Source organism: Notechis scutatus, chromosome 4 (assembly GCF_049901735.1).
Source record: "Notechis scutatus isolate UNSWTSFEM ecotype Mainland chromosome 4, rNotScu1.2, whole genome shotgun sequence".
Taxonomy (NCBI): domain Eukaryota; kingdom Metazoa; phylum Chordata; class Lepidosauria; order Squamata; family Elapidae; genus Notechis; species Notechis scutatus.
This window is the reverse complement of record NC_142012.1, coordinates 37489794-37561882: the sequence shown is the minus strand read 5'-3', so window position 1 is coordinate 37561882 and position 72089 is coordinate 37489794. Positions and strand designations below refer to the sequence as shown.

The 72089-nt window shown below is 35.8% G+C and overlaps 2 long non-coding RNA genes across 3 annotated transcripts in view; both read left to right on the top strand.

Moving 5' to 3' along the window:
* The window catches only part of LOC148130704 (uncharacterized), a 19165-nt gene extending 2024 nt beyond the window's left edge, over positions 1–17141 (top strand). Inside the window, exon 3 of the long non-coding RNA XR_015749233.1 lies at positions 16971–17141. This is a non-coding gene — a long non-coding RNA (uncharacterized LOC148130704). The remainder of the gene's footprint in view (positions 1–16970) is intronic.
* A 10257-nt stretch (positions 17142–27398) lies between these two features.
* On the top strand, positions 27399–55028 carry LOC148130703 (uncharacterized). 2 transcript variants are annotated; one of them, XR_015749231.1, is made up of 8 exons: positions 27399–27607; positions 28354–28420; positions 28867–29921; positions 31581–31632; positions 35060–35117; positions 36392–36478; positions 46017–46119; positions 53785–55028. It is a non-coding gene; the product is annotated as an uncharacterized LOC148130703 (long non-coding RNA). The 2 variants fall into 2 exon arrangements; XR_015749232.1 differs by lacking the exons at positions 28867–29921; positions 31581–31632; positions 35060–35117; positions 36392–36478 and having other exon boundaries at positions 27421–27607.
* The last annotated feature ends 17061 nt before the right edge of the window (positions 55029–72089 follow it).

Below are 72089 nucleotides of genomic sequence, written 5' to 3'. Positions count from 1 at the left end.
TGTTGTCTAAGGAATGCTGATTTTTACCTCTGAACACCTTCAAGTACAAAATTCAAGTACTTTAATGATCAAGCGTAATGTTTATTTGTATATATATTTTTATATATATATATATATATATATATATATATATATATATATATATATATATATATATATATATATATATATGCAAAAAATGCAGATGAGGATTCTATATGATTGTAAGTAATATACTGTATGTAATATTATAAAATGTATCTACAATTAGATTGACTAGAAAAGTTGAAGGGATCTTATTGCTTTACTACTGTTGAACAAACATTTACTCTTCCAATGGTTATCTGCAAGGTAACATATCAAAACATGTTATGTGTCAACCTAATTGTGCTCCAGTTGTTGTCCCCAAGGTTCAAAGACTATATCTATATGGCAGCTCATCAAATATCACCAGGTAGAGAGATACCACTGCTATGGTATACAGTCTATAAGTCACTGATATTCTCTGATAACAGCTCCACATCACAATCACTGAAAAGTGATACAAGTGGGGTGTGTAATTTGGAATACTGCATCAGGGCAACAAGGGCTATCATTAGGAATCCAGCACAAGAATTCATATTCACTTGTTGCCTCCTGATTATTTTGTATAAATGTGATGGGCAAATTTTGTTTGGTAAGAAGAAACTTCACTAAATTGTAAAGATATCATCTTCCTTTCCAGGTTTTCCCACCTGAATTTTTTTCTAGCCACCTTTCTGTATATCAGAAATTATGCTGGCTTGACCTTGAAGGTTTCAAAATAATGTTAGGAACTACTTTTAGATTTGTGAGATGCTTTTAATATTCAGCTGAAAAGCAGTGAAATTTCATAGGCCATCCCACATTATTTTGAAAGCTTTGAAACAGATCATTTCTTTATTCTGACTTTCATCTTGAAGGGAAAAATTGCAGGATTCTTAGTAGTGATCCCTTACTAATGGTTTGACTGCTATGATAGTGGTAGCCCTCTCTGGTGGTATTTAAACTCTTGCTGCACATTTTCTTCAAAAGAGTGATAGGTCAGGATAGGTGATTCTTCCTAGGAGAGGATATGTTAATTTGGAATAGTGAAATTTTCCAAAATTGATTACAAAGTTCAACCCTAAATTATTGGAGCAATAGATGGGTGTAATATACCATGTGCCTGTACCAACAGAATTCAAGTATAAGTAAGAATATGTCCGTATGTTGTTCTTTTTTGTTTTGTGCTGTTTTCTTGTCCTAATATTTTTTCACTAATTTGTAAAATGCTAGGAGTAGCTAGGAGTTGGATGGCATATAAATCTAAAATATTAATAATTAATTATACAGCATATAACTAGTTGGAAAAAAATAATCAAATAACCAAGATCTAAATGTAAAGTACAAAACGTTTAAGCTTAAGAGTGTGTATAGTATTGTAAACAAAACAGAAATTTAAGCATTTGGAAATATTTGTGCTCTTTTTTAGAAACTGATACTGACACTGAGATTTGAATAATTTAAGTAATACCCATTTAGTTACAACCGGTATTATTTGTAGAGGTACTATTATCCTATGTGTTATAATTTTAATCAGTAATAATATTTTTTTATATGAACAGAGCAAAGTTGCCTTCAAGGTGAGATAAATTCCCAATAACTTGCACGGAAAAATATGTGGTTTTTCTTGACAAAGATTTTCCGTACCTTTTTCCATCTTCATCCCCCCAGATTTTCAGGTTACACTTCCCAAATGATTTTCCATTTGGATGTGAAATGGATCTGAGCCTACATAATTTTATAAATTGGTGCTGCCAGTACATTATTTTGTTTTGATATAACATGCATGCAACTTCTACGTTTATTTCTACTTCAATCCTTTTCTTCAATTCAAATTAAATATTGCACTTGCTTGTTTTGGAGATGTCTCAGGAGAGCGAGAAGCTTGTGTTGAGGTCCAGATTTAAAGGTCTTTCTGATTTAAGATAATAATTTCCAAAAGTCATGAATCAATGGAAGTTACAAAACAAAGTCATGTCAAGTAGGCACATGCCTCCCTGCAAAACATTCAATCTAAGCCTAAGGAAACATGGTGAAAGATAAGTCTAACAAAAACAGTCAGTCAATAAAGTGGGGGGGGGGGGCACGAACTAATGTGAAAACAACAGCTGAATGGGCATGTTCACACTTGAAGAAGAGGAAACTAAATTTGCAAAAGTCACCAGAGAACTTGGAGATGAAATAATCACATTGCAAATATGTAGGCCTATTTTGTATATTTACAGGTTGCTACTTGCCCTCGCTACAAACTGTGGCATTAAACTAAAATAGCGTTTGATTGGAGTTTGCCAAGAATAACAAGTTCCTCAAGAAAGATGTAATGTACAAAAATATTGCTTTATTATTAAAAGCCATATAAAGTATAAAAAAGGAAGATTTTAAATATTTATACTTGAAGTTCTCACTTATCCATAAGTATACAATCTGAAGTAAATATGGACTGAAGAACCATTTTATTGTATTTAAGTGGATCAACCCCCCCCCCCCCCCCCCCCCCCCCCCCCCCCCCCCCCCCCCCCCCCCCCCCCCCCCCTCCCCCCCCCCCTCCAACCCCACCCCCCCCCCCCCCCCCCCCCCCCCCCCCCCCCCCCCCCCCCCCCCCCCCCCCCCCCCCCCCCCCCCCCCCCCCCCCCCCCCCTCCCCCCCCCCCCCCCCCCCCCCCCCCCCCCTCCCCCCCCCCCCCCCCCCCCCCCCCCCCCCCCCCCCCCCCCCCCCCCCCCCCCCCCCCCCCCCCCCCCCCCCCCCCCCCCCCCCCCCCCCCCCCCCCCCCCCCCCCCCCCCCCCCCCCCCCCCCCCCCCCCCCCCCCCCCCCCCCCCCCCCCCCCCCCCCCCCCCCCCCCCCCCCCCCCCCCCCCCCCCCCCCCCCCCCCCCCCCCCCCCCCCCCCCCCCCCCCCCCCCCCCCCCCCCCCCCCCCCCCCCCCCCCCCCCCCCCCCCCCCCCCCCCCCCCCCCCCCCCCCCCCCCCCCCCCCCCCCCCCCCCCCCCCCCCCCCCCCCCCCCCCCCCCCCCCCCCCCTGGTGACAGAAAGAAGAAAAAACATTCCTTAAATTAACATCACCAATCAGTGAAGTTTGATTATTAAAGAATTTAACACTCTAAATAAAAAAGCCAAGGAACAAAACAAAAACAAGAAAAAAGGAATATAACTCATTAGGTTATATTTTTCAGCATAGATCTAAATGATTATACATTCTCATTTAATCAATAATAATAATAAATTTAGGCAAAACATGGTCCAGTTCAACAGTGTTCTAATGGTTATTTTTGATTCTGCAATATTAATCATATAATTCAGCTATGCTACTTATATGATTTATCTTGCTAGTGTATGTGTGTGTGTGTGTGTGTGTGTGTGTGTGTATAGAACAGACACATGAACAGACGAGTACCCAACATGATGAATGACACCAGACCCACACCCACGAGGGCCACACAAGATGCCACCACCACACTTCCACGTAAAAATCAGACTCACACCCACACAGAAGATGAGACACGACCACAGACCAGAAGCCGCACTGCAGCTGCATCACTACCCACTTCAAACCCATCTGAGCCATACATGAAGCGAACTGACCCCCACCATGAAGATGTGGCACGACCACGAACTCAAAGCCAAACAGCAAGATCCCAGCTCACCAGCTCAAATCCCCAGCAGCTGGGACTAGCCTGAGCACGGCCAAGCCCCCACCTGAACAGAGCACGCTCCAGCCAATCAGAACACGGCCAGCCCCCAACCAATCAGAACACAGCCAAGCCTCCAACCAATGAGAACACCCACCCACCCAATCGGAACGCAGCCAAGCCCCCACCCAGTCAAGTCACACCCCCACTGGCAGTTAGAAGGAAGAAGCAGCTGAAAGCTCACATCACTCTGAGAAGCACAGAGCCGAAGAAGCAAGCCTGAAGATGATGAATGAGACTTCATCGAAACGTTGCCTAGATACTTTGAATCTTACGCGGAGAAAAACCCGAATAACCAAAGATATATATATATATATATATATATATATATATATATATATATATATATATATATATATATATATATATATATGGTGTCTCATGGAATTGGATACTAGGAAAATGGACTTATACTGAAAAAAATTGTTTTTCAAATAATCAGTTGGTAAGGCAGTAAATCATATCTGATAAATTGGTAAACATACAAGGAAAGGATACCAATATTACTCTTTTTCATGTGCCGAGAATACAAAATAATACATGCTATATCTGTATCTCAGACAGTTCTAGAATGCAAGACCTAATAAAAAGGACAAAATACTTCTTAAATAACATTCATAAACAAGATGTAAGTAAAATATATTTTGATGCTTCTTTCCTAGGTAAAATCCAAAAATGTTTATTTTGTTTTTGAACAGGCACAATGCAGCAAGTGTTATAGAAAACTAGAAAAATCTGCAGGTGAAAATTTCCTGGTTGAAAATAACAACACCTTTTTGTGTTTAGAAAGAACACTTTTATAACTCTGGTATTTCCCTTCCAAAGGGTGTTCATGATTTATTTGTAAATATATTTTCCTGACTGGAAACCTGCCGCTTCATGTCTCACAAAAACAATCTGTTTATTTGCTTTTTTATTATTCTGTGATGATCCTGGAGTGGTATGTCAGAGATTCCAAGGTTAAAAATCAGGAAATAAAAAGTTGTGGTTCATGCATGAACATAATTGAGCCCTCTTACATTGCATAATTCTATCTGTTATTGCACTGACCTTTGTTAACAGGTTCAGAAATTTTTAATTTCCTTACCTTAGCACTTATAAAGTCTCTATTAGCACTGCATTTATATATTTTCCTGCCTCTAAGTTTCATGTGCAACTAGACTACTGAATTAATATAGCTGTCTTCATAAGGATACTGAGCTAAATCTAATCTGTGTTTTGCATAAAAATTTATGAGGGTTAAAAAAAATTAAACATTTTTACTGTTAGAAAACCTATTCAGCAGACATACATGCTGAAAATGGATCAGTACCATTTCATAACAAAAACAATTTTCATGTGGACAGATAGCATTTGAGAGTTCCTATGAAAAAGTCACAGAGAGACGATTCCCATTGAATTATATTACTAGAATATGAATTTTATTATAATATCAATATATACTAATATTAATATTAACATATAATCTAATCTGATAGCACTATGAAGGCAATATTATTGGCTAGACACCTGGAGATTCTGAGAATTCATGTCATCCTAGCTGGGGGACTTTGGGATTGGCCAAGCAGTTATTAAGAGCCAACACTGACTCAAAGTTTGCTGTGAAATCTAGGGGCCTTCTTGAATTCCCAAGTCCTGCTTGAAAAGCAAGTGTCAGCTCTGACTCAAAAGGTCTCTGTACAACTTCGTCTGGTGCACAGTTGTGCTCTTTCCTAGTTTTGTCTTCTCTTCGGTAGTCACTTAATCTCTAGTCACCACCAGCTTGACTACTGTAATAATCTCTGCATGGGAGTGATTTTGAAGATCACCAGAAGCTTCAATTAGTGCAGAATTCAGCAACATGAGCAGTAATGGGATATAACACCTCAGCTTCACAAACTGCACTTGTTTCTGGTTTGTTTCTGGGTGTGAATCAAGGAACTGGTTGTTATGTACAAAGCTCTAAATGGCATAGAGCCTAATTATCTGAAGAACTATCCAGCTAATTCACAGGATTGGAGCACCAACTTCAGTTAAAAAATGTCATCTCTTAGGACATGTTAGGAAAGAAATGTACCTTCTCTTGAGCAATGCCTGCCATCTGGAATGAAGTTACCCCACAAACAGATAGCCTTCACTCTGTATTGTATTTCTATTGTTGGATTATTTTGAGTCCTCAGTCATTGAGAGTAAGGTGGCATTTAAGTTTTTTGATACATTGAAAAGGCAAAATTATTCTGTGATTCAAATGTCTTTGAAACTGATTTACATTTTGAAGTGAAAAAACTGACATTCAGAAAGAAGGAAAGTAAATAATATCAAATTTAATAATAATGTTAATACTAACAATGCTAATGCTAATAATAATGCTAATAATGCTAATGCTAATTCTAATTCTAATGCTAATAATACTAACTCTAATGCTAATGTTAAATAATAATAATAATAATTCTAATTCTAATTCTAATGCTAATAATACTAATTCTAATGCTAATAATACTAATACTAATACTACTACTACTACTACTAATAATAATAATAGAAGATGCCCCTGGAGAGGAGAAAGAGATGAATCTTACATAACAGCCTAACTGAAAAAAAAAAGGAAAATGTTTTCCATTTTCTAAAGATAGGGTGGCAAAATTAACTGATAGGACTTCTTTCAAGAATGTACTAATTCATTACAAGTCTATTGCATTTTAAAACTTCCATCTGGCACTTTAAAATGTAGCTCAATCAAAATGGCCTTTGATGGCAGTGCTTAGATTATGCAAATTCCAGCCCCCCAAATGTCATCAGTTCTATAATTAGTGAAGTGTCAACTGTTTTCATATTACAGTTGGCAGGATGTGAAGAGGAGAACTGCTATTGTAAATCCTATTCCAATTAATTTTTGAATTTGAAATTGATGGGCCGTAATGATCTTTTCTCCTTAGCAATTCTGGTGTGGGCCACTGAATTTGGTAGGTAAAGCATCTACTCATTATTTACAGAGTGCTGGTGTACATCCAGTTCTGCAATGTTTCAGAGTTATGAGCTGTCATGAGTTGCCAATGGGGCTCCCTACTCTGAACCAACATTTCCTACAAAATATTTTCTTACCTTTCAGGATGTTAGCATGGTGCACTTTCTGCATCAGAATATACTCTAGCAGGATGGGATAATTATTTATTCTAGATTATCATGGCCTTCACATCAGCCACAAGTGGGTGACCTAGCAGGGAAGAATGGCTCAGCAGCTTAAAGATGCTGGATTTGTTGGCCAGAGATTGTCGGCACTTTGGTAGTATGAGCCCATGGCACCATGTGACAGAGTGAACTCCTGTCCTTTGCCCCTAGCTCCTGCCCACCTAGCAGTTCAAAAGCATGTAACAAATGCAAGTAGATAAATAGATATCCTTCCAGTGGGAAAACTTAGCAGCATTCCATATCAGGTAAGGTTCAGCACAAGAAAGCCTAGATAACCTGACATCTCCCAAATACTGCTAGTCAGCTGGTGCAAAGCTAGTTTGTGGTGTACTGTGGATAGCACACATGTGTGAACAAAATGAAATGGAAATATTAAACTGCCAGAACTACTCTTTGGTAAAAGCAGTAAAGACTTCCCTGCTTATGTATGCCTCTCTCACACACAAAAATGATTGTTGGTTAATATATAACAGCTGTTTTCCTTTTTTCCTTTTATTTGATGTGGGAGTAACTAGTATGATGCTCTGGGCTAAGCTATGGTCTCAGGCAGAGGGATTTCAAACAGAAATTGAAGTGAATTGGCTACCATGGAATGCTTCAGTTCTTGCAAAACCTTTCCTGATCACCAAACACAATTGGCATTTATTTGTTGAAAAGGCAAGTCAATCAGATGACATATATATTCTAGTTTGTGATGAGGGAATGGCAATCAGATAACTAAAACAAATATTACAAAGATCAGGTAGGAAAGTTGAGAAAGTCCAGAAATATTCACAAGAAGAGTTCTCCACTTCTCTACTCATTGCAGAATATCTTATGCCACCAGACTTGAAATTCTAGACGTAGAAAACCTAGAACTACACCACCTTCGGTCGGATCTAAGTATAGTATATAAAATTATACATTGCAATGTCCTACCTGTCAATGAATACTTCAGCTTCAACCATAGCAATACAAGAGTACACAATAGATACAAACTCAAGGTTAACCGCACCAAACTTGATTGCAGGAAATACGACTTCAGCAACAGAGTGGTCAATGTTTGGAATACTCTACCTGGCTCTGTGGTTTCTTCTCCAAACCCCAAAAACTTTAACCTTAGACTGTCTACTATTGACCTCACCCCTTTCCTAAGAGGTATTGGGTGCATAAGCGCACCAATGTGCCTACCATCCTGGTCCTATTGTTTCTTTTTTATTTTTCTTATATGTATCCATTTCATGTATTCATAACTATGTTTATTCTTATACCTGTTATCTTATAATTGCTTGACAAAATAAATAAAGAAATAAAAATAAATATTTAAATAAATAATCAGAAAGAAGACAAAGAAGGAAGCATTTTCCAAAGGGAAAAGAATGCAAGCCTCTTGCAATCTCTTGGATGAGCAAAAGTGCTCGTGTGGAATGAAATAAGGAGGAACTGTGCTGTCAGCAACAGGAAGTATGTAAAAAGTGAAGGATGGCCCTAGAAAGTTGAATGCAAAGCAGATGGCTCTAATTTGAGTCACACTGTGACATCTGAGAAGAAAAAAAACCCTGCTCTCTTGACACTTTCAGATACCAAAAATTCCAGAGAATACATTCCAAGGCCTTTTGAAGGTTCCCTATCAAGGGAGGGTAGATTTACCTTGTTTCTATCAGCAAACAGTCCATAAAACTAAAATTGATAAGCTTCCACAGGTAGCCAAACTTCCTCATACTTAGATAAGTTATTTATGTCCTCAAAGAAACTAAAGAAATCAGAGCCAAGAAGTGCAATGAGGATTGCAGTGCCTGGTGATTTAGATGCTAGTTCTTTCAGTTATACTTTGAGATAAGAAAACTAGCACCCTCCTTTATAATCCAGATGGATGAAAAAGCTCTTTTACGTATATTCTGAGACCCAAACTGATTCACAGTATTATTTTGATGTATTTCAAGTAGTGCTGTAGATTTATGGTTTTTTAAAATAAACCTTATAAATCAAGGTTAGGAATTATATAATAATTGCAGCTAAGCATCAGGCATTAGTACAAATTCTTCTCTAATGTAAATCCATGTACTTGGTTTCAATTCTGTCAGATGTCATCAACCAAGATTGTCGGTTTTACTTCTTCAGATTGTCTTTGACAGGTCTATTAGCTCTCCTGCTAAAACCTTTTCTCTCATTCCATCTGCTGCAACATTAATTCCTAAAAGCAAGAATATGTGCCTAGGATTTAATCTGTACTTGATATGTTTATATCTGATTATGCCTCTATAATAAGCATCTTTGTCTGAAGGCTACCCAAGAAATAGTGTATAATTTTACAAATATTTTCTGGGCATTCATGGAGATTAAAGCAATACTGTCTGTTTTGTTTATGCTGAGATAACATTGGCCTATTTTTCATAATGTGATAAGCCATTTTATTTAGATATATTTCAAGTTGGGAAGTTTTAGATAGTTAGTTTGTCCTTTAGTAAGCATTTATAATGTAGCGTTTTAAATTTAAAGCTCACCCACTTGGACTGGATCAAATTATTTTATATTTCAAGTACAGAATTATTAGAAAGTAGAGTTACTCATTAAAAATTATAGTAAGTAGGTAATTTAGGGATATGGACATAGATAATTTATCACCATAAATAGAAATATATTCACAAAAATGCTGTTTTTTTCTGATCACAAATTCAGAGAAACATGTAACATTACTTTAAATCTTCTAATAAGATTGAACATCCAGCATGCTTTCTGACTATTCACTCTGCAAGGAATTCTTCATATATTTTAGTGACAAAAACTATTCAACTATGCAACACATATCTATCTTAAGTTACATTACCTTGATTTTTATTTCAAATTTAGTCTGTTGGCCTTCTTGTTCTGTTTTCTCTTTTAGCATTTGAATTCTTTTTCTGAACCTATATTACTTTTAAACAGCTTTTTTCAAGAACATCTATAATAAATTGCCTACACTGTTGCAAACCTTTTATTTTTAGAAATTGCACAATGTGTTTGCATGTATGTATGTTGTGGTTTTGCTTTTCTAAATTCACAAAACTAGAACAGAGCTGAAGGCAAGAGTTTTGGCAGAAGAGCTTAACAAATATCAAATATCTATACGGATTAGAGGGTTCAGAGAAAGATTAAGTTGTTTCTTGGAAGTCTATCAGTAATTTTGTTAAGAACACTTCTAAAGATGAAGTCCATCAGCAGTTTTAAGTGTCTTAATTCTATTTGAAGAATGAGTCAGTCTTGGTACAAAATGATTCACTTGTGTACATTTCATATTCAGTACCTGATGCCTGCCTGTCATATTGAGGGTGCAGATTTATGTACTACTGTTATCTATTTCTTACAAAATCAATGTGGAAATGCTGGAAAAAAAATATGATCTGAAATAAATTGATGGCTGCATCCTCCTATTTCCATTTTCAATCCATTTAATAGGTTTCGGATCTTTTTTCAAGTCAAAGAAAAAAATTGGGAAACATATACTTCTTTGAAAGATGGCACTTGACATTACTTACTGGCAACTTACTGGAAGTTCTAGAAATAAATCAGACAAATCACAGAGAAGGTGTATTATTACATCATATTGCAGAACTAGCATAAAAGAGTTAAAATGATTACCACTGAAAAGAAAAACTTCTTCAGTGGAGAAGTGTGCGCTGTATAAGCCCTCTATGGATTTTTATAAACAACAGTAAATACCCAAGTGTTTCAAGCTTTAAAAAAGACTTGTTTTCTTTCATGATTCTAAAAACAAAATGACCTAGCTAAAGACTACTGAGCTTCTGGCTTATTACAATATGAGAATTTTTCACAATATATAGTATCTAGTGCATTTTTCCAATTTCTGGGGCTTTCTTTCAAACCCTTTAACTTCCTCTAGGAGTTGAAAACTTAATTATTCTCTCTGAAATATTGGCTATCCTTCAATATGAAAAATAGACAACCAATTAAAAACTATTGCAATTGCCCCAATGTGTACCTCTTCTATGTAGTAAAGTTTCAGTTTCCCTTATTTGTAATGTTACGATTTCTTGCCAAATATTTTGTAAGCTGATAGAGACATACTTAAATTTAATTCTACTTTCTTATTGTTTTGGGTTTGTTTTTGTGTTTTCAAACTATTCCTGGGCAAAAAAGAACTTTGTTCCCAGACCTCAACTACTTTTTAAAATTCTTTCTTGCTAATCTATGGAATCCAACTTTTTTATTTTTCTTGCCAATGAATAGAAAGGAGAAATGAAAAGGAGAAGAAAGATCATATTTATTGACTGCAGCAGCTCTGTAATTACAAATTGTTCAATGAAGATATTAGCACAGCCTATACTATATTTATCTTTTACATCTTTAAACTTGCAATATTGTGGATTAAAGTGGCTTTCTCTACTTTAATATTATTAGGTTTAAAACTAAAAACACAAACAAAAGAAGAAGAAAAATACTAACCAAACATTTTTTGGAAAAAGCACCCTGTGTTTTTAAGATAATTTTTGTCTGTTGAATACTAATTTAATATTAAGTTAAAGTTAATATTAAGTTTAATATTAAGACTTTTAAAAAATAGAAAAAGCCAATAGGAGGTACACCATAAGGATTTACAATTATTGGTTATCACAAAATTATTTATGCAAAGAAAGGAGTGGGGTGGAGTAGGGTTGAAGTGCCTGGCAGGTCTCTGGATTATTTCTGATATGTTTGTGAGGTTTTTTGACTTTAAACTTTGGTTTATAAAATGCTTCTCTTTGGAACAGGGGTGTCAAACTCATGTCGTCATGGTGGCATTATGGGACCTATCAGGATTTCCACCTCTCCTTTGCTAAACCAGGCATGGGCATTGCCAGAGAATGAGCATCTGGCCCATAGGCCAGGAGTTTGACAGCCCTGTTTTAGAAACATCTAACTGCAGTAAAAATGTGCCTCTGCAACATATACAGGTGTGAAAAATCAGAATATCGTGCAAAAGTTCATTTATTTCAGTAATGCAACTTAAAAGGTGAACCTAATATATGAGATAGACTCATTACATGCAAAGCAAGATAGTTCAAGCCATGATGTGTCATAATTGAGATGATTATGGCCTACAGTTCATGAAAACCTCAAAACCACAATCTCAGAAAATTAGAATATTGTGAACAATGTCAGAAGGTTCAATATTCTAGGCTCAAAGTGTCCCACTCTAATCAGCTAATTAAGCCATAACACCTGCAAAGGGTTCCTGAGCCTTTAAATGGTCTCTGTCTGGTTCAGTAGGAATCACAATCATGGGAAAGACTGCTGACCTGACAGTTGTGCAGAAAACCATCATTGGCACCCTCCACAATGAGGGAAAGCCTCAAAAGGTATTTGCAAAAGAAGTTGGATGTTCCCAAAGTGCTGTATCAAAGCACATTAATAGAAAGTTATGTGGAAGGTAAAAGTGTGGAAGAAAAAGGTGCACAAGCAGCAGGGATTACTGCAGCCTGGAGAGGATTGTCAGAAAAAGGCCGTTCAAAAGTGTTGGGGACTTTCACAAGGAGTGGACTGAGGCTGGAGTCAGTGCATCAAGAGCCACCACACACAGACGGATCCTGGACATGGGCTTCAAATGCCGTATTCCTCTTGTCAAGCCACTCCTGAACAACAATGTCAGAAGCGTCTTACCAAACAGAATTGGTCTGTTGCTCAGTGGCCCAAAGTCCTCTTTTCTGATGAGAGCAACTTTTATATCTCATTTGGAAACCAAGGACCCAGAGTCTGGAGGAAGAATGGGGAGGCACACACTGCAAGATGCTTGAAGTCCAGTGTGAAGTTTCCACAGTCTGTGTTAATTTGGGGAGCATTGTCATCTGCTGGTGTTGGTCCACTGTGCTTCATATAAGTCCAGGGACAATGCAGCCATCTACCAGGAGATTTTGGAGCACTCCATGCTTCCTTCTGCAGATGAGCTTTATGGGGATGCTGACTTCATTTTCTAGCAGGACTTGGCACCTACCCACACTGCCAAAAGCACCAAAACCTAGTTCAATAACCGTGGGATTACTGTGCTTGACTGGCCAGCAAATTTGCCTGACCTGAACCCCATAGAGAATCTATGGGGCATTGCCAAGAGAAAGGTGAGAGACATGAGACCGAACAATGCAGAAGAGCTGAAGGCCACTACTGAAGCATCCTGGTCTTCCATAACACCTCAGCAGTGCCACAGGCTCATAGCTTCCATGCCAGGCCGCATTGAGGCAGTAATTGCTCCAAAAGGGGCCCAAACCAAGTACTGAGTACATATGCATGCTTATACTTTTCAGAGGTCCGATATTGTTTTATGTACAATCCTTGTTTTATTGATTGCATGTAATATTCTAATCTTCTGAGATTGTGGATTTGGGGTTTTTATGAGCTGTGAGCCATAATCATCTCAATTATGACAAACTATCTTGCTTTGCATGTAATGAGTCTATCTCATATATTAGTTTCACCTTTTAAGTTGCATTACTGTAATAAATGAACTTTAGTTAGAACTGGAAGGCTTTTTGACATTATACAAGACTGTAAGATTTCTTTTTTAGACTTTTCCTTGGTGATGCCTCTCTTCTTTTTGAATGGGTCTTGATTCTGAAGAAGCTGAGCATGCTAGTACTGACAAATTAAAAAGAAATCTATTTCATCTGGAAATAGAGCCTAGGGACTGGATCAGATAAAATCTAGATCAGATATGTTCCATTAATTGAATGAAGTCAGGGATAGTGCTTCATCGAAGTATGTCTTGACATGTTCTCCAAAATGGTATTAAAATGTACAATACAAAGACTAAAAAGTGAAAAACAAAAATAACTGTATTTCTGGGATATGGGGGAGGGTTTGCTTCATCAAAGAAAATAGGACAAATTTCTTAGATTGCTTTTGGGAGCAGATAAATATCAATTTCTCAGTATAAGTTAATAAAACAATTACAATGTAGAAAAGTTGACTTAATTCAATCTTTTTGTGTGTGTAATACTAGTTGTCTCACCTGGAAAGGGGACTATATTTCCTACCTAATTCACCATGCTGAATGTATTTATATTTTAAAAATTATAACTGATTCTCAGATTTCATTTTTCTGACCATTTAATTTTCAATAAAAAACATCATGAATTGAGGAAGAATAATCAATGCCTTTGTCATCTAAATCACTTACTCATAAGTAACCATTTCTTGTTATGGGAACAATCCTTTTTAGCTAGGAATGCAATGTGAAGCCCTGAGACTATTCCAATTTGATTTACGTTCCACTATAGTATTGTTTTAGTTTTTTATTGTAAAGTGACAAATAGCAATCAGTAAAATGAATGAATAGCTATTAATCATCAACTGTTTTAAATTACCTTCTTGATTTATATTAATCCCTTTTTTTCTTGTAGAATTGAGGGCATATTTTGTAAAATAACGTTTTAACAACACTTGAACAAGTCCATTTTTTCCCTCAGTAATGTGGTTAACTGTCTGGAATGTCAGCTGGTGAAAAGAATCTCCATGAAGTCTCTGAAAAAAGTTACTTCATCCTGACAGCTGGCTGGATATGACATTTTTCCTATGTTTAACTACTTTCTATGCATGTCAGCCATTAAATCCCCATCTCCTTTTGCTCCAGCCAAAGCTTTGAGAGCAGGTGTTTGTCTTTTGCTTTCTGTCTGTTTCATCTGTTGAGAATAGACTGAAAAAAACCCCTCCCTAATTAGAAAGTTCTATTGAGAAAATAATTCCCAAACAGCTGTGGGACAGCATTTTATTCCAACATATTAACTTTGTCTTTCAGCAGAGACCTGACTTTCTTGACAAGTGGCAAGACCTTGGATCCATAACATAATGCAGTGTGATTCTAACTGTGTTGCATGCTTGTCCTTATATTAAAAAATGCCTACTGTGATATTGGAAGTGCTCCATATTTAAAAGAAATGTGCCAGAAATAGAGGTAGACTAAGCAAGTAACCAAACTGCTCTGTATTGATGGGACAATTGTTTGTTTTGCTACAGGGGCAATTAATTGCTTCTTAACACAGGCCACATCATAGTACTATTTTAGGAATTAATGTAAGAATTACATTAGGCAGGGGTATCAAACTCACGGCCTACAGACTGGATGCATCACATGCAGGCCACACCCACCCCTGATTTAGCAAAGGGGGGAAAGTTGTGGTACGTCATACGATGACAATGTGATGCTGCAAGTTTGACATCCCTGCATGAGGGCAATGGTGGTAGAATTACAGCAGAATGAATCCTAATAGAGCAGGACTAGAGTTTATACAAATGCTATGGAGCATGGATGAAATGAATAAGAAGAGGAAAATCAAACTGAAATGGCAACAAACTATTAATTTGGTTATAATAGGGATCCCAAACACTGGGCCATGGCCCGTTTAGAGCCAGGTTGTAGAACCAGCAGGCAAGTGTCTGTGCACAGGCCCATTTGTGTGAGTAGCAGGTGTATGTGCTTGCTGCTTGTGCAAATGGAGCTGCACGCATATGCGCTCACCTGCGGCTAGCATGGGACCATCCGCACTCTCCCACCACCAGCCTGGTCCACAAACCAGAAAGGTTGGAGATTGCTAATATCCCAAATGTTGTTAGAAGCAATTAGTAGTTGCTTGAAATTTGAGAATTCCAATGTGAATTAATCTGACCCATTTCTATTAGAATAAAACATGAACAAGAACTTTATTTATTTTTGGATTTTTCATTTTTCCAGATATTGTGATGCATCTCTCATCTTCATATACCATAGCACATTTTTAAAACAAAAGTTTTAGGACAAATAATTTAATATGATACCAAAGAAATTTAGAAAAAACATATACTTATATACGCCTACGCTAAAAAAAATTCTCCAGAATTAGAGATTAACATGGAAATGGAGTGGGCATGTAAGAGAGTGATACAAATTAAGCCTAATTGATTCTTCCCTACCTATTAATTAGTCAGGTATATAAATACTTTCACTTCACTCTGAAAGTTTTCTGTACCTAAAAAAGAGATATCAATGGTTTTTTTTTTTTTTTTTAAAAAGAGATGTCAATGGTTTACAGCAAGTTTGATGATGATTTAAAGCAGGGGTGTCAAACAGGGGTGTCCCCAGGGATGGGATTCTACAGGTTTGCACCTATTCGCTAGAACAGGTTGTTAATATTCTAAGCAGTTCGGAAAACCGGTTGTTAGAAGAAATTACTGGCCTAATCCTGTAAGGAAGGCAGGAAGGAAACATTCTGGTGTTGCTTACAGAACCTGCCCCTCCGTTAACCCTTATTACATTCTTGGCAGGACTAGACTTCATATCTCAGGAACTTCTCTGGAATTTTTTTCCCTTCCTTTGCTGGTACTTTGCTTGTGTGGAGTGACCATTCAAAGTTACAATGGCACTGAAAAAAGTGACTTATGACTATTTTTCACACTTACTATTGTTGCAGCATCCCCACAGTCATGAGAGGCTAGGCGAAGAGATTCATGCCTTGATGTGAGTGATATTGAGTTGGCCACACCCACCCAATAACATGACCACAAAGCCATGCCCACCAACTAAGCCACACCCACATAACCTGTTGTTAAAAAATTTGAATCCCACCCCTGGGTGTCCCTGTCCTATTGTTTCTTTTTATTTTTCTTATATGTATCCATTTCGTGTATTCATAACTACAGTATGTTTATACTTATACCTGTTATCTTATAATTGCTTGACAAATTAAAAAAACAAAAAACAAACTGGCAGCCTGTGGGCCGTCTGCATCAAAAGCAGGCCACGTCCACCCAGCTCTGAGAAGGGAAAAAAATCTTGTGAAACTTCACATGATGGGAAATGTGACTCAGTGAGTTTGACAGCTGTGATTTAAAGGTAAAAAGTTACAGCTGTTTCTTGCTTCCATGCTTGGCTATGGAAACAGTTTTAGCAACATGAAAATCCATTTTATTATTCTCATGGTTTGATTATATTATCCAGCATTGTCATTAATTTAAACATTTGGAAAAAGCAATTATCCATTTAATCATGTACTTTATTTATTTATTTATTTATTTATTTATTTATTTATTTATTTATTTATTTATTTATTTATTTATTTATTTATTTATTTATTTATTTATTTATTTATTTACAGGACCTCTGTGGCTTTCTATCTCATACGATCTACCAAAGAACAGCCTAAATCCATAAAAAAGTGATGAAAACAAAAGTACCCTGCCCTTAGGTATCAGACCAACAATCCTTGCAGCTCAAGCCCCACCTTAGTCTAATGCTTGAGAGAAGAGCCAGGTTTTCATTCCCCCTCTGGAAGGCCAAAAGAGTAGGAATCTCTTGGGTTTCAGGTGGCAGGCTGTTCTAAAGCAGGGGTCCCCAAACTTGGCAACTTTAAGACTTGTGGACTTCAACTCCCATCTGGCTGAGGAATTTTGGGAGTTGAAGTCCACAAGTCTTAAAGTTGGCAAGTTTGGAGATCTTTGTTCTAAAGGGATGGGGTGGCTATTGAGAAGGCACACCTCTGAAGTCCCATCAGATGACAACATTTAAGGGAGAGGAACTATAGCATTTTCATCCTTTGTAACCTAGTATACCACTAGTAACCAATCCTGTATCATGTAGGATTTTTAAGGTAATAACATCTTGAATTGCACTTAGAACGTAACTAGAAACCAGTGCATAGTATACAGCAATGGTGTTACTTGGGTGAACCATAGGACATCCAAAACTACACATACAGCTGTATCCTGGACCATTTGCAGCTCACAGATGGTTTTGAACAGTGTGGGGTACATTGAACTAATTCAAATGAGAGGTGACTAAAATATGAATGATTGTAAGCAAGGTCTCCCAGTTCAGGAATGGATGCAATAGCCATACAAGATGGATTTGTGCAAAGGTCCCCTGGGCCATAGCTTCTACCTGCTCTTCCAGCAGGGCCATTAATCCAAAAGGGAACTCCCAAACTGTGCATCAAATATAATGGGAGATTGTTACTTTGTCAAGCCAAAGATATCAACTTTCTTGATTCTGTGACCCCAAACTATACAATGTCTTGCTGGGATTGAGTTGTAGCTCATTTCTCCTGATCCAGGCCCTTATAGCCTCCAGGCATTGAGGCAGCACCTGAACAGCATCACTTGGCCAGCATAGTTCTCCATTATTATCAGAAACAAACAAACAAACAAAATAAAGAGCAGTTTGCAGATTTTGCAAAAGCAACTCAACATAAATGATAGATTTTATGAAATGTTATAATCATTGAGGAATTCAGGAGGACTCTTGGGACTTAGCATGTCATGATAATAGCTTGTTTTTCATGTAACGTGCAATTCTATGGAAGTGAAAAAAAGTCAGTTGTTACTGTTGTCTGTTTTTAATTAATTGCAGTTCTCTATCAGATATAACAGACATATCTATCAACTTTAAAAAGCTGTAAGATGAAATAAATGAAAATGTATTTCTAAAATGTTTCTGAATATTAAAAAAATAACCTAATTTAGCAATAAAATTATATTGCACTAATTTGGCTGATTTTAAGTTGGGAGGATATTCTGTAACTCCATGACCTCTTTCTTTTCAGTGTGAGCTAATGGGTAGTGCTTAACCTTAAAAGTTTTAGGTTAGACAATGCTATGCTACACCCTGGTGCTATGATCCTGCAAGTATGCATAGTCTTACTATTCAACAGTTAAAACACTGCCCAAATTCTTGAAAAGGGTAAAGGAAGTAAAAAACAGATTAGTAGTGTGTGTGTGTGTGTGTGTGTGTGTGTGTGTATTGACATCTCTATGTCAAATGTGTATTTACTATATCCCAGGTTATATTTCCAAGGACAATATATTGTTGGCCATGTATACAATGCTTATTAATCATATAGTTAGTGAATCATTATCCATGTTGAAATGAATTATGACCATGTATGTGATACATTGTGTGCCATGACTCAGATAACTGTGCCAGACATCACAATGCAAGTAGGTAATTGCAATGCTGATATATCATCATGACTAATGTCATCATTTTGATGTCACTGTAGTTTGTGATGAATGCCACTAGAGCAAGGGTTAATTGAAGAGAAGGAAGACTAGTTTATCTGCCAATCAATCATATGCCAGAATAACCAGCATGTATTTGCCTACAGAGTAATGTAGGTATTTGAAACACCTCTGTTTCAGTTTGCAGGCCTTGAGTATATATCTGACACACGTTCCAATAAAAATAAAAAATTAGTCTGGTGAAGACATATACTTAAACATAGTTTTAGAAAAGTTAACTTAAGTAGTATACAAAAAAATAATCTCAGACTTGGGTTTATATGTGGCTTATGTTAGCGTATAATTTATAGAAATTGGTAATAAAAATACTTTATTGGGCTTGGCAAACTTTAAAGAGAAAAATTAAAACTAACTGAGTTACTTACTTATAACAAGCAAGCCAACATAATTTGGGAGGCCTCAAATTTCAGGCTTGCTGTTTGTTCTTCCAGACAACTGGATTCAAATCAAAATAGCCAAAGCAATATTTTAAAGTACATTCTTTAAAGACTGAACCTCTAATTTTAGCAGGAGTCTGTTCAAATAGAAAGAAGTTTATCAATGCCTTAAAACGTTTGTATTCTTATAGAAAAACAAAGTGAAAGAAATGCCTATGGATATCTTGAAATTCGTTTTGTTTTTAGCGTGTCATACAAATAAGTACATACAAATCTTTTTTTCCCAGGCTTTTCAAAATAATGTCAAGCTCCGTGAATTTTTTGTTTCGCTATGGATAGGTACAATGGGACTTAATATCCCAGATTGCAATTCTCTCAAAGGTAGTATTATGGATATGATCTAATTCTAGATTTCAAACCTTGACTAATATCATCTTTGTAGTGCTAATGCTACACACTATTATCATCATATATATAATTGTAACACACACACACACTCACAAAATGGGGGGGGGACAGAAAAGAAAAATAGAAAAAGAACTAGAAAAGAAATAAAAAATAATGTAGTAAAGGAAAACAGTAGCTTCCCCCTTCATTATCAAAAAATATAAAAAATTTTAGTATCATATCAGCTTTTCTTAAAATTAAACGAATGATATCATTTCCCCATATCCCATATCTGATCTATAAAGAAATTCTTAAAGCCTTGTTATTTAATGTTAGAAAAATTCCTTAAGCCAACTTTATATACTCTTCTTTTAATTCTAACAATCTTGATCTTTTAAAGGTTCATATCATATCACAGAACATGATTTCTTTTATTTTGTTCATTCTCATATTAGAATGGAGGGGCAGTTTGACAAGGAGTGCTAAATGTATTTTTAGTATTTTGTTTTGAATTTGCAAATATATGAATATGTCATATAATATATTTAAAAATACAGTGTATATATAACATTTCTTACTGCCATTTTTGGATATTTCTAATACTGTGTTTTGTATTTTATCTTTGTGGGTTTTACTCTATAAGAAATCATCTTTATAGCTTACGTTGCATTTGCATCAAGGACTGATTAATTTCTCCATGAAATTTAACCAGAATCACATCTAACAAGCAGCATCCTATCATTTTTATTTTTAGATGCAACATTCAGATGTATAACAACATATTACAGTACAAACTATCTCTTGTGTATTATACTCGGCAAAGCATCACAGTCAGTGTTGGATGTATATTTTGTGTACATTATATTGTAGATATTGCACTAATTGCAATTTTAAGTGCTTTGATTTTATTGTATTGCGAACAGTTTCTGGGGTGCATCCACAGTTTCGTTGTACTTGTACAATGACAATAAAATTCTTCTAATTCTAATTCTAAATTGTTTTGATAGTATTCCAGATTCAGACATCTCTTGAAACATCACTGAGTCCCAAAACAGATTGCTGAAGTCAGAGATTAGGCAATCTGTGATCCGTTGGATCATTTTTCCCAGAGATATTTACTAATCTAAGCAGATAAACAGAATGACCATGAATGGTTTCCCACTGACTTTGCTTGTGGGAAGCTTGCACTGAGAATGTCAATAAGGAAGCCATCAGAAAGGTCGCAAATTTCTGTGCAATTTCCCCAAATCCTTCTGTATTTGTGTCATGCCAGCCATTTGTGCACTCCCTTGCACACTCCCCAATTCATGCAACACTCTTGCACCCTTCCTGACCTGTGCTGCCATCACACTCCTTCCCTGACCCTGGTAGCACCTCTTAGGCATCCCTTGTACTCTTTCACACAACCCTTACTTGCACCATGCTTCTTGCATAACCTCCCTAACCCTCATCAAATCTCTCATGCATTCCCTTGCTCCAACCCCACCTGACAGCATCTAGTTACCTGATGCCATCCTTTAACTTGTAACTTCTGGCCTGCTTTCACACTGATTGCTTGTGGGAAGCTAACAGTGAGTATTTGCCATCATGATCAAGTTCAGTTTTCCTGCTGATTTGGCCATTGACTTGTGGTAAGTTGTCAGGAAGCATTGGAAATGATGAACATATGATGATAAGTCACCATGCAGGGTGGTGGCACAGAAGCCCTGAAACAGCCATAACTTTCCAAATTTTAATCCGATAGGATTCCAGGTTTTTGGATACATTCCGCAAATTGGCTCATTTGAGGTACCTCAATTCAAAAATTGTTTCCCTATGATGCACCATTTCACCCAATGACAAATAGATGACAAATAGACATGAGAGTTTTAGAGTGTGTGTGTGTGTGTGTGTGTGTGTGTGTGTGTGTAAGATGACAAATAGCCATGAGAGTTTTAGTGTGTTTGTGTGTGTGTGTGTGTGTGTGTGTGTGTAAGATGACAAATAGCCATGAGAGTTTTAGTGTGTTTGTGTGTGTGTGTGTGTGTATACACATAACATAAATACACACACACAATCCTCCCAGTTGGCTTCTCCATATGTTTTTTTGTCTCAGATGAGATCCAGACTATGCTACTAGTTGTATTAACTTATTATTTATTTATTTTATTTTTAGTTATTTTGATTTATCAATCGCTTACAAGATAATAGGTATAAGTATATACATAGTTATGAATACATGAAATGGGTACATATAAGAAAAATAAAAGAAACAATAGGACAGGGAAGGTAGGTACGTTGGTGTGCTTATGCACGCCCCCTACAGACCTCTTAGGAAAGGGGTGAGGTCAATAGTAGACAGTCTAAGGTTAAAGTTTTTGGGGTTTGGGGAAGAAACCATAGAGTCAGGTAGAGTATTCCAGACATTGACCACTCTGTTGCTGAAGTCGTATTTCCTGCAATCAAGTTTGGTGTGGTTAACCTTGAGTTTGTATCTATTGTTTGCTCTAGTGCTGTTATGGTTGAAGCTGAAGTATTAATTGACAGGTAAGTCATTGCAATGTATAATTTTATATACCATACTTAGGTCAGACTGAAGATAGCATAATTCAAGGTTTTCTAGGTCTAGAATTTCAAGTCTGGTGGCATAAGGTATTCTTCAACAAGTAGAGGAGTGGAGAACTCGATATACAGAACCAGATACACCCAATTTTCTTCTTCTTATGCCATATGAACTTCATCCCAAAAATATTTTCATCATAATTTCCCATGATTTCTTATAAGAGAATCTTCTGTAGGTATTCTGATATGTTCAGTCTTATAGAATGTAATCTGGTTCTGATTTTAATGATTTTATAGAAAATCTGAAAGTATTTAGTTGGCCCCATTGTTGTCTACTCTATCTGAACATATTACTTCTTTGTCTTTCTTAACGTATTATCTTCTGTTTTTTAATGGGGTGAAATGTCTTCCCATCAATTAATTAGCAAATAATGTGCACTAATAACTGCATATACAGTGACATAAACCTTTTACATTCTGTACAGCTCTTACGTAGATTATAAATGCTTCCCATTTTTAATGATCTGATATGGTTTCATTTTCTGAAACATAATTTTGCAAGCTTGTCTGGTTTGTTATAAGAAAAGCAGGGTAGGAAACTTTATTGTGATTTCTCATCAACTCTTGCCTCACATACTTTGCAGGACACTTTGTACTTGCAGGCTTCCTGACAGCCCTTTCTGTTTTCCTTCCTGGAGGTGATCTGACATTTTAAAAATTGGCTTTAATCAAAGTTTCCACTTCAAGTTTAAAATAGATAGCTTTATAAATGCAAGGAAGCTCAAGCTGCCAAGAGTCACTTGCCGTTTATCCTGAGCTGAACGTACTTCTTCAACATTACTGCTGCTTAATAAATATGTGTTGCTTAGGCAGATTTCTGATTTAGGTGGTTTTAGTAATCCAGAATGAGACTAACCTTTTACAATTTTACAACTACTTTGTTCAAAATGCTGTTAGGCTATTGTACATATTTCTTTCTACTTAATTTCAGAATTCCATTGTTCCTGTCTTGTGGATCAATTTTATTTAAGAATGGGCATCAGCCACTATAACTACTTTGTTTTCCAATATAGTGATTTAGTACATAGTTCAATTTATGTTAGGAAATAATCTCTAGATCCAAATTTGAGTTTCTCATTGACTCATATTTGTTGGAAACCAGAAAATATTTAGTCTTTTGCTTTTAACACAAAACACTTGTCAGTCTAATCCCTGTAACCGTAGAAACCTTTTTATACTGTTCTACAAAGAACTTTATGGTGCTCAATGCTCTCTCGTACTACCAAAGTTCCTACCAAGTGCCTAAGGACATATATATCTAATTTTCATTTGTTTTAATCCCCCAACCTTACTGGCTTTGTGTTTGCCCCATAGTTGAAAAAATAAAATAAAATCCAAATCACTCTGTTAAACAAAAAATGTATGTGAAATGGTGACAAAGTGTGCAAGTTCTGATTTCAGCATGAAAGGAGGTCACTAAGGAGCCAATATAAGGTGAGAATACTTGTCAGGGAAATTGAACACCTTTGAATTATACTTTTAACACTGTAAAGCAATAATTATGTACATTTTTATGAGCTGCGTTTGAGGTGGATTTAATAGAATCATTTACATGAAAGTTACTAAAGTTTTTCTATCCTTTATTCATCTTATGATTAGCAACAATGTCTAGAAATAGAATTCAGTTTCCATTGATTGCATCCAATGTTACAGAATTGCTTTGCCATACAGGTTATTTTTATCAACCTTACCAACAGTAGACCAGAAACATTGACATTGCTTATAAGAGCATACAATTGCTTGCCATTGGCAGGAATTGGAAATCATGACTAGAAGATAAAATGTGTATCAGTTTTCAGACAAATATAGATGTTTGTAATTATTAAAGTTTTGTTTTTAATAAACCAGGACAATACCAATAACTTTGTTATTCTTAACTAGAATTGGATGAACTTAGACAAATATGACAAATATTTCTGGGAAGAAAAGTTTCAAATTGATAGATTTTAGAGGGTTTTTAAAATGTAAAATCAGCATTTTTACATAATACTTAGGGTTTCGAAAAAGATGTGTGTGTAGGTGAGCATACATTCAGAGAACTTATCAAAATCATCTTGTGAAACAAACATCGAAGGGATTTTGGAGGTCTTCTAGTCCAACCACCTGCTCAAGCAGGAGTCCCTATATTATTTCAGACAAATGGTTGTCCATCTCTTCTTGGAAACCTTCAGTGATGGAGCATCTATAACTTCTGGAGGCAAACTGTTCCACTGATTGATTATTCTTACTATCAGGAAATGTCTTCTTAGTTCTAGGTTGGGTCTTTCTTAGATTCCCTTCTACTCATTGCTTCTTTTCCTTCCCTTAAGTGCTTTGGAAAATAGGTTGAACCCCCTCTGTGACAGCGTCTCTAATCCTTCACATCTAATCCTTCATGTCACATCTAATCCTTTCAATCTCATCTATTTTTTTCTGCCTGGGTGCAGGACTTAGTTTTCTCATCCCTGAACTGCATCTTTAAAATTTCATATTTCTGGATGGAAACATTTATTTGAAAACTAGACAACTCATTATATGTTGGGTCATTTTTTAAAGAAATATCTCTTTATTTAAAGAAATAAATAAAATGATCATAATCAGGCAAGAATGCAATGGGAGCAGGAGCAATTTCCAATTTCCTGATGGCATCCCCATTGACTTTCCTTGCAGGAAGCTGGCAGAGCACTGAAAATGATGATCATGTGCGGTTGACTGATGGTTGCAAAGCAGTGCTGAAGACAAAACTTGGCCAAATTTAAATCCCACAGGAGAGTAATCACACTTTGGATACAGTCTTTAAGTTGGCCTGTTTTAAGTAATTTGAATTTAAAAATGTTGCCCTATGCCGCACTATTTTACCCAATTAAAGTTTATAAACAATCAGACAGATATGACAGTTTTTAAAGTAAATAGATAAAAAAAATAGAATGAAAGAAAGATGAAAGAAAGAAATAGAGTGAAAGAATTCTAGATAATTATGATGAACAAAATATTGTATGCAAAGTTTTGTGATTTCTTTTCCAAAGTTACAGAAAAATACACAAAACCAGGAATGAATGATAGATTGAAGCATGTAGTGACAGAAACAAAAATCCAATATTTTCCATAAAATATTAACTGGTGCACCCTTCAATATTTCATAGACTCCAACAAAGTTCTCTTATTATTTCTTCTCCTTATGGGACAACTAGTAAACGGTACTAAAATATATTTCTGCAATCTGGCATATCTTCTCAAAGCACTATGATAAAATTATTCACTGGAATCAGAAGTTAGAACTGTCAGTCCAAAAAAGTCACCTCCTTTCTTCTTCCTTACAATACTTGTATGCATTTGTTTCCTTCATATGAAGAGTTGGGGGAGAAATAAATTTTTGAAAATCTTTTGAGAATGATCTTATGAGTGTTCCAATCACTAATGACATCTAGGTAGCATTAAAACATGTATATATCCATTTGGAATCTTTTGAACCTGTGTAGATTACTCTTGTTTAGTTGGAAAATCAGAACCTTTCCAAATCTGTGCCTATGCTTTGTAGCTATTAGATTAAAGTTAATAAGACACTACATAAAATAAATTTTTCATGTAATTAAAAACTTAGAAACTAATGTTTCCCAACATGTGGCTCAGATGAACATCCTGCTTCTTCTTTGATTTATGATTTTGTTTAGAAAACCTCTGAGCTTTATAGTCACAAACCCCCAAATGAAAAATGGGGGTGGGGAGAAAGGAATCAACAGAAGGCATTATTTCTTGAATTGTTGTGCAAGAGAGTTAAAAGTTGAACAAGATGCCACATGCAAGAGTAGTTGACAAAACCCTAGCAACCGTTTTTAGGAAAAAAGGAACAGCTTTGGATGGAATGACATGAAGGAGGAAAAGGATGTTTTATCTATTTCCTGCTTTCTGCTTGTGCATTTCAAATCACATCCTTTCAAAACTTCCGGGAAAGCAAATGTGCATTTGTGAAAGATGTTTCAGAAGAATATGGCAAATATAGGACCTATTGAGCACAGAATTAATTCAATACTACAGACTTATTGTTTGGAATATTTTCCAAACTCTTAGATAATAGCTTAGGTATTCTGTCCCTCTGTTAATTTTAATTTATGACTTGTATATTGTGCAACCAGTATAAAAGGCAATGTATATATTGTTATGAATAAAAGGTATATGGGTGTCCCATTTATGTGTCTTACCAATTAAGACTTAAAATGAGACAGCTGAAAAGAATTGCTTACAAAAAAACACTAGATATTATCTGCCTTTTTGCCTATGGAAAAACAGCTACCTTTTTTTTTTTTTTTTTAGATAAACAGCTTTTTTATGTACAATGAGAGCATATGCACCAAAGACAAATTCACACTTGGCCAATAAAGAATTCTATTCTATTCTATTCTATTCTATTCTATTCTATTCTATTCTATTCTATTCTATTCTATTCTATTCCATTCCATTCCATTCCATTCCATTCCATTCTATTCTATTCTGATAAGTTCTCAAGAATCATTAAGTGAGACAATTCAGAACCCTTTCAAGGAGAAAATGTTTTTTAAAGTGTTATTTTCTTTTAAAGTTTGAAGATTAGGAACATTTCCATCTACAATTATCTGCTTCAAAACATCTTTTTGTAACTGTTTTCTTTGTTCAGTTCAGTTTTGTTGTTCAGTCATTCTGAACATAGGTCATTGTGCCTTATCCAGCAGTTCAGTGGTGAAACAGGCAGGGAAATGCACAGGAAAAACCAAAAGATACAGAATAGGTAGTATCAGGGTTCAACAGCAGTATCTATGAGAGGGATCTAGGTTTCCTGGTGAACCACTGCTTTAATGTGAGTGAATAATGTGTTGCAGCTGCCAAAAAAGCCAATGAAGTCTTAGGCTGCATCAACAGAGGATAGCATCAGGGGAAGTGAAAGTACCACTTGATACTATACCAGTGAGACCACACTTCGAATATTGCATCCAGTTCAGGTCACCACAGTACAAAAAAGACATTAAGATCCTAGGAGTGCAAAGAGCCTAAGGAGAAGACATAGGGGTGATGTCATAGCTTCCAAAGCTTGAAGGCCTGTCATGGGGAAGAAGTGACTAATTTATTCTCCATAATACCTAAGGACAGACAAGAATGAGTCAAAACTCATCAGGGAGAGAATTAACCTGGAACTAAGGAAGAATTTCCTCATAGTTACAACAATTAACCAATGGAACAACTTGCTCCTGGAGTTGTGAACGTTTCATCATTGGAGGTTTTCAAGAAAAGATTGGACAACCATTTGTTTGGATTGATATAAAAACTCCTACCGTGGGCAGGGAGTTGAATTAGAAGACCTCCAAAGTCCCTTCCAGCCCTATCCTCCTCTGGACATCATTTTGGTAAGACTATAGATAACTTCTCATTTGACTTCTTGCAAGCTCACATTTGTAACATCAGTGATATTATCTAGCTAGCTATTTTTGGTTATACGATAAAGATATAACCCTGATGTCTTGTATCAGTTACACTGACTCTCTGAACTCAATCTCTTTACCTGGGTCTTAGGGTGCTGTTTTATCTTAGGAAGGGACTAAAAGCAATGGCTGCTTTTGTACCAATTCCCTGCAGTGTAGCAACCTTCCTGACAGAGTTATGAGATCTCATGGCATGGTTAGTAGTGGAGTTTCCCGGGCTTATGGTTCTGGGGGAGTTTAACTTGTGTTCCCTGGGAGTGGAGTCAAAGATAACCACTTTTATTTTAGTTATGTGGTAAAAGTCTCCAGGGAGGTGAAACAGGGCTATGTTTCTTTGGATGAGACAATGGTCCCCCAATCCTTTTTTTTAAAAAAATAAAAATTTTATTTGGGTTTTCACAAAACATAATACAAGTAAAATTTCTTTTTTTGAGAATAGCATGGTCCTGGGTTATCACTTCTCCATACAGACACAAATTCAATTTCATATTCATCTTTGTGTTCTATTCCATATCTTATTACTATTTTAATATTTTCTCAATAATTTTCCCTTCCCTTAGTTTTCTCAACCTTGCTTTTAATTATCTCATTCTTTTCTAAATTCAATTATATATATCTTTTTCTAAGTTTCAATACCTTTCTAGTCATTATATTTATACTTTTGTCTGCAGGGATTCACATCGCTGACTTCAAAATGCTTTGAAATATTATGATTGGAATTGTGCCATCCAGAAAGAGGTAAAAAGTAAAGGAGTCCATGTGGACTTTACTCTGCTAGTCATTTCTGACTATAGGGGGCAGTGCTCATCTCCATTTCAAGGCCCATTGAGCCAGCCCTGTCCGAAGATGTTGAACTAGCCTATTATAGTTCTGCAACTATTTATATACCAGTCTTGCAGAAAACAGGGACCTTCCTTTTTTGCTTCTTACATTTGCTTAGATTGATAACGTTAGTCAGTTTGCTAATGCAGTATTCTTGAGACTAAAATGTATTGAGCCTAATGGTATCTGTAGTGCAACACAGCTGACAGCTGAAGGTTAATTTACCCCCTTTGGCATTTTTGATTTGCACAGTTTTACATACTGAATGATTCTTGATTCCATTGCCAGATTGCTCTTTATGGAGAAATACTATTAAAACATGTTGTTCTGATATTAAAAAATATCCAACTGTTGTTTTCCAGTAACTTTCCTGATCAAGAGAGACAGGACTTTACTGCCTGCAAAAAAGCTCTGGAATGACATAATTCATGGGTGCCCATAATTTCTGCCAAGCTGAAGAACTTGTGAGCACCACCCAAATGCATCCTCCCACTCAGAAGTTTCATTGACCATAACAGCTCATCTCTGCAAACAGCTGTTTCCTTTCCATGCAAGTATTTTTGGAAACGTCTTTTTTCCATCCTTCTCAAAGATATAAACGTTTAAAAGTTAGTAAATAAAACATACATCCTACTGGGACATGAAATCCCATCACAGCTGGACAGATTTGCTTAACCCATAAAACCATTCCTGAAAAACTATTACTTTAGCCAGTTCTAAATGCAACAAACTTTGATTTTTCTTGGCTTTGCCCACTTTGCTTGCTTAGGGGATATAGACTCTTTCCTCAGAACACATATGCAGCTCCCATTACCATTAAGAGGGATTTAAATTTACACACAGACATCTGAAAGAGACTTGGCCACTTATTTTTAATGTCCCAGTGCCAACAAAAGCAAAGACCTCTTGCGTTCTCTCAAATCTCTGCACTACTAATTGAGAACAATGCTTATGCAAGACTTCCTTGGGGAACTTGGGGCCTGTAGTTAGATCTAGGCTGAAATTCAAGTATGAATCACAGCTGCTCAGAGAAGGCATTTGGAAATCTTCAGATGAGCTATAAGGCAAGGCTAAATGAAAGTCCCTCAGAACTAATAAGGATGAATTTAACTTCTAGCATATAAACAGATTTCTCATCCTTTAAATTATCATTTTGTGAAGTCAAAATAATATCTCTTAAAAACAGCTAGTGACTCAAGAATTGTCACAGCTATTTCACAGCTAAAGCTGGGATTTCTACCACCAGTTCCCCCGCTCCAGCATTTCTTAAAGGAGAATCTGTTTCTAATACTTGAGTATATGTAGCAAAAACACTTCAGTTTCTTTTTTTACCTGTCCCATTGAATAACAAAACTACTGTGTATTATCTCTCAAGGATTCAGCTGCATTCTGCATTGTAGTTAAAGTGATAATATTGGTGAGTACTGGAAACTGCTGGAGTTGTTGATGTTAAGTACCTATATGGCCTAAAAGGAATGTATTTGTTGTTAGTCAATCAGTATTTCAGACACAGAAAAAAAGTCATATGATACAATAGCTGACTTTTAGAGGACTGATTTCTTATTAACATTTTGTTGGATTTCTAATAAAATTGAATTTGAATCTGTAGAAGCCCTTAAAAGGTGAAGTTATTTTTATTTTAAAATAATAATGGATGAATTATATAACTGAAATGATTAAAAGTCTATTAAGATATAAACAGAATTCTTAACACAGCCTTGTATGTGGAACAATTTTCCTATTTATTTAACATTAATAGCAGAACACTTCCTTTCACACACCAATCAAATACATTTCATTTTTAAGATGTTAAAGAAGCATTTTTATAAGCAAAGTATTAAGTTAAGCAGTTAACCAACCACAGTATTTTGTTTAAGGCATGTCCAATTAGCTTCTGAATGTGTTGAATAAAGCCACAAAGTGTTTACACAGAGGGTTTGTGGACTAAATTTATACTGCTGCTAAACTGACTTTAAAGCAAAGACATATAACGTAAGGTCTAGGATTCCATGTTGCACTGAAAACTTTGGATGTCTTCTCAAAAGTAAGTTCATTGCATGCAGTGTAAATTATTCACACATAACTGAATAAAGATACTGCTGGAAGCAAACATTTGTAGTGGATGTAGAAATATTATTCTGGATTATATGACACATGGCAAATGGAAAGAGTTACTGGGAATTATTGTTGGCTGCTTAATGCCTCATAACTGGCTTGCATTAAAACTTTACATGAGAAAAATGCCGGAAAATGGTAATCTATATTTGCTTTGTATTAGAGCTTTCTCATGAAACCCAAAAATCTGATACCAGTTTAAAAAGAATAAGCTTATATTCTTTGTAAATAGTAAATTCAACTAACTGATTACTAATAAGTTATAGTTAATACTGAACCATAGAAGAAGAAAAGGGAACTACTGGGATATTTTAGTGGGTCACAGAGTATGCAGAAGTATATGGTATGGTAAAAAAAAAAAAAGGCATAATCCTTCCCTATGGTCTAAGCAGAAGTATACATATTGGTTGAACTAAATTTATTTCTTAATAAATATACTTAATGCCTTCTAGTAGTCAATAAATAATTGACACTAAAGGGATTGGACTGTCTGACATTCTCATACCTCATAATATTTTGATTACCACCGTTGCTGATTAATTTTAACCTTGAACAGGACTTTATTTTTTAAGAAATTAGGGTACGTTAAATTATTTTGGAAGTCCTCTTCATTTTTTAAATAATTTGTCAGGGTAAGACGGTATCAAATACTATTGCAACTGAGGAATGTGTCTCTTCAGTTGTTGCTAAATTTCATCTATTACCTTTCCTTTCTGATTGGCCATATTTGCTAAAGCGTGATGGGATCTGGAGCTAACAAGAACTAGATGTTCCAGCCCATATTCATTTGCCTCACAGCTTATCTCTGCTGTATTATCTTTTTGTGTTTCTCTTCATTTTATGCATTGATTATTTATTTTATTTAGTTTTTTTGTTGTATCTCAGTAGTAAAGTTTCAGAAGTATCTTAAATCCAGAAAAGTGGCTATGTGCATATATTTTGATACTTTTCTTCTTCATAGGATACAATAATTCTGCGGAAGGACACTCTAAATTTGACAAGAATGTCCCAAGGTACTATCTTTAATTACATTAGCATCTTTTACCTAGATAGGTTTATCAATGTTTAAATTTCTTAATCAAATATTAGTAATTCCAAATTTGATGAATATAACTGAAAATTACATTCACATTTCAGACCACCTTTCTCCCTGTATAGCACTAGAGAAATCACTAAACTGTGATCTGACCATGACAGGGAGAGTAAAGATAGGTCCATCAATTGCCGGTCAGTCAGGACCTGTTCTGACCAGAACATCAAATTGGATGTGTGATCACCATTCCTAATCAGGCCATGGATGACCTATTGGAGTCATGCTTTCCATGAAATCTGGAGTTATCTCTGATCCCACTGCCATTGATCTGATCCCATGGCACATTGAAGTCCCCCAGAACCATAAGTCTTGAGAATTCCACCACCAACCAAAAGGTGAGGTCCAGGAGCCCAGGTAGGGAAGTTGTCATGCAGCAGGGAGTCTGTAAAACAGCAACAATTCCATCTGTTCCCTTGAGCCCAATTCAAAAAAATGAGTCTCACAACTGGGCATTTGTGGCCATGCCCCTGGAGGCTGCCAGACATTTTCTATTGACAATAAACACATCACCTCCCTGGCCCTGTAGTTTAGGCTGGTGCCATACTCAATAACTCGCTGAGCACATTTCTGAGAGAGAAACACTTCTCTCTGGGCCCAGCCATGTCTCAGTAATTGGCATTCTCTGCAAGAATTAAATCAGCAACAAGGGCAGTCTTATTATAGGCTAATATGCCACTTAAAAGCAGTAGCCTATAACCCAGTTCTGCTAACCATTTAAATGAGGTGAGTGCAAGGGAGCAGAACATAAGACTGGTATGAAACACTGAGGCTGAATTCCATGTGAGCCACTTCCCCCTTGCTTCCCATATTTCTCAACATTACTGAAATAAATTGCCCTATTTTGCCTTACCTGACAACCATTCCATCCCCCAACTTCAAGTCTCTTTTATTGATCTAAAAGGAGAGCCTCCTCCAACTAGCAAACAGTCTGGGATAAGGTGAACATAATATTATAGCACTTGCTCTCAGTGCCTTCAAGGTACTACCACTCCTTTCTTCACTGCAGCAGAAGCATCACATTCCAATACTCCCTTATCTCCTAGCACACTAACTCTACATGCACTCATTTCATAAACAGCATCCTGCTCAGTCCTCTCACCAACCAGGCAGGGAGCACTACTTTTCCCTCTATAGCTCTCACTGAGAGAAGAGAAACAAACACACTCACCTGACTCTTGCCCAACTTTCTTCCCCAACACAATGCCAGGGCTTCCTGAATAACTTTCCAAGGCCAGGTTGTAAAACAATCCAAAGATTTTAAATGAAAGTCAGTGGAACAGCCTAAAGGCATGCTAGCTGTAATAAATCCTATTGTAATGGTGCAGTCCTATGATATCTCCTAAACTCCTAAGCACGCAAACACCAGTAAAAGTTAAAACCTCCACATGCCAATCAGTCATCCGAAAATCCAGGGAGCAGCCTACCATATTCCACAAGCCTAGAGTTCATGTGAGTAGGTCTGATTGTTGACTAAGGCCAGGAAGCTTGTCCTTTATCAGCTCCACCTCCATCAAGCAATCCATGTGATCTCCCAAAGCTGCAGCTGCCAACTTTTGGACTGGAGTATAGCTCCAGCAGATTACAGAAGATAGTCTATTGAGATTCAGTTGAGGCTCAGGGGACTACGGGGGACAGAACACAGTCATAAATAATCCACCTTCTCTCCTCCTTCTCCATCTCATTTTCAGTCTTCCCACTCTTCAAACTCTCTGCTTGTCTGCTTCTCTACTTCTCCCTCTCTCCAACAGTTCTCCAGCCTGCCATCAAATTTATCATTCCACTCACCTTCATTTCAACATACTCCTGTTCCACAAGCCAATCTCAACATCCAGAAAAACCTTCCAAAAAACAAAACAAAACCCTGTGCAAAACTCTTTCAGAGTTATATCATCAAACACAAATACATGCTGCCATCATTTCCTCAACTCGTTAAATTAAATTTCATTACCAAGTTGAATAGAATCATACGTAGTATGGAGAAATCAGGAAGATTTTTCTCCTTTTCTCAAAATGCTGTGTGCAGGACCCATCCAATCAAGCTGCTTAAAATGAATTTAGAAAAACAAACAAAAATTTATACACAATTAAAAGTGCATAATCTGCCCACGTAGTTAATTATAGAAAGATGTAATGCTAGCTGCTAATTAGATGGTTTATAAGGCATCATGTGATATATAAAAATGTTATTTATCTTGGGGACATATGCATCCCAATATTACTTTTAGGAAAACAGTGATGGGAGAGAAGCATTATACTGAGTCAATCCTTCACCATCCTTGGAATCCCCAAACTCCAAACTGAAAAGTGAAATCAGCAAACACACAGTTTCTCCCTAATGCTGTTAGAGTCTGTGGTTGTGTTGGCAGAGGAAGGTCTAGTTAAGTAGACTAAACTGAATTATGTGCTATTGACAAATGTTTTAGGTCTACAGAAGTACACTTCACATGGAGCTGTCCAGCATTCCATATGGGCCTAACTCTTATCTTGTAGTGAATTCTCTCCTTGACCTGATCTGCTGAAAACATTCTATGATCATAAACCATTTACTATCTGGACTAGATAGATAGATAGATAGATAGATAGATAGATAGATAGATAGATAGATAGATAGATAGATAGATAGATAGATAGATAGATAGATAGATAGATAGATAGATAGATAGATGGATAGATGGATAGATAGATAGATAGATAGATAGATAGATAGATAGATAGATAGATAGATAGATAGATAGATAGATAGATAGATAGATAGATAGATAGATATGGTTGGTTTAATATGAAAGCTAAGTTCTTTAAGATTTCTTCTGAACTTCCATGCTAATAAAAAAGTTAAACCTTTAGCACTAAATTTAATGTTCAGTCTAAATACGTTATATCTCCATCAGCTCTTCACTTCTGAAGTTGTCTCTGCACTATCATAAAAAATTACATAGCAAATTTCCCCAAAATAAATAAATTATTCCTTATTCTCCATTCTCTCCAATTTTTTTTACCAATTTAATTTTTGTCTGGAAAGGCACTTGTAGATTGCAATTGGATTCCATATTGCAAAATTCCTACTGAAAACTACATTTTGTGCTGCATATCTAAATATAGTTTTGCTTCTTTTACCTCATTTTTGCCTATAATCTGTGGTATATTTAACAACATTACATGCATTTTACAGTAATTGTCAATAATTTATAGATATAAGCCACAGAAAGAAAAGACCTTCCATGCCATGTTGTTTGTCACTTTCAACTTGGAGAAAAGAAGTTAAAGCAAGAAAAACTACAAAAAGGGAGAATGTCAATGTGTATAAATATTTGCTGGTTGGTTTCATTCTGCTTTTATTTTATTGGCAGGAAAATCTTGAGTGGCTGAAAGATGGTCATTAACACCCTGACTCGATGTGCTGACAGGGTGATTATAAGTTTAATACTCTGTGTTATATTAAGAATGTCAAAAACTTTCTCTTAACCTTTCTGAGAAAAATAACAGTATGAGAAGAAACTTTAGACAGAAGAGTAATTTTTCCAAATGTTGGAAAAATGGATGAAGATATTGCAAAAAAAAAAAAAAAAAGTAGTTTGGCAAGTCACAAAGAATCACCTGACCTCATTTCCTGGATGTGCCAAAATCATTGCACTCTGAATATAGCCAAGGAAAGGAAGATGAAGAAAAGATACTATTTGTTAATAGAATGACAGTAAAAGTTTGTCATATTTTAAATGTGTGTGCAAACTTTATTTTAGTGTTATGGGAAAACATCCCTTTTCATTTCAACTTTAATGTCAACCTTTTGTTTACGATATGAAATAGAATATAGTAAATGTCCGAATCCGTGGAATTTATAGGCTGGAGGTCTCAGGATCTCAGAAGCCCTCTGGAGCTTTACACTCTGTCCATGTTCTTGTTTGGAGTAGCACCTTGGTAGTTTTTGCTTCTTCCAGCTATTTTTCAAGAGGAGCTGAATTGGTGTCCTCTCTCAATCCTGATATTTGAGATAAATAGGGCTCTAACAACCTTTCTGGCACAAATTTCTGCCATGTAGCATAGGTACATGCAGAAGTTTGATCCTTCCTTCCCTTCCATAGGAGATAAATCAATCTCAGAGGAGTTGAACAAAATGAAACTTTGTTGTAAAAATAAATGGCAAACTCCCCTTTAACTTTAGATATACTTAAATATTTTAAAAGGTAATTCAAAACAAAATGTAATGCTCTAAGCAGACCACCAAATGGTGGTGGTCTCTTACAAATTTTCCTGACAAAAATCACAAAATAAATAATGTGGAGCTTTCAGCTTATTACAGATCACAACAAAATTATGACTACAAATAATTTCCCCATATTTAGCCTAAAGATATAGAAAAGCTGAAATGAGACAGAATTTATTGTTTTGTATGGAGAAATAAAAATAATGAACTTTATACCTCACTAAAAAAAGGAAGCAATATGGATATATATTCTGCCTCGAAAGGCTACCTATTTCTCTCATGATACAATATTCTTGAAACAGTTGTTCTTCCTATTTCCTACTTCCCAAATCTCCCTTTACCTGTACATTTCATGTTCTAATTTGAAGTGGTGGGAGAAAAAACCAGCACTTTTAAGAGTTTTAGCTTCTGCTCCTGTTCCTGTTTGCATTCTGCCTTTTGTTTTTAAAAAACTATTTCTTTTTCCATATTCATGGAGGGAGGACATGTAGTAAAGATTCTGCACCTGATCGAAGACTGTGTCATACTCATGGATTTGGATTATGCGACTGCACCTATTCAACAGGTAAACTGACTGGCCTCACTAAGCAAATCCATCTTCCCTGGATGACTATGTGAAACTCATCTATATTGATTTCCAAATTAATATATTTTTGACAAAGCTATTCCTTTTTTCCTATACATTTATTTTAATATGCCCATATTATATTATAGTACATTACTTCCTTTTATTAATTTTTATTCCGGTGTCTTTCCTGGATTAGTTATTAATACATTTGATGTTTTTGCAATCAAACTGAGTATTTTAAATAACTTAGTAATCCACCCAACAACTTTAGTTGTTAAACATAGTAATAATGATAATACTTAATGCACTTTCTCTGTTTTCAACAGAAATAATATTGATCTCATGGGTTGAGTATTTGAATTCCACCTTTGGGTATTAGATTTGGACCTAATAATTTTGGTACCTTTGTTATATCTTCTTTCTTTTTTTGTAATGTTTCTTCTTAGCATCTGGAAAATTCAGAACTTGAGGGCTAAAGTGCACTTCCCCTCTCTCAAACTGCTCTTTGTAAATTATTGTACAGGGTGCTATTACTCTTAAGTCTACCAGAAGCAATTTCTCAAAAAGATCCAGTTCCTGTAAAAACAGCTATAGGTCAAAAACTGAAGGAGCAATGAAAAGAGTCATTTTAGGCCTGTGGTTTTTGGCACTGAACTGTTGTGAATGTATAAGCCATATAAATGTTAGCTTTTTAAATAAACATAACCTCCGGTTGGATGGAAGCAGCAAATAAAGTTGGAACTTGTTCCTTTTGCAAAACAACATCTCCAAAATATGTTTTGATGAATTCAAAAACAATCTCTAGAAATAATCTTCCTTTTTTGGTGATTTAACTTTTTGTAGAGAAAGAATGGACAAACATTTGTAGTTGAAGTAAATTATTTAGATATCTATAAATCTGTAAACCATTGATAGTAAATTTATGATGAGGTAAAAATTATTTGTGCACTTAGATTCCTTCTCACAGTGTTTAACAGATGGTTTTGATTTCATGGAAGTTGATCAGGAAGAAATGTATACCACTCCCATTTCCAAAGGTATAGACTGCTCTGCTAATGGACTAGCACAATTTTAAAAAGCAGTCTATTAACCTTACTAAAAACTCATGGTCAGATACCGAGTAATGAAGTTTGTGTCTCTTGATTCCCACATGGCAGAAGTTAAAGTTAGCATATCTCTGTGGACTGTCTATTTTGCAATAAATAGTGCATAATTTTATGCACTATTACTAATTAGAGTTTTTGAAAAAATATAAGTGAAGCAATGTAACACATTGACCCGTGATGTTATAATACATGGATATTTTTTTTTCATGCCTTTAAAGGGAAGAAAATCCATCATGTGAATCAGCTGTGATACCCTTTTGAACAGATGTACACGAGTCTAAATATATTATGTTATTAATACACACTGCTCATAATTATTGGTATCAAACATCTTAAAGGCTACTTTGTTATGTTTGGAGATAAGTGATTTGCTGATCTGGCAGGAAAAAATGTATTTGGATAGATCTTAAAATAAGAAATAAGGTTAGAAAAGCTTGACAGATTCCTACCTTCAATTTTCATCATGACTTTAGCATTTCTATATAATAAAATAAAAAATAAAATGAAAATAAAAATTATAAAAGTAGACAATTGGATTTGATGGAATAGTACATTTTAACCAATTACAGTTTTTGAACCATAATTACCATAATAATTATTTTTATTTGAATTATTGTTAGTATTCTAGTTTTCAGGAATCTAAGCCTATAGATTATGTTCTACTCATAAACAAGGTTACATCGAGAGCAAAAGTTTTGAAATGCCATTCTAAAACATTGGTTTACATTTTAAGCACTATTTCAAAAACATTATTTTCATTTAGAACTCAATTTAAAAAGCTATTAAAGCCAGTTTTGTATAATAGTTAAAGGCATTGGGCTAGAAACCAGGAAAACATGAGTTCTATCCACTTTAGGCATAGAACTCTTTCCAGCAATAAGAACTAGGAAATGGCAATTATGTCCCAAATATGTTTCCAAAAGATTTCCAGAGAATATGGCAGACTGAAGACAGATTGCAAAAGGCAGAGCTAAGTTTAGACCCCCAAAGAGTAAGCCAACAAGAGGCAAAGACAGGATGTGAGATCACCAATGCTGTTCTGTTTATGGTTGCTCCTTGTAGGGGACAGCTCTTCTGGAGGGTGGAGAATCAGGAGATGAGAAAATCCACTATCATTGCTCCAGTCACAAATGGAGCCTTTTAAAACAACACTAAGTTCACACTTTCCTTGCTGCCCTCTTTATAAATTGATTAACTGTTTCAAAGAGATAAAGACATTTTATGTTTTCAAAGTGACAATATTGCAAATACTAGGTGAGAGCCTTCAATCTATAATAAAAGAAAATGAGGGTGTATCTTCAGAACTGAAAATAAACACTGAAAAGCAAGGTATTATTTTGGCTATATAAATATTAATGGCTCAAAAACATTAGAACATTGATTTTCTAATATTAAGACTTCAAAATTAATTTAAATAGCAAATGCATTTTTTGTGAAAAAAATCTTTTTGATATTGGAAACATAACGCTATGAGTAACTTATGATGTCATTCAGAGATATCTTCGAGAAATTGTACTGAGAACTATAATTTGGCATCAGCTATAAATAAAAATTAGATGAGGCTTTAAAAATTAAGAACAAATAAAAACAACAAACCCAGATATTAATTGTAATTTTATTTTGATGAACTTATGCAGGCAGCTGTTTAAAGTATTAAAGAAATTTATTACCAGGATCAATAACTATCTTAATGTGTTAATAAGAAAGATTGTTTTGCATAAAAGGAAGGAACACAAAGCTAGTTTATTTGACCAGGATTAAAATGGGATACATTGCTATTTCGGGCGGATAATTTTGGATTTGCCAATATCTGGACTAGAAAAATGTTATGATGATATTTTCTTAGATTTAATATGGTGTTCATACTCCCTCCCAAACCCATATAGTTATTCTAATTTGATAGCATTTAGGTTTATAACATCTCTATGCTTTGGAATTCTCTGTAGAAGTCAGTAGAACCTGTAGAAGTTAGTACAGAGTCATCTTAAGTGTTTGTTCCACATTATTGTTCAGACATGACATCAAAGTGCTATTGTGTTAGTTGTGATCAGTATGATGCTGGGATCTTCTGTATAGAGGCATGAATCCTTTCATTACCATTTATCAAAAGATGAATTCAAATCATCAGCAGAGCAAATATTAGCAAATGCTTACAGTAAGGGAAAAAAAGTTACTTGCAGAGTCTGGATTTCTTTTCAAGTGTGAACTGAACCAGAAGATAAAATTTTGATAATGTTGAGTTAAATTAGGGATGGAGTAGGGCACTGGAAGCACTGAAAATAGTATTGATGGCTTCATGTTTGTTACTGTAAATCTTTAATTATATCATAGTTACAAAAAGGTCACATTCTAATTCAAGAGTCATATGCTTATTCATGTAAAATTTGCTGCTGAATAAAATTTGCTGCTGATTGACCAAATCAAACAATTCTGACATATTTCTCAGTAGGTGAATTTGATTTATAAAAATAAATTGCCCAGTACTAAATTGATATCATTTCAATAAATGTGGAACTTTCCTTTTTCCTATTTATACCACCTACTAATTATATCTTTATACAAATTCCTGTCTCATGCTGTGCTCAAGATACTTTCAAAATCATAAAGCCTCACAACCAATGGCAACCAATGAAACAAAAATGTGGTAGCATTATTTATCATGGATTATTACTTTTTTAAAAATTAAAATATACTTCAAAGTTAATGAACAAAATGATCAGCATTTATCCAAATCTGATTGGTCAACATGACCAATTCCAGCAGAACAGCTGTTGAAACCAATATGACTCGAAGAGTAGGACTGTATCTTTGAGGATTCCTGAGATACAGGCCATTTAGGATTCATTCATGTTCAGGCTTTCCAGTTGTTTATACTATTAAATATTCTCTCTTCTCACAAGCCTTCCAAGAAGACATGAATAAAAGACATTTACATTTATTCCCTTTTCTTTTAAAAGCAACAATTTACTAGCATTATTGTTCTATCATTTTTATCTTTCTTTTTACGATGAATACTACCTCATATAACTGTAAACAAAAGGTATTCAAGATATTTAATAGCAGAGAATGATCTCAGTCAGCATTTATTGTTACAATTCTTAAAATTGACTGATCAATTTCTTGCATTAATAGCACTGTTAAATGGCATTGCTCTATAATTTAATTCAAGTATGGTTTTGGATTAACAGAGGGCAATACTGAATATTTCAGACATAGTTAAAGTATATTAATTTTAGGTGCTACATTTGTCCCAATGAATGGAACAGTTTGAAAAGACCTGGGCCTATTCCTTAGCCAGATGAATAAAAAGAAACTAAATCAGAAGGCATATGCTATAATCCCCTAAAGACTTTCATTCATGTTCAGGTTTTGCAGTTGTTTATACTAGCACATTTTTTTCTTGTAAAAAAAAAAAAAAAGCCTGTGATATAACTCCAACCCATTGCTTGAATCACCAGGGGCAATTGGGAAGCAGTTACAGCAGATTTCAGAGCTGAAGGTTCAGTTCATACATGATCAGTGCCAGAACATTATTCTTGGCTTTTTAAAAATTAAAAATAGCTAAAGGCTATGGGTTGCTATGTGCAGATTGCAGTTTATGACAAAGGTTTACCTATCGTGTCAATCAAGTTATGTTTGTGTTATTTGATTAAGCCATTTTATTTTGGTGAGTTCATCCTTTTAAAAAAATAGTTTTAAATTTTGCCATCTTTTATTGTCAATTGAATAATACAAAATTGCAACACAGAGACCACAAATTTTACATATCTTGGCACTGAGCATAAAGGTCTATTGGCACTTGGTTTTCTTTACCAAATGCAATCATCATGGCATATGAGTCTCCAGGAGCTATTTAAGCGATTAAGCCAATAACTACATAAAGTGGTAGGTTGTTGTGGAAACATAAACTTGCTGATTTTTGTCTGCACAAAACCCCATTTGATGCACATACATTCAGAGAAACTCATGCCTAGAGCTAAAATACATCTCTGAAATGAATAGGAAACTAAGGAAACTGAGTCAGTAAAGCCGTGACTCAGAGATCATCTTCATTTGCCATCTTTATTCTGCTCTTATCAAAAAAAGTAAATATATTTATAATATCAATACCAGAGGTGGGATTCAGCAGGTTCTGACCAGTTCAGGAGAACTGGTAGCGGAAAATTTGAGTAGTTTGGAGAACCGGCAAATACCACCTCTGACAGGCCCCTCTCCCATCTATTCTCTGCCTCCTGCGTCTCATTTGATTGGCTGGGTCTTCTTTTGTTGCCCTGTCCAGGAGAATGGAGCTGGAAATCAGATTAGTGGGATGGGGTGGGAATGGAGATTTTGCAGTATCCTTTCCCTTGAATGGGGTGAGAATCAGTAATGGGATAGAATAGTGCTGCATATCCCTCACATGCTCTGTTTTTTTTCCTTTCTGAGCCCCAGAGGAACCTTAGGGAAGCAAAAACGCTCCCCCCCCAGAGGCTCCTCTATGGCTAAGAAGCTCCCAAAACTGGTGGGGGCTGCAAAAAAGCCACGCCCACCCAGTCACATGGCCACGCCCACCAAGCCATGCCCACAGAACTGGTAGTAAAAGTTTTTGAATACCACCACTGGTTGATATGATTTGTAATCTCTGTAAGATTAATCAACTGATATAATTTCCCTATTCAAAACCACTAAGATCAATTACTCAGGATTTTAAGACCATAATTTTGAAAGAAAATTGACACCCACAGTTTAGCAATTAAAAATGTATATCAGATGTACATTCCTTGCTAACTTTTAAACATTTTCCTGCATATTATAGTGTTAATTTGGATGCTGATAATTTTTTTCTAAAGGCTAGTTAAACATAAGCAGCTCTATGTCAGCTAGCATTGAAATTCTTCAAGAAGTTGAACAAAATATTGTTTAATTAATAATTGTGTTGTGTTTTTAAAATGGATCATTGCAGGGGTTGGCTTATTCTTTTTCTGTTCATCTTCTTAGTCAATAAATATTTTTATTTACTTTATGTATGTGTGTTCTAAGATGCATGTATATTTCTGTAATCAAGATAACATTATGTCTGATGTACATATTGTATGAAAATATATTTTGTTTTCCCATTCAATTGCAATTGATATGATTTCCTGATTAACTTCATTTCTTTTTGAGACTTGATTCTAGTAAATAGCTAATGACTAGGAAATTGCAGAGTATCCTTTTATTTTACCCCAAAATAAAAAAACCCTGATATTTACTTCCTTCAGTTTTGGAAAATAGATAAAAGTAGGCGACTTGTTGTTATCATTTAGGTATTTTACCGCAAAGACACATTTCCTTAGTTCATGAACTTTTAAATTTGAGAACATTGAACTGAGAACATATGGTCTTCTAGAAGTTGTCCTGCAGCTTTTTCAGACCCAGTCAACACAATCCAAATAGCACCTGGATCCTATATGCTTGGAATAGTGGAAACTGTCTAATAATACTGATAAAATGAATAAAATGACAATAAATCTCTTTTGTAGAGGAACTGCCTGTTCATTTCTAAGATGCATGAAGGAATATGTACAAAATAAGGAATAGGTACAAATTTCTCTGGAAAGTGGAGATTGCCTTAAAATAAGGGACATCTGGTAAGATAGAATTAGCAGTCCCCAAAGTGCTGTTCTCTTACTTCCCTGAAAAAAGCCAAACAGAAAATTGAAGCAACCTCCCATCATATGTCCAGTTCTAGGTCAAAGAGATTTATATAACCTTGCCTTTGACATTATTACTCTCAGCTGGTAGCATGGTAGAATTAAATTAACCCCATATGGACCAAACAGATTAACATGCTTTTTAATAAACTATACTTTTAGCTATAAAAGTACATTTTTGTGGAGTCAGTTATTGTTATTGCTGAAACTCTGAGATGATGAATTGCTTTCAATTTAATTTTTAGATCATTAGGTTACTGTCAATATATAATTAAATAATTTTTTTCCATAAACAAGTCTGAAAAGAAACATAGATTATTAATATATAGCAATATATATAGCAATATATATATAATATATATAGCAATATATAGCAATTTATAGAGCATGCTCCCCAAATCCCTAGAAATGTTTGAACTTTCAATTTCAACACATCTGGAGAGCAGCTTTAAGAAAGATGCAACACAGATTACCCAAAGTTTTAATTTAGCTTAGTTTTTAGTTTTAACCATAGTTGACAGAATAGAACTAGACTTGACTATCTAATTCACCTGGACTTTTCCAGCTCAGATATAATAAGGCTATTATGCACAAATATATATAGAAAAAGCTTCATTGAATTTCTAAGAAAATATGCTTAGCAATGATGCATGCTTTAGCAAAGTTATAAATATATATAAATAAATATAAATATATAAAGCTTTTCCAAAGAGGGCAGAGGGAAATCAATGATCCTCTGGGCAATGATGTTAACTCTCTGGACTGCTATCCTATCTGCCACTGTGCAATTGGCAAATTGGTAAAGCTTTTCCAAAGAGGGCAGAGGGAAATCAATGATCCTCTGGGCAAGATGTTAACTCTCTGGACTGCTATCCTATCTGCCACTGTACAGTAACTTAAAATACTCTCGGTATTTTAAGCGGTAGAAGGTCACCAGCAGTTTTTCATTCCATTGTTTCCTGATAAGTCTCAGGTAGAGACTTCTCAGGAAACAATGGAATGAAAAATTGCTGGGCCCTTTTGACCAGTGCTGCAATATGAGCACCCCAGGTCAGGTCCTCTTTTATGATAACACCCAGAAACTTAAAACTGGCCACTTGCTCCATTCGGTCTCCATGGGTTGGTTGTCTGATCTGTTCCTTCTATAGTCCACTATAAACTCCTAGGTCTTATTGGTATTATTGCTCCACTCAATCTCCAAGGGCTGGATGTCTGATTTATTCCTTATATAGTGCACTATAAGGTCCTAGGTCTTATCGGTATTGAGTTATTGGTCTCCACACCAGAAAAGCAACTGGTCCACCTCATCTCGATAGGCAGACTCATCTCCCCTGGAGATGAGTCCCACCACTGTTGTATCATCTGCAAATTTAATAATAGTATTACTGGTGTGAATGGGAATGCAGTCATGCACATAAAGAGTATAGAGTAAGGGACTCAACACACAACCCTGTGGTGTACCAGTGTTAAGAATAAGGGCTGAATAGATATGATTACCTAATCTGATCCTCTGAGAACAGCAAGACAGGAAATCCATAATCCAAAGGCAGATTAAAAAAAAGAAAGCCCAAGATCCATAAATTTAGACACTAGTCTATATGAGAGAATTGTGTTAAATGCAGAGCTAAAATCTACAAAAAAACATCCCCAAATAGCCCCCCCCCTTGTTCCAAGTGAGTCAGAGCAGTGTGAAGAGTGATGGCTATAGCATCCTCTGTAGATCTATTTGTTCTGAATGCAAACTGGTGTTTATCAAATATATGCAGAAGACCAGAAATGATGTGCCGGCAAACCAATTTCTCAAAGCATTTCATGATGATAGGAGTGAGTACCACTGGTCTGTACTCATTGAGATTATTGATAGGGGAACTTCTTTGGCAGTGGAACAATGGAGAATGGATGAATTACTGTAACTGGAAATCAAAGATTAGTGAAAAAAAAACATAAGATTTGGAAGAAAAGTACTTAGACTGAAGAAAAAATGGGTGTGGAAAAGAATTGGATGTGGATAGTGCAAAGATTATTTGGATGGAGGAAAAGGGAAGGACCCTAAAAAGAGAAAAAATTTGATTTTTGGGTTTTTTATAGAATTGATTCTACATCTCAATTTAGTTTATGCATTTTTGACTGATATGTAAGAAATAATATCAAGATCTGTCTGGATGAAGAATGTTTCAAAGGAAGGGAAAAGGCAGTAGAAAAATTACATTTGTTTGAACACCTCTGTCCCATAGGTGAGATGCAGGGAAAAGAGTAGAAACCAAGCCAATGGATGAGACAACATAGGAGCAAGAATTTCAAGAGCCAGACCATAGTGAACTCTTATCACTTTATTGGGTGAAAGGCCTTGAAATATGTACATATATGCATGTGTGAGAGTGTGTGTGTCTGCGGAGGAATAATCTTATAGGTGAGAGTGATAGAATAGAGGCTGACTGCTTCCAGCTGTCTGGTAGAACTGTAATTAGACAATGGGTAGTTCTGGAGATACCAAAAGTCAAAGACTAAAAGTAGCCAGGAAAATAACAGGTATGGTGGTTAGATGCAGAGCCTGAAGAGCCAGGTGGAAGATTGCTGTAATGAAGAATGACAGAATTACATAGTAAGCTGTTACAGGAAAGGTAATCTGAAATTTGATTTTTATCCTTTTAGCCCCCTAGCCTTGACCCAATGCCCTAATTACTGTAGACCTTAGGATCGGGTTGGTTTTCTTGAATATACATCCATATGTAATGAAAATTTCCTCATTTATTATAGAGCTGAGGGAGAAGGCTGGCTTTCATATACCACTGAGACCTACCTGGATGAAGATCAAGGGTTTCTTCTGTCTGGAATCTGCCCAAAAATGATTTCAGGAAAGGTAAGTGGCAATCATATTCTATTAGAACTGATGGTGGTGACCAAAATTGTTGTGTGCAGATGACAGGATGAGAGCTCCTATATGTGAAGTTGAAATATAGAAGCAAACTGTGTTTTTTGATATTTTGTCAAGAACAAAGATGAAACACCCATGAAACACCAAGAAAGTTTCTTTACAAGCACTAAGTGCATATTGTTGGATTGAGTTCCTGTGTGTTTGTTCCCAACTAGTTCATCACTGTTTTTAAATAATCACATCAGGACGTTCATCTTGTTCCTGTCCAGGCTTGGGCTGAGATCTAAAGTTTTGAATATCTGAGCATAGTGATGATATTTAACTCTAAATAAATTGATGAGTTTTCCTAGTGACTTCATGTAGTTATCAAATAATCACCTTCTAAGGCGTCTGAGATTTGAATGTCCAAAGTCTTAAACTGTACTCCTACAATAATATTAATGGTACTTTTCACTCAGAAGGAATAGAAGTACTGCAAAACCCCAACTTTTGTAGATGGTCTAAAAGGATTCCATTGTTAATGATCAGAATACAGCCAAGATCTAGGAAAACCAGTAGAAGAACAAACCCACATCCACATCCTAATGCAGGTTATCTGCAAGAATAGTTAAGCTATATTTCCATCTTGTTTAAGAGTTCCAAATTGAAGGAATATCTGGATATTGGTTGACTAGGCAATTATTGTACAATGCATTTATTAGTAGGTGTCAAGATTATTTATTTAAGCTAATTGAATACCCTATATATAAATTAATTAGCTGGTAGTATAACAAAGCAAAGTCAATATATTTGTGTATAGAATTGTGGAATCCTTTGGATGAAATGTAGTCAAGATTTGTGCTTTATGTATAGTTATATAGATGTACTAGTTACATAGATGTTATTTCTCTAAAGGTGAACTATGTTAGTTAGATTTTTTTTAAAGAGCCAGATGTCAGTAGCACAATTAGTGATTGGTGACTGATCTTTTTTTTTTGTGTGTGCAAATGTTTGAGCTCATGTTTCAATATTAAAGTTTTCATTTTTAAAAACACTCAACATAAAGATATTTAGGGAAGGTACCACAAAGATACAAAAAGCTATAGTTGAAATATCTCCCTTGCAGTCATTTTCCCTACTCTGAATAGGCCAAAGTTTAGTTTAGGTCAAAAGAAAATTGCTGATCTGGAAATAATAGCACATTCCGGAAAGGCCTCATCACACAGCTGGTCTCCATTATTGCAGAAAGGAAACAAAACAAACATTGCAAAACTATGTTATTAGTTACATGTCAGTTCCTAGTATTACTGTATCTAATAATAAGTTAATAAGCATAGTAAAAAAAGACTAAAATTAAACATTAAAAAGACCAACAGACTAACAACAGCCCATATAGCAACAAGCCTTTGAATCAACAGTGAAAATACTGAAATGGTAGGTAGCCTGTAACTTTTAGGACCAGACATCAAGCTAAAGGAACAAACTGTCAACCACATGCTACAGACTAGAACTTGTTAGAGGAGGCGTTATGTAAGATATTCAGAAGCCAAGCTGTATCAATAGTTACAAAGATCAGAACATTCCAGTGATTGTATACCCTGTGGCACTCTATGGAAATAAAAGTTGGAATTAGATGAAGCAGGGTAGAAAACTCATCAACTCTTCCGAACTTTTCTAAAGACTCCTGAGGATACCATGAACAATCAATAATATGAAAAATAATATTGAATATTTTCAACCTGACATTCTCACTTGAGACAGAAATGACCATGTTCAAATGATGATACTTCAGACACATTAGGTGGAAGAAGGCAACAGCAATAAGATTGCAGTGGAAATGGATGTACTGTTGGAAAAACTGAATGAAATGATTAGGGACAGATTCTCATAGATACAATTTATTATGAAGTCACTAGGAGCTTTCACCAAATTAATGGCAATCAATGATAAATTGAATATATTAGACCAGTGGCCCCCAACCTTGTTTGTGCCACAGCCCGGTACCGGCATCACAAAATGATCCACGACCTGGTACCGGCATCAGCACGCATGGCAAGGCGAGCCAAGCGAACCGGCCAACCAGCCGTCCCCCGCTTCTCCCTGCCACCTTCAACTCCTCCTTTGTACCTTTGTCAATGGGCTTCAGGACGGCTTCGGGACGGTCACTTGGCTCGCCTTGCCTTGGGTGCTGAAAGAATCCTCGCGCCTTAGTTTTGTTCGAAGCCGCCCCCCTTCAATGAAACTAAGGCGCGAGGATTTCTTCAGGACCCAAACGCCGCTTTCCAACCGGAAAAGCTCACCGGAAGCACTTTCTCATCAAAACAAGATGGCGACACCCAGCAAACCGGCGGCCCGGTAGAAAATGTTCCACGGACCGGTACCGGTCTGGGGCCCGGTGGTTGGGGACCCCTGTATTAGACTATTTCCTAGATTTCTATTTGTGGGTTGCTTTGTTTTGCTTTCAGTTTGGTTATCACACTGATTTTTCTTTGGTAAAATAATTCACATTACCAATCAATATGGAAATTTTTCTTAAAGTTTTTGTTTTCTAGATTTTTCAAGAGCAACAAGTGTATTGTTTCATAGAAAACAAACTGGCTGCTTAGACACTCCTACCTGTTAAACTTGTAAAAATAATTGTTAACTCATTGTATTACCTTCATTCTACTTAAATAGTAATATTAATCCTGGAGTTACAGATTGTGAAATATGTATAAGGATTGTTCAATGCTTTGGATCTGGAAACAAAAAGATGCTTGAAAATGCTTAATGGTATTAATGTAATACCAATCTTCAACTTTTTAAACAAATGTGTTTTACCCAAAGTTAGCAATTTTGCAACCTCGCTATAGGAAAAGATACTATGGGAGTTTGAAGATAGGTACCTCATAAATAACTCCTATTTACTCTGAAGCTAATTTTTTTGCATTCAATCCAAAGGGCTACAGAATATTAATTGGTAAGTGTATTTTATTTTAAAGATTTTTCTGTTATTCTCCTGGACATCCGACTTTCATAGTATCATTATTTGTTACAGGCCATGAGATCTGGGAATAAACTAGACCTTAAATCTAAATAATATAGCATCACCTTGTTGTACTTGGTATACAGGTAGCACAATTTGGCAGGAGGATGTAAAGGAATATGTAGCTTTACTTGTGTCCCTGTAATTCTACATAAAGAATGCCATCAGGCAAAGCCAGCAGCACCAAGCAGATGTCATCTCTGAAATTTAGCAGAACTAATTTTCTATTTTTTAACAGTTCCCAAGGTATTATCTCCTGAAATATTTCAGTGTCAAACTCTTAAAAGATTTATCTAGCTTAAACAAACCATAGGATGTTTCTAAGGAGATATGATAACAGAAGTGTGTAATATTTCCAATGAAGGCCTTGTTGACATGTCATTTCTCCCTTGTTCTCTGAGCTTGTTAGGTTTATACACAATGGCATTTGACATGACTTCCTTTCATATTATGCATCAGAGCTGATCTTTTTTTTTCTAAACAAACTGTAAGGATACCTGTCTCTCATTACTAAAAGAGAAAGAAAGAAAAAAGCTTTGAAATGAGAAGACTTGGTTTTTTTTCTCAATCAAAAGTAAGAACTGAAGATTCGGCTTTCTAGGTCTTTTGTCATCATTTATGACGATTAAGTGAAAAATGTTTTATGAGCATCTTTGAAATAGGGTTCTGATGAATAAAATTGACTTTGATATGCTGTTCACTGAGGAGACAAATCTGGGTTAGGCCATATTTGTCAGCAAACAATTGGCAACTCCAAATCTCGACCAACAAATGCTCTGTCTTACACATTGGTAAAAAAATCAGTACACCAAATACAAATTACGTGGATATGACCTCGTTGATGACCCTCACTCTGTCAAGGACCTAGGAGTATTCATATCTAATGACCTAAGTGCCAGATCTCATTGTAACAGCATTGCCAAAAAGGCATTAAGAGTTGTAAATCTAATCTTATGAAGCTTCTCTGGAAATATTGAATTGCTAACTAGGGCATGCAAAAACTTTGCTAGACCAATACTCGAATACAGCTCATCTATCTGGAATCCGCACTGTATATTGGACATTAACACAATTGAGAGAGTCCAGAAGTATTTCATGAGAAGAGTACTACACTCCTCTGCTCACAACAGAATACCCTATATCACCAGACTTGAAATTTTGGGCTTGGACAATCTTGAACTACACCGCCTACAGTTGGACTTAAGCATAGTACACAGAATTATCTGCTACAATGTCCTACCAGTCAATGACTACTTCAGCTTCAACCAACAATACAGGAGCACACAACAGATACAAACTCAATGTTAACCACTCCAAATTTGATTGCAGAAAGTACGACTTCAGCAACAGAGTGGTCAATGCCTGGAATGCACTACCTGACTCTGTAGTTACATTCTCAAACGCCCACTCCTTTAACCTCAAACTATCCAGTATTGACCTTACCCCATTCCTAAGAGGTCTGTAAGGGGCGTGCATAAGTGCACCATCGTTCCTCCCGTCGCTGTCCTATTGTCCCCATTTAATCCTATCTATTTTCTGTATTCTTACTCATGTTTATACTTATACCTATTATCTTGTAAGTGATTGAAAAATCAAATAAATAAATAAATAAATAGATAGATAGGATTAAACAATAAACTCTCTACTGTTTCCAAGACGTTGATATTTCTGAAGGTCATGGTTTAAATAGAAGTCATATCATTTTTCAAGCCTCCAATTATGAATCTACATTGTACATATACTTAAGCATACAATGCATTTTAATACTTTTTTTAAAAAAAAAACCTAACTGTCTCTGAATCCTGTAGTATCCTATTTACTGCTTTCCACAAGGACTGGGATTTAACATTTGGATAGCTAAGAAGAACAGAATGTTTTCATTTATGACTAATGCAATGGCTAAATGTTTGATTCCAAATGGAATGCAGATCAGGACAAAGCAAATCAGAATATTACCAAACTAACATGAGCAACTACTCCTATCAAAAGAGAAATATGGTTACCTATTCAAAGAGTTTTCTTCTGTAAAATCTAGAAATATTCAAGATTTTTAGTTGTGTATATCAAGCTTCCATTTAGAATTCATTTAAAGGAAGCGAGAAAGAACTGAAAGTCACTGGATATATAAATATTGCCAAAAACACTATGTGAATGTTATTCAACTTAAAAGGCAACTGACATGAGAAAAGCTTCATTTTAATAAATGTGTAAAGTAAAGAAAATAAAAAGTAACATCAGAACGTGCATATTTAATGAAATAACATTACCCAGTTCTATAATTAATATTTGGAATCTTTTATTCTTTTATTCTGAAATTTCTATTGCTTCTATTATCTACATTTAGCGGGGAAACGTTTATTATGATCTGTGGGAAAATATTACTGAGGAAGGATGCTGCTGCTTGAGCAGCAAGGCAGCAAATTGGAAACTGCAAATTAGATATTTTTATCTATTCTTTCCTGTTGTTTATAGTTTGTAAACTATTCTATGAACATTTTTGCCCAGAGAAGGATCTAAATGCCTTAAATAAATAAAGTAATAAGGAAAAAAGAAAAAGGAAAGGAAAAAAAGGGAGATGAAACTACAATCATTCATGCTATTAAAATGTTTTCCAGGAAAGACTTATGAAATACTTTCACCATAAAATGGCTTTCCACAGCATTGAACATTGATTGGAATATATGTGGTTTGGGTGGTAGAGGAATCAAATAAATAAATAATATTCTTTGAATCTTGGCAATATTATTCAACAAAGCCTCACTCTATGTCATCTATTAGAACAGGCAGGTTCAGTAAGTAGGAAGACCTATAGGCGTCCTGGTCCTAAGTTACTTAAGAATATAGTGCCAGTGAAATTACTTTTATCTTTCAAACATGTTATTATGAATTTGGCATTGAAATTAATCTTAATGCAGTAAATGTGAAAATTTAGTTATAGTAGTAAAGAAACTAAGTCTGGGTAACAGCATTGCAATTGCCTCCAACACCAGATGATATTTCTGGCCAAAGAAAGCCACACGTAGAATGCATTGCATTAATGCATCAGAAAAAGTAGTTAGAAAATATGGAAGGCTTATCAATGGAACATAACTGTTATTATTAAGAAAAACTTTCTTGTGATAGAACAATATGCTATGCCTAGGAGTTCTGAATGCCGTAGATTTTCCAAGGTAGAATTAGAGACTCATTGCAAACTATTTTTTTGTAATGTGATTACTGTCCCCTTTATTCATCTACTACATCATTTTTAACATTTGAAGTTCCAAATGAATTCGGTGGAGAGAGAATTCTAGCTTGGAAAATCTCAACCCAATCTCAGTCTAATATAGAAGCAATAACAATATTCCATAGTTAATACTTAGTCTATCAAAGGTGAGCATCTGTTCTTGGCCTTGGGAACAGTATTTGTTTTATACCCTGTCTGGGAAGCTACAAAAGCCTAGCCCTTCTTGTAAGGCAGGGGTGTCAAACTCTATTTCATTGAGGACTGCATCGGGGTTGTATTTGACCTCAGGGGGCTGGGGTGGGTATGGCCATTGAGGGTGTGGCCAGCATGACATCACTTGTGTCAGAGGTTCCTGTGGTGGTCTGAACAGTCTGCCAGCAAAAATGGGCTCCTGAGCTCCATTTTCAGCTGTGACGGTCTCTAGCAACTCTCTGCCAGCTCTTGGGGGGAAGCTATGCACAACTCTCATGAGCTCTGTTTTCTCTGGCAAAGGCACAGTGGGCTAGTCCTTACTATTTCCATGGATGCCCCCAGGCCTTGAGTTTGCCACCCCTGTTGCCCCTAGTGTGGCAAAAGTTTTACCCTTCTTACATTTTGCTTGTGTAGTTTAAAGGACAGAATTAATTTCTTAAACTTTTGCCCTTTAAACTTCCTCTCCAATGGGGAAAAATATACAATTGCTTTGAGATGGTTTTCTTTAAAGAAGTGAATGGGAAAAGGAAGGTGAAAAATATTGCCTCTGGTCATCCTTGAAAAATCTGGAGGTGGTTGTGATTTTTAAAGAAAGCATCATGCATCCCGGTGCTAGGGATAAATGCTGATGAGGTAGACAAGATATTGACACCAAACATTGAAACAACACCCCAAATATCACAGTGGACTTTGGGATAAACTGACAGATGGTTTAGCTATAAGGCATGTAAATATTTGCTGCTCAATGTGATGTCACATCAATTACAGCGTTCACAAATCAAAAGCTGTTCCAACAAATAATGCTGGCTTCCTCTCCCATTCTCTCTCTCCACCACATCAAATTGGCTTCCTCTGATCTGGTATAAATAGAAAAGATCATAAGGGAGTTTCTTTTTGCTAGACAGCATGTAATTCTGATTCTGTGTAGATTTTTTGTTTGCTTTTTACTTTTTCCTCAATTTCTTGATGACAATAATTATGCAATTCACTCCTGTCCTATTTTTTAAAGGTTGCCTTAAACCCCCCAATCAGAAATTAGTAACATTAAGTAAATGATAAGCTAATGAGGGGGTGTTAGATCCATCTTTTAAGATCGTTACTTCTTTCTTTTCTTATTGCTCATATCTATTATACAAATCCAAAAACTGTAGTTATTAGCTTTAATTTGAAATTCAGATAAAATGGAAAACAATATTTTTAATATATATTTATTATGTTTTATCAACAGGGATAAAATGCAAAACAAAGAAAACAAAAAACAAGCTTCCAACACTAGCAACAACAACAAAATTGTGTACAAAAAAAGAAAAAAAAGACCCAAACACCAAAGAAGGGAAAACACCATTAACTGAATGAAATCTTCCATACATACAAATAAAGGAGAAAGAAAAATATTGCAAGCATTCATTTACATGGCAGAAATAAAACGGATGTTTCAAAGCAATAATGATGTGGCATGATCAGGTTCAATACATAATAATTTAATTTGCTATGATTCATTAGCACATGTATTTTAGTTAAGAACTTTGAATCAAAGGGGTTCTTTCAAAAAATGGCGTTTACCAGACATCTGTGTACCAAAGATCTGTGTTATTCAACTTAACAAATATCTAGCTATTCAACTTTCTTCATTTGCTGTTTTATTTTTCATCTGCAAAGAATGAAAGTTAGCTAAAAGGTTACTTAGTCAAAAACTACTCCTTTTATGAAGCATTGAATGCTTGACTTTAATATGAATATATATCCATATGCTGCCTCCCCTTTTCACATCTGGAATTATAGTAAAGTATGTTGAGATGTTACCATGGCTATCTACCAACAAGCAATTATATTTCATTGTCTTTTTGCTGTCTGATCTGTTTTGCATTTGGAATAGTTGGAGTGATGACTCTATGACATCTGAATCATACTTGTTGAATACAATGTGTTTTCACATTGTGCATAGTTATGTTGCATATGTGGGAAAATAGAATTATATCTACATGTTTTCATTGTGTTATGCAAAATTTTAACACTGAAAATTGATTAGCATTTTAGGTTTAAAAATCATTCTACCTAGCAGTGACCCAGGAAAACCAGGCATTAGTGTAATGATATATTATTTTTCAAACATGAGGTAGGAAGATGGAAACTCAGTAGGTTGGCCTGAAATTTGAATCTGCAACTTGTAGACAGGCATATTTTGAATTGTGAAAGCCCATTTACTGTCACAAAGGGCCTACTCTATGGAAAGTTAGTTATTGTCAAATGTCTGCAATAATCAGCATGACACACCCTTTCTAGAAAACTGGTGGGAATGTACTTTACCATCACTTCCAACTGTTAAAATGCTCTGTGTAATTTAACTTTGTCTTTGTTTTCTGGACAAATATATATACACTTCAGAACAAAACATTGCATCTGGCAACCTGCAACTTTTATTATTCTTTTCAACCCATGAAATTGCTATAAATAAATCACATAAAGGGTTAAGCAGTCTCCCTTCCTGCAGGATAATTCTCAGAAATGGAATTGAGTAGGAACAAATTTAATATGATCAAAGAATTCTGAAAAGGAAGAGATTCTTGATCTTGTCAATGGTGGTAGGCAATAAAATTACAGGGTAGGGTAGGATAGAGTAGGAGAAACAGAACCCAATGTAGACCTAGGGAAGACATAGTTGGGTGGTGGATCAGAATGTTGGCAAGTGTTCTATTCTAAGCCCTTTCTTAGTGGTCATGTGATCTACAGCAGAAAATGTGCAAGTCATCCTGTGCTTATATATACATACAGAAATACACATGGTAGCAGCCCAGAACAGAGATATGGTTAGAGCCATTTTAAATAGGCATATTTCTCTCCCACAACTGTAACATACTTTGTTATCCAAAGATATGCAAACTGTTCCTATGGTGACTGCTGGTAAAAGAATTGGGAAAAAAAATCCAAGAAACTCTACTATGCATTTTTGCTTGTGTTTTCATTGTTTTCATTATTTCCAACACAATGGAATGATGAAAACAAATTATACTAAAGACACCAGGTTCCCTACAAAACCAGAACAGAATAGGACTGACAGTTGTAAGGATACCACTGCACAAGGATTAGTGATAATCATATTAGCCACAGGTTATATTAACTAGATGAATCATATTGCCTTGCAGTATTTCAAAAAGACAATGCATATTTGTGTATGGTACATGTGCAGCAGCCAGCATGATAGATTGTAAAAGAAGAACCATGTTAGGAGAAGATATTTAGTTGATATTTAAAAAGAAATATTGAATCCCAAAATAGGTAGATCTGGGAAAGAAAGAGAGGGGGGGGAGGGAGGGAGGGAAGAGAGAGAGAGAGAGAATCCCATCATGCATCACTGTGAGAGAGTTAGTTGTCTGTGGGAAAGTTAGTTTGGGAGTGGCTTGGAATATTGCCAATTGTTTCATTTTAAGCTTCCCTCTTCCTTCCCTTTCATGTTTCACAGACCAGAACTATTATTAAAGAGTTGGAAAAAATCCAGAAGCCATGCTCTGCATGCTTTATCTACCTTATTTTTTATGAGTGCCTGTGGAATCCACATGGAGTCCAAATATCCAAATGTGGTGATGGAAACTGATACTTTGTTTTGCAGGAAAGTATATATTTTTCTCTTCAAAAGTCGGGTGTAAGGATTTTGGTGGACATCAAGGAAGGTACTTGTGTATTCACTGATACTGATTCAAGCGAGGAAAGAGTATAAACAGAAACTAAAATGTATCAGGTTCATGAACAGCAGTGTCACATGCCAGCCTTCCCAATTTAGTGTTTTCCATATTTTGAAATATTGTAATTCTCAGAATTTCTACCAATCCTATATATATATGGTTTCAGTAAATCAGGGATGAGGGGAAAAGAAGTAATCCAACTGGGGAAAAAATGTGTGATTTCAACAACAGGTTAACATGTGTCCTTTCAAGTTATTAATCACAAAGATTAATAAACATTATATTTATGATTTTCTCTACCTGGAAATTAATCACAGTCTGACTACTGAATAGTGTCTTATAAACTAAAGGCTTAAACTAAGAGAAAAATAGCAGAAGTTTCCTTGAAAAAAGGGTGGAGTTAATTTGCTTTGCCCAATTTGTTAAGTCACATTGTTCTGCCCTAGTTGCTTAGAATACCTATATACTGATGCAAGTCATCACTTGAGCCACTGAAGCAGAAATATCTCCCTAATATACAGCTGTGCAGCAATTAAGCACCAACATTATCATAGCACATCATGAACATATGACCTTCTCTCTTTTTCTTAATTTCAATCATTATTAGCTTTGGCAGATTTTTTTATAATAGCATCTTGGCTGATGACCTTCATTAAAAAGTAAATGACTCCCTGTCCAGTCATGCCCGACACTAGGTTGTGGTGTTCATCTCTGTTTCTGGGCTGGGGAAACCAGTGTTGCATGAAGACATTTCTGTGGTCACATGGCCAGCATGGCTATTTGTCAAAGTATATGGAATACTGTTACCTTCCCACTGAAGTGGTACCTATTTATCTACTCGCATTTGAACTGCATTTGAACTGCTAGGTGACAAGATCTTCCATTATATTGCTAATATTCCAGACTTCATATTTTATCTGTATTTTGGCTGCTCTTTACTTGCCATCTTAGTAAAGGCTAGGTTTTAATCTGAAATCAAATTTATTTTTTTAGGTAGTTGATATATCATTTCCTTCTAATCATAGGTTTCATCTTGCATAGCTTAAGAAGAATGATCAAAGGCATGATTGCAATAATGATATGAAGGAAATATTTGTGTTGAAAATGAGCATGAGGCCAGTAGTTGGAAGGAAGACTTCTTTTTTGAAAAGACAAGATATTGTCTTTTCAGAAATGACAAACTCTATACTCAAATATTTATTGATGGTACCAACTACCAACTTTTTGTGCATGCCTCAGCCTGTATGATGCTTTAATTAATGTTGTTTTATTTCAACACAGAGCTCTCCAAGTTCAAGATAAATTGAGATATGCAGCCAAAGATAGCAAGGAGTCGGCACTTAAAAGTGATGTTCTCCAGAAGGCACAAAATATGTAAAGGTTTAAATATAAAATATTCAACCATATGTACCTTCAGTTCATTGCTCAATCTTTACTTCCCTGTTTCTCCTTTCCTAATGCCTCAAAGGTAATAAAATTGATGAAACTACTTCCAAGAGCTGTTTATTGTATTTGGTACTAGTTGGTGCATGTTCAGCTGTTCCTACTTTCTCTTTTCAATCCAATATATCACTTCAGTGCCAGGCTCACTCAGCTCCTACAAGTGAATAAATAACACCACAGAGAGGTGGGCTGATGGAGCAATACTTCCTCTCTTTAACGATGGTGGGTGTGGGAGTTGGCCAGCAGGAGTGCAGTGATGTGACATTATCCTTGGAATGTGAATGGCTGTTTTCTGGGAAAGCAGTTTGGGTTCTTACTAAAATAAAGACGGTATGGCTGTTAACTGTAATGGGTGCAAGGCTTCTGTGTGTCTTCTGATAAATTAGATGCTTATTAATATAAACTGTCAATAGCCTTAGTAACATTTTCATCAGGAAGAAATAAAATTGAGAAATATTACTTACCTTATATCTCTTAACATGTTGCAATGGCTCTATTTTGCCTCCTTTTTATAAATGAGAAAGTGGGCACATACCTTAAGAGCATCATGAAAAGGTTGGATATATGAGCAAATTCAGTATATCCAGTTTTCTTTACTATTATTTTGACTAATTAAAATGTAATAATAATATGAGATTGTACTGCATAGTAGAGGCAGTTAGTTTATATATACTTTTTCCACTTTTCCAGTCCTTTCTTTTGCATGGTTTATTTGTGTGGTACAATACAATCTTCATCTATGAACAGGAGGTATAGAGGTGAATAGTGATAATCTTGATTTATATGCCATGTTTTCTAGTTCCACAGGAAGGCTGTAGCTGATTTACTTTGTCACTAAGCTTTGCCTCATTTAAACCACTCTATATCTTTCCTGCAGGATTAAGTGACAGCTATTCTGTAGTCTATGAACCTCAATTGTTTTAGGCTAAAAGCATTTTTACTACGGAATAAACACAGTTATTGCTGTCATAGCTATTAAACAGAACATCAAAAGCTAAGGTTACTTCAGCTGCCACTGGCACTGTTGTTACTACTTTACCTGCTATTTAATAAAGTAATACACCATTTCTGGAAATGAGCAACGGTGTGTGTCATGTAACAACTTGTTCTCCTCATCCCAACCCCCACCCCTGGAAAATTACTGAAAGGGGCTAAAATATATACCACCATCTAACATAATCCGACGTTAATCTAAATTTGTCAGAAGGACTGATAGCAGTGTTCCAATATCTAAGGGGTTGTCACAAAGAAGAGAGAATCAACCTATTCTCCAAAGCACCTGAAGGGAGGGCAACAAGCAATGGATGGAAACTAATCAAGGAGAGAAGCAACCTAGAACTAAGGAGAAATTTCCGACAGTTAGGACAATTAATCAGTGGAACAACTTGCCTCCAAGAGTTGTGAATGCTCCAACACTGGAAGTTTATAAGAAGAGATTGGACAACCATTTGTCTAAAATGGTATAGGCCATAGGGATTCTTGCCTGAGCAAGAGCGTAGGATTAGAAGACCTCCAAGATCCCTTCCAACTCTATTATTCTGTAATTCTGTTTATAGTAAAAATCAGTTTATGATTGCTAGGTCAAATGACAAACTACTGCTGTTGTTGTTTTTTAAAGTGAGATAGAGAAGAGAGATAAAAAGAGAGGATGAGAGGTTTTCTTTTGTTTTTAGATTTAATTGTCTTTCTGTAACAATTGATATTGACAGTCATAAATAAGTGCATTGAGTTATAATATATATTGAGTATGGTTTACAGTGAGAGGAAAACACCATGCTTTATTTTACCCACCTGGATTTTTAAATGTGATTAAATTCTCTTTATAGCAACCAATTGTTAATAGTACTAAATGTAATTTTAGAAAGTCAGGCCTTTGGTAACTTGGCTTGAATAGTACAAATGTAAACCCTTATAGATAGACAAATACTAGTTCAGAACCCTAAGATTATTTTCTCTTTCCTTCTCTCTTGTCTCTATCCCACCCTTTTTAAAAATATCTTGTTTTTGTCTTCTGCTGCTATGGATATCTCAGCTACCAGATATCCCATGACTCACCCTTCAATTACTGTTGCTGTCATTCTGCTCCAGATTGTTAGGAGGTAGGTAAGTATTGATAAATATATTTTATAAGATTAAAGAAACCCCTTAGGAAAGCTTTAAAGTTTTGCTTGAAGTAACCTGACTTCTCATTGTTCTGGAATATACTTCAGATTGTTTTGCATTCACATGTATAATATAGTCCTGAATTCTTTTGCAATATCTGTTGCTATGAAAACAAGAGTTGTAACTGGACAGGAAACATTTTTCTCTTATCAAAAATAAGCCAGGTAAACAATTGTATTTCTCTGTGCATGCTATTTGAACAGTGAGAAGTTTCATTGGTTTTAGTATTTACCCAGGGTTTGGTTTTTCAGGAAGGATGATATAGAATGATTTGCTGGGATGATATGTTATATGGATATGTGTGATGATATTACCACATGAAATATATTATTACAATATAAAATAGAATTTACACTGAAATATACTAAAGGAGTATTTACTCCTTTAACAGTGTAAAGGAGGCATAAGTTGGTTTTTCTACACCATTGTTATTTAGCAACCTTATTGGAAATAGCTGAAGTTTGATTGTCTAGGAAAAAAAGAATAGACATCTGTTCAGAGAAGCAATTAAGATTCCTGACAATTGTTATAAATTCTATCCTTCATTTATTGTATAAAAGGTACCCTACTTGTACATGTGAAACAGAGTCAATATCATTATCTGATGTGTGGTAATGTTTTATTTTAAATATTGGTCTTGTACCATAAATAAATATCTTATAAATAGATGTGTATCTACTTTTATTACAAACCATGAATAAGATAATGCTTCATACATCTTTTTCTCACTAATGATTTATCATTATCTTCTAGTGTTATTCAACTATTGTGTTCATATGAGAATAATGAAAATAAGCTGTGTATTGTGTCAACAATGGCAGAGTAATGTTTCTGTATAAAGTTGGTATAGGTCTTAATAAGGGAAAGTGCTTGGTAAAAAGCCCGTTACACACTAACTGATTCATGTTACTCATCAGAGCTCAGAGGACCAGTAAATTTCTTGCAGAAACAGAAGACAGCCTACTATCTCCTTTTAAGACTCAGCAGCACAGACTAATTCCTTCCAACACGCCAATCCTTAATTTGCTGTCTTCTGCTAACAGATAACAGATAATCAGAGTTGGAAGGGACCTTGTAGGTCATTTAGTCCAACCCCCCCCCCCACTCAAGCGGGAGACCCTACACCATTTCTGACAAATGGCAGTCCAATCTCTTCTTGAAAGTCTCAAGTGATGGCGCTCCCACAACTTCCGAGGGCAACTTCTGTTCCATTGGTTGATTGTTCTCACTGTCAGAAAGTTTCTCCTTATTTCCAAGTTAAATCTCTCCTTGTTCAGTTTCTATCCATTATTCCTTGCCTACAGGTGCTTTAGTAAATAACTTGACCCCTTCTTCCCTGTGGCAGCCCCTCAAATATTGGAAGACCACTATCATGTCTCCCCTGGTCCTTCTCTTTACTAGACTAGCCAAGCCCAGTTCCTGCAACCGTTTGTTGTATGTTTTAGCCTCCAGTCCCCTAATCATCCTGGTTGCTCTTCTCTGTACTTTTTCTAGAGTCTCAACATCTTTTTTATAATGCAGTGAACAAAACTGGATGCAGTACTCTAGGTGTGGTCTTACTAAGGCTTTATAGTTAGCATGGAAAAAATGAATGAGCTTAAAGATTCACCTATGCCTTCTTTCTTGGACCATCCTTGTTCCTATTAAAATACATCACTAGAATGCTATGAGCCACCACCTGTCTCTGTCAGTTTGTAAGCACTATCCACAACAAGACTTTTACCATATTAGTTATAAATGAAGATTTACAGATGTGAATGTCACCTTCTAAATTAATTCCCCACGAGCCCAGTTTATGCAGTGGCAGTAGTGTATGCATGTGTAAATAAGTAGTGTATGTATGTGTAGATCAATGGAGATTTTAAATTTTGGGATATATGAAATATACTGATGGAATAAAATTCCTAATATAAAATATACTGATGGAATAAAATTCCTAATATTGAAATTCTGGAAATGCCATGAAAATCTAATTGGGATTACAATTTTTACATATTTAATATATAAAAAGTTTCATTTAAAAACATTTGGCAACCATATACTTGAAAAATTAGCATGCTATTAGGGTTTCTTAGTATGTTATAGACCAGGGCTGTCAAACTCCCAGCCTGCAGCCTGGATGCGTCATGTGCTGGCCATGCCTATGCCTGGTTTAACGAAGAGGGGGGAAAGTCCTGATACATCAAGCGAAGACGATATGAGTTTGACACCCTGTTATAGTCCAACTGGTAACTGTCTGTGGAGCTAAACTTGGTTCCTCCACAGATCATACATATACATTGGTATGTATATACTGGCAGCCTGTGTAGACGGCAGCAGAATCAGACAGTGGAGAAGAACGGGGACCAGTGTGGGAGTCTGGGGAGGACTCAGATGAGGGTCCTGTGTCCGATTCAGAAATGGGGCCAGGAACATCTGGGAGTTGTGTGCTGAGTCCGGAGCCTTCAGAGTCTGGTAGCAGCGAGGTAGAGGAACAAGGGGAGCCTGTTCCTAGTGCATTTGTTTACAGAGCGGCTAGAAAGCAAGAGCAGCTAAGACAAAAGGCGTGACACAGGAGTAAGGTTTGGAGGTGATTGCCCTTTCCCTAAGATATAAAGGAAATGCAAAGGTAAAGACACCTTTGCAGGAAGCAAAGTCATTCACTCTGTTCGGATTAAACCTTGAAGCTCTATGTGAACTTTGTACTTCAGTTGGCTTTTTACAGTTAATTCAGACTTTAGTTGGGGCAGCAATTCAAAGGAGATAAAGGTGGCTGCTTATCTCAAGGGACTGTTTGGGACTCATTATGGACTGGGAAAGAACATAATTCCCAGCACTGAAATAAAATAAGAGTTGTGTGGACTAAGCGTGTGCTTAATTATGGTCTCAGGAAGCCTTGGTCAGAACACATATATTTGCTTAGCACATGATAGATAAGCTGTTTGTATTTTTTTAAAAAAACCAGCATCTAAGCACATACAGCTTATGTGTATATAGAATATTTGTATATAGAGATAATGAATTTGTGGTAATCAGGGTAACTTTTAATAATGAGGTGGATGAAACTCATAGAATGTGAGTTTAGCATTTTTTTGTCTGATGTTTTTTCCTCAATTTTTTTTTTTGCTAACCTTATCAACAAATAGTGTTAGTAAGTAGGATGTAAGTGAAATACTTAGCAAATTGCAAGAAAGGACTTTGAAGGCTTATAAAGAAGAAATATCTAGTGAAAACCTCTTGATTTTTTTCTTTAGATTGAATTAAAATTGAAAATGAAGAGCTGTAAGCTTCAATTATGCAATATCATCCTGTTTCATTTTTGTTATATACCAGTCTTTTAAATCTTCCCATGATCAACGTAATTGACTGACTTTGGTTCATTGCATTAAATTGAGTCGATATGGCTGATTTGGGAAAATGTTTCCAGATTCTCTGTGGAAGATCTCTGTGCAATTTCCTAATCGCTATCGTTCCTAATTGTGGGAACATCATCATCCCTCTCTTGCAATCAGGTAGCCAAATGTATTTGTTTCCTACTGCACTCCAGAGCTCAATTTGAACCTTCAGGAAGTGGACATGTATAACATCTGGCATGTCAGCTTCCCCAAATATGGCATTTATCTGTAGATAGTCACTCTGGCTTAATTCAGACATTTAATAAACAATTTCCTGGTGAAAACTGCACATAATTTTAAAGCTTGGCCTGCATAAATAAATACGTCAGTCTCTTTTCATATAAACATGAAGTGAGATGAGAGAGCCAGTCCCACTCTGAACTTCCATTCTTATGTGAGCATGCTGTCAACAATCAAGCTGTATAAACAAAGGTCTGTATGTGCCTTTGCAGAAAAATGTGTCTCTTCCATCAGGTTCACTTCAGCAAGGGTGGAGCAGAACTGGAAATGTCTGCCTCTTGCAAGATGAAATCTGGAGGAAAGCCAAATTCCACTGGTCCTACTGCTTCGGGGTGGAAAGAGTTGTAAACCAGCAATTAGTAATCCTGCTGCTAAGAGGAAAGATTGCTGGGAAGTATAAATAGGGTCACTGTTTATGCACAAGTTAAACTAGGAAGTGATCTGATTATATTACTGCCAAAACGGCATAAGGAGGAAAGAACTTGTCTTGTAAGACTCACAGGACTTTTCTGGTATGGTGGAATGTTGTTTGATTGATTTATTCCATCTGTTATGCGGAATGTATGCACATGTGAGTTTGAGTGCATAGGCATAATATTCTGGACTATATCACTCAAGCCCATAACTGGACAGTATATGTTAAATTATTTGCTAAATTCTCTCTAATCCTAAAAAAAAAGAGTGCATCACTTCCTTAACATAATAAAGATTTAATTGAGCATATTATGGAAAGTGAAGTTTTAAATCCAAAGGTGATTCAAAAATGTGCTCCATAATGTGCTATGGAATGTTATGAATAATTTGTAGGAGAGTTTGAATTCAGACATTAGTGAGGATTTTATCAATACTATCTGTATATACTGTATATACAAACTGTGCCTGCTAGGCAATTGGTAGTATTTGCTGATATTTCAATAAAGGCATCTTATGATATCTTTTTCTTTGCACTGGTTAACCACTGCCTTGTGCATCAGTTTCAATTCCAGATAGTTTTCAAGGGTAAATCCATGTACAGGGCATTGAAATAGTAACAATGGATGGAGATAAATTCTTTGATTCAATCCTACAAATTCCAAGTAGCTGTGTGTATTTAGACTGCTATATTTATTGTTTATTTAGAACATTTATATAGCTGCCCGTCTTTCAACAAAGATCTAGAAAATCATATTGAATTTATAAAACTAAACCAATTAAAATGATAAAAAAAACCAACAAAAACATGGCAACATATCAAACTTCTAATCTTCTCTCAGTGGAGAAAGGAACAAGCCTGGTCTTCAAAACCTTACAGAGTAGAGATCTGCAAAACTTCAAGGGGCAAAGTCTTCTTGGTTTCTTAGAGTATTCCAGCTTTGATCTTGGATGGAGCTGCACTTCCTTCAAGGATGGTATGTAATTTGGGAAGTCTTCTTGGATTAACATTTCCTGTTTAATGAGCTGTGGCTAGGAAGGCTTATGCCAGCTGTATCTGGTGTACTAGGTATATTCTTTCTCAGATCAGTGGGCTTTCAGACAATTACTCATGCCCTAGTGTTCTGGAACTAATAAGTCTTCAATTGCTTTAAATTGTATCGAGGAATTGGTTCCCATGATTTCTGTGAACTAGAACAACACATATACTAGAGTTTTGGCTTGTATTGCTGCCTATCAGTTTGGATCAATTACAGGTATGTATAGTATCTCAAGGTGTGCTTTACAAATATAAATATATATTGATATTCTCTGTTAATTTTTCCCAAGGATAAAGGTATTATCTGCTCTAATCATGCACATAGCAATATGTGGCCACAGTTAGTCATACAACTATAAAAAATTGGCCAGCTTTTTAAAAATAGTACATATTTAATGGAATGCAAAATCTTATCTCTCGGGAACATCTATCACCTCTGGCATTGGCAAGAAAATCTGTTACATAAACTGTTATATAATAATTAAAACAAGTTAGGGACACAAGAAAACCACATTGGCTGCACTGAGGAGCCTATCTTTATATTCAGTTGTTTCTACATCAGCCACAACCCTGATACTGGACGGTTCCACTTCATAGAGAAGTGTGTCATTGTTTTTACTGCACTTCATGTGTTGACAATGCATATTCATTAGGTAAAGGAAGGTTTTCCCTATTAGTCATGTTCAGCTCTAGGCACATCCTCTCTGTTTACTGGCGAAGGGAGCCAGCTTTATCTGAACAAAAATGTTGCGGTCATGTGGCCAGCATGGGTATATCTCAAAGGTGCTTAGAATGCTGTTACCTTTCCACCAAAGTGGTACCTATTAATCGACTTGAATTTCCATACTTTCAAGCTGCTAGGTGGGCAGGAGTTGAGGCAAGTAACAGCAAAGCATCCATTTTATGGAGCTTGGGTCTCAAACCTGGGCTGTAAGTTTCCCAGCTGATAAGTTCAGCATCTTTAATCACTGAACCATCACACCACTGCATATTAATTGCATTACTAGAATTCCTTCTTCCACCTGGGTTTAGCTGAACACATAAAGGCAATATTGAAGACAACTATTGACTTTCTCATACGGTATTCCATTATCAGTTATGTTGTTATGCTGCTCAAGAGATTTATTCCACTGTCTTCTGCACTTTCCTCAACCTCCAATATTGGCTCATATATTTACTCACTGAAAAGAAGGACAGGATGATATGGTATGGTACACCTTCAAGTTGCTTCATGCAAAGAAGTTTATTGGAGGTGCTGCTGAACTAGAATATGAGTTGTCTGAACCTGAAGACAATACTAACTAGACAGAACAATGTGTTGACTTGGTACAGGTCCTCAACTTACAACAGTTCACTTAGTGACTATTCAAAGTTACAACAGCATTGAAAAAGTGACTTATGACCATTTTTCACAGTTACGACCTTGGAAGCATCCCCATGATCATGTGATCAAAGTTCCAACAATCACATGATATCCTTTTGCCACCTTCTGACAAGCAAAGTCAACAGGGAGACCAGATTCACTGAATTACTAACTTATCAACTTCAGTGATTCACATAACAATTGTGGCAAGAAAGGTTGTAAAATGGGACAAAACTCATTTAACAAATGTCTCACTTAACAACAGAAATTTTGGGCTCAATTGTGGTCATAAGCCGAGGACTACCTGTAGTTGGCTTGTTTATGGAGTGGAATGAAGTATACTATGATATTTTTTAAGGTTATCACTAGAATTATTATTCAAGAAACCATGACTTGCTCAAGAAATCATTGCTAAAACATATTATGCATTTGTGTAATATCTGAACAGACAGTATGTACATAAATTGAATTGATTTGTATGTTCAAAGATAGATCAGAATGAGGACCTAATTTTTGTAGCATACAGTGCTATGCTACATATGAGCAGGATATGTTTTATAAAAAAAAGACATTGTAAATTATTAATTGACCCTTGAATTGAGCGGAGATAAGAGGAGAACACTTCTCTGTTCTTTTAGGAAATCTGATTTTAGAAACCCCAAATGCTTTCCACAGAGACATGTTCCATCAAGTTGACAAGATGAACAAATTTGATATTGCCTTTACAGCAATTCTCCAATAAATTTGCCAATGAGGAAATGTTGCTTCAGGAATTAAAAAAAAAGCTTCTCAAGAATAAAGGGGGGAGAATTGCTGGAGAGTAAAATTTCAACCATAGTTTCACAGTAGAAAGTCTTCTGTTCACAGTAGTTCGCTGCTTCTGTTCAAGGCAAACTTAAAAAAAATATTAATGATATCTGGATGGAAACAAGTCACAAAAATGCTTTCTGTGCTTCCCGGGTGACAAACAGTTCAGGATTCAAGTGAGAAGATTTGCTATTTTTAGAACTGACATTGAAGCACACAGTAGATCGTCTTTGTTGTTTCTTTATTTAAAAATTCACAAACTAACTTACTGCAATTAAATAGATTCATAAAACTAGAGAGCAAACTAACTGCTTACAATTCAGATTCTCAAAGCAATAACATTCTAATAATTATAATAAGCGCACAATCGTGCCTACTGTCCCTGTCCTATTGGCCCCAATTATTAGTTCCTATTTCTTGTATTTAAACTTATATTTATTCGTGTTTCTGTTATATTGTAAGCTTTTGACAAATAAAAAAATAAAATAAAAATAAACCATTTACAGTGGTACCTTAGCAGTCATGCTTAATTGGGAGGCATGACAAATACTAAAAAGGACATGTAAAAAAAACAACAACCATGTGGCTTATCACATGATTCTTTGTTTTGGCCAGGAAAGACTTCCTATCTGTCCGTTTTCTTAAGTCAGTGACATTCCCAGCAGGAGCAATTTCACGGTTGAAATTCAACCACTTCAGTCCACCTCAGGAGAGATGATAGGGACAATTTGAATTGATTAAAAAATGCCTCTGGTTGCTACTGGTTGCTATTACTATTATACCAAGCCACGCCCACAGCCACACCCACTGAGCCAGTATGGGGAAAAAATTGAATTTCATCCCTGAGTGATTTCCTGTCTTTCCTCTGTGGCTATCTCCCACTTTCTTTTGCAGCACATCAAATAAAAGTCTGTAGAGTCTCAATCAATCAAGATCAAGGGAGGTACTAATACCACTCTATAAAGCCTTAGTAAGACCACACCTAGAGTACTGCATCCAGTTTTGTTCACCACATTACAAAAAAGATGTTGAGACTTTAGAAAAAATACAGAGAAGAGAATGGAACAGAAGTTGCCCTCAGAAGTTATGGGAGCGCCATCACTTGAGACTTTCAAGAAGAGATTGGACTGCCATTTGTCAGAAATGGTGTAGGGTCTCCCGCTTTGGCGGGGGGTTGGACTAGATGACCTACAAGGTCCCTTCCAACTCTTGATTATCTATTATCTGTTATCGGTCTTACAGGTCATAGTTGTCTCAAAGGTGCTTTTTCAGGTGGCAACTGGACTTCCTTGTTTTTTCTTTTGAAGACGTTTCACTTCTCATCCAAGAAGCTTCTTCAGCTCTGAAAGGGTAGTGGGGAATGGAAGGATTTCTATTACTTGCAGACAGTTGGTAATCTGCATCCTTTTAGAGTGTCGTTGAAGTACTTGGAGATTTATATGTATCCTCAGAGTCACCTGAGTAGTGCTCCTGGTTCCTGTAGTCTGAAATTTTTCGACTGGAAATCCATTCCTATTCCCACACCTTTCAAAGTGTGTTTATCCCAAATTGTATCGCTAAAAGTCTGTAGAGATTCATGTCATGGTTACCTCAAAGGTTTTTTTTTTCAGGAGGCAACTGGACTTTCTTGTTTTTTCTTTTGAAGATGTTTTATTTCTCATCCACTAACCTGTCAGAGCTGAAGAAGCTTTTTGGATAAGAGGTGAAATGTCTTCAAAAGAAAAAACAAAAAAGTCCAGTTGCCTCCTGAAAAAACACTTTTGGGACAGCACATCAAGTACCAAACAAAGATGAATATCGGGACAACATTTTGCATCAAAATGTGTCAATTACCAAATTCAACAAGTTTTGAAGCAGCCAAGTACAAAAGTACCACTGGTATTTCCTTAGGATTCCTTAGATGTTTTGGTTGCTACCAATCAACTTCACTTCAAATTGCCATGTTTTTCTTTTCTCTGTGTGTCTCTGCTGCTTTGTTTGTAGCTGTCTTTCTTTGATGTTCTTTCTTTAATTTGTAGCTGTTTTTCTTTGATGTTACATTTTTCAAGCCTAGAGCTATCTCAATATATTGAGCAAAGTTGGCACATACCACAGATCTTTTATATGTATTAAAAGCTTGCAGAGGAAGAAAAATTGTGTAGATTCTAAAACAGAAAATATGCTATCTCTAAGATACCAGATTCAGTATTCATTTTTTAAAACAAGCAATACTCTCAATACTGATGAAGCATTCTTGTTATCAAACAAACCCATTAAAACATTGTTTAAAATAAATAAAACCCCTTTTATTTAGGTTAAAGGGAATTCCTCTCCAGCGAAGTCCTGGCAAACAGTCTTTCATGAGATTTCACAGTTACAGACCTTTCTCAGGCTTGGAGAGTTGCCAGGTCAATATCTTCCAAACGCCACGCTGTAGCAGCAATAACTTGGCAAGAAGTCAGGAACAGAACTTCACCCTAATGAATTGAACTAATTGTCTCTTGCAAACATCACTCCCCTTTTGCTCCTCTTTATTCCCTATGGGAGGGGATATTTACCGTCCACCTGAGCCTTTACTCTCAAGTTGACCCTTGTTCCTTAACTATTCCCTTCTCCTAGTAGCTTTATGCATGTGCACACTGGGAACAGGCTCCTGCTGTTCTTCTGCCCCGCTGATCTCTGACTCTGAAGGCAGCTGATAACTGTCAGACAGCCCTAGCCACATCTCTGCCTCTGAGGCAGAAACTTATCAGAGCCTTCCCCAGACTCCAAAACTGGCCCATGTTCCTCCCCAACCTCCTCACTATCCGAGTCTGCCGCCAGCTCTGCTGGTTGCAGCAAGCCACAACATATTCAAACAATATATACAGTATATATACATGTATGTGTGTGTGTATGTGTGTGTGTGTGTATACATTCCATTAAAAAAGAAGGTATTCTATTTCCCTCTTTTCCAGTCACCTAAACTCTCTCTTCCTCTCCTTATATTGTGTATGTACAAAAATACAACTTAAAATATAGTATAAAGAGAGAAGCATTACTTTAAAAGTAGAAGCCATATAAAACACTAACTGTAGGTACATTTTTAAAGTGGTCCCTCCTTTAATGTGGAATCTTAATGACATGAACTTCCTTCCTTCCTTCCTTCCTTCCTTCCTTCCTTCCTTCCTTCCTTCCTTCCTTCCTTCTTTTCTTCCTTCCTTTCTTCCTTCCTTCCTTCCTTCCTTCTTCAAAATGAAGAAAGAAGGACAGCCATGCAAATATTTGTGGGCAGATATGTAAAAATGCTGCAGGTGGAGCTTTGGCATGATACATTTGTACAAACAAACCCAAATTTTATGTTTTGCTCTGGAAAATCACTAACTGAGAAAAGTACAGGTGTGGGAAGAATCCATTTTCCTATACAGCATGTGTTTTTAATGTCTAGGGATATTAGTCCACACTCTTTTCAAGTTTGTTAATGCTTTGCATATTGGAATATGATGTTGATGGTTATTTATGTCCTGAATCTCTCACCTCTTCTTCTAAAATATGTATCAAACATCTGGAACACATATGAAACATTTACTTATTCACTTTAGTGAAGGTCTTATCAGATATGACAGAACACGTCAGGGGATCAGAAAGAATAATTTGGTAATTCTGAGAAAAGGATAAATAATTAATATTATCTGATTTTAGGGATAAAACAAAATTATCATTCAAACCATCTGATTTTTCAAGCATTATTTTTGACCCATGTTAACAACGATGTTAATGGAGAATCTGAAGGCTTACTTACACCCAGTCCATTCCTGGATTTTGAAGGCTATTAAATTTATTATAGTAACATGAACCAAATGACATTAGGAATCGAATGGATGATTATACACCCTAGCAAAAATTAAATATTTCCCCTTCCCTTACAACTTTCTTTCAGGTTTCCATATGTCTTTAGAAGGTCAATGTAATGAAGCAAAAAAGTACAGACATAGCAGAACCAAATTAGAAAAAACCGTTAGGTAGTAAGAAAAAAAACCCAGGAAGAAATCTACTACAAAAGTATTCTAACATTATGTTTATTTTCTGCCTACGCAGAGCTATAAATCTTCTTTCAGAATTTATATATGTATATTTCAAAATTTATATATATATGTGTGTGTGTGTGTGTGTGCGTGTGTGTATGTATATATGTATATATGTATATATGTATGGTATTCAGCTTTGTTTGGGTATTTTCCCATGTCATTATAGTTGTGCTTTTAAAGTTGTAGCAACATTTCGGCAGAATCTCATCTGCCATCATCAGGCTTCTGTATTGTGTTCGTCTGTGAGTCAGACTTTCACAGCCGTTTTTACCATACATGTAAGTACCCACGAAAACTTAAGAATGAATGAATGAATGAATGAATGAATGAATGAATGAATATATATATATATATATATATATATATATATATATATATATATATATATATATATATATATATATAAAATTTTAAATGGATGTGAATATCAAAAGTTAGATGTTTGAAGACATTGTATTAAATCATTTCAAATGAAAACTGCCTAGAATTGCCAGAGTAGGATAGATATAATTGTAATAATAAGCTTAATGATACCTAAATAAAATAATAAAAATGGCAAAGTTGATGACAGAGCAATGGTTAACAGCAGTGTTACAATACAAATGAACAGCTTAAAGAAATGATCGAAAAAGAGGGGAGAAGGCCAAGAACGCAACGGTAAAATAATGGACTTACTGGACAAAAATGAGATTAATGTCAAACTATATTACTGCAAATGAGATAGAAAAGATACTAGTATTGACAGAAATTGAAACAAAGAAAATGGCAATGAAAAAGTAGCTTTGCTGTTGGTGAAGATAACAGTTCCTACCTCTATGGTGATAACAAAGGTATTATTTTTAGTTGAAAAATGATGTAGCAATGAGGGAAAACTGGGTTATGGGAATTAGCTTTCCTTTCCCTATGCGTTCTTTCTGATATCCTTTATTGCCATCTAATGTTAGGGTGGTAATTTGTATATTAAAAA